The sequence below is a fragment of the Nestor notabilis genome, unplaced genomic scaffold, assembly GCF_000696875.1.
Source record: "Nestor notabilis isolate BGI_N333 unplaced genomic scaffold, ASM69687v1 scaffold3353, whole genome shotgun sequence".
In the NCBI taxonomy this organism is placed as follows: Eukaryota; Metazoa; Chordata; class Aves; order Psittaciformes; family Psittacidae; genus Nestor; species Nestor notabilis.
Window position 1 is genome coordinate 6,943 of NW_009920412.1, and position 72,089 is coordinate 79,031.

General features: G+C 40.7%; 2 protein-coding genes across 2 annotated transcripts in view; one reads left to right on the plus strand and one right to left on the minus strand.

Moving 5' to 3' along the window:
* The first annotated feature begins 1,832 nt into the window (after positions 1-1,832).
* Positions 1,833-50,966, plus strand: LOC104402706 (activating transcription factor 7-interacting protein 1-like). Its single transcript, XM_010010654.1, is given in 15 exon segments — positions 1,833-2,886; positions 10,038-10,124; positions 15,091-15,236; positions 16,297-16,434; positions 18,255-18,320; positions 18,984-19,057; positions 20,024-20,112; positions 21,376-21,983; positions 21,986-22,025; positions 23,631-23,698; positions 39,017-39,095; positions 44,188-44,355; positions 45,247-45,432; positions 48,245-48,354; positions 50,325-50,966. Coding segments are annotated over 15 exon segments (3,330 nt in total). The 3' UTR covers positions 50,742-50,966.
* Positions 50,967-60,502: 9,536 nt separating this feature from the next.
* The window catches only part of PLBD1 (phospholipase B domain containing 1), a gene marked incomplete at its 5' end in the record, with an annotated part of 31,104 nt that continues 19,517 nt past the window's right edge, over positions 60,503-72,089 (minus strand). The window contains 5 exons of the mRNA XM_010010656.1: positions 60,503-60,772; positions 62,428-62,534; positions 63,810-63,995; positions 67,472-67,612; positions 67,725-67,925. Coding sequence (XP_010008958.1) covers positions 60,605-60,772; positions 62,428-62,534; positions 63,810-63,995; positions 67,472-67,612; positions 67,725-67,925 — 803 coding nt within the window. The remainder of the gene's footprint in view (positions 60,773-62,427; positions 62,535-63,809; positions 63,996-67,471; positions 67,613-67,724; positions 67,926-72,089) is intronic.

Here is a 72,089-nt window from a genome sequence, read left to right on the forward strand (position 1 = left end):
CTTCTGGAAAAAATAAAATTCCTGATTTCTTTTCTTTTTTTTTTTTTCTACACTGTAATATCTTTTAACTACTGTTACCCAAGTGAACTTTCACATGTTTTCAGAAACTTAAGAAAAACCGTATCTTAGAGGGGAGTAACTTAGGATGGTGATGTAGCTTTAGCAGAGATAAGTTGGTTAGCATCAGCTGATTCAAGATCTTGGTTGGTGAGTTTCATTTAGGATATACCAAGCTCCTTAACTGCTCTCTGCTTTTTAACAGTATTATCATATCTAAAACAAGACCACATGGTGGGGGGTATAGTTTAAAAATCCCTATGGCTTTGTTTGGTTAATTCATTTAATAGAAACAGATGAGATTTTGTTGTATTTCCACAAAATTATTTAACTAAATTTACTGATTTGATGAAGTAAATGTTCAAACACTTTAAAAATTTTTTTAATGTATTAATGTCCTTATTTTTCTTAATATTTGCATGGGTGGATGGAATGAATAAAACTATACAGAGGGCAATACTCTCAGTTTTCCTTGAAAAAGGAAGTTTTTTGGAAAGGAGCTACAAAGACCTCATTTTCGTGAGCACAAATGGTCTTAGTAAAATATTACTACTGCAAATTGAATGAAAGTGCTATAAAATCCCAAGTTCAGTTAACCATTGTATAAATACGGAGGATGAAGGTCTATTTTATCTATAAAGAAGAAAAAAAGTAACACATTCAGAAATTCATTCAATATATTGAAGTTTTCTTAAAAGTTACGTGATAAAAAAATCTTCTCTTTTACCCAATTTATTACATTTATTTGAATCTCATGAAATTACTTAGTTTTAGAAAGGGAAAATAAATGTAAATTGATGGTCCAAGAATATTTCTTACTTTATTACAAGAAGAGGGGCTGCTGGCTCTTACATTAGCACAATCTGTTTCTAGCTGGAAAACCTCATCACATGGTTTTGCTGTAATACTACTGTACTAGACAACTGGTCTAAAATGTGTAGTCAGAATATTACTGTGTAATATTGTAGTGTGATCTGAGTAATGTTCACATACACATGTGTGTGCAGCATACTGTCCTGGTTTCATCTGGGATAGAGTTAATGTTTTCCTTAGTAGCTGGTGCAGGGCTGTGTTTTGGCTTTAGTCTGAGAATAATGTTGATAACGCACCACTGTTTTAGTTGTTGCTAAGTAATGCTTACTCTTTAGTCAAGGACTTTGCAGTTTCCCATGCTCTGCCAGTGAGGAGGGGCACAAGAAGCCGGGAGGGAACACAGCTGACCTGAACTAGCCAAAGGGGTATTCCATACCACAGGACATTAAACACAGTATATAAACTGGGGGGAGCTGCCTGAGAGGGAGCGATTGTGGTCGATTGCTGTTCTGGGACAGGCTAGGCATCTGTCAGCGAGTGGTGAGCAACTGTATTGCTTGTCTGTCTTGAGTTTTATTTCTCTCTCTCTTTTTCCTACTGTTATTGTTGTTGATACAATATTTTACTTTTTGTTTCAATTATTAAACTTTTAATCTCAACCCACAAGTTTTACCTTTCCCAGTTCTCTTCCCCATCCGGGGTGGTGGTGGTGGGGGGGGCAGCGGTGTAGAGGTGAGCGTGAGCAAGCAGCTGCATGGTTGTAGAAACTTGTGTTCACTTTTTCTGAGGACAAACAAACAAACTTTAACTGTGTTGGTAGGTGTTTCTTTGTTTTTGTAGATACAGTTTGCTGTAGATACTGGTTTTCTTTAAAACATGTGAAATGCTAGAGTCTTAGGAATGCTAATATGCTGATAATCTGTTACCTTCACAATTCTGTCTGAATTTTTTTAAGGGTCAAGATGGATAGCACAGATGAACGTCAGAAAAAAGTCTTTAAAGCACGAAAAACCATGAGAGTAAGTGATCGACAACAACTTGAAGCTGTCTATAAGGTTAAAGAGGAGCTGTTGAAGACAACTGAAGTTAAACTGTTAAATGGAAAGCATGAGAATGGAGATTCTGATTTGAATTCCCCTGTAAGCAATACAGACTCTATGGAGGACAAGAGGGAAGTTAATGGCCTGGTGGACTTATGTGTTAACTCTGAAGAAGGCAGAAGAGCTTCTGATGAAACTAGTGAAGCCAAAAGCCCTGAAAGTAGGGCAGGCAACATAGTCGGTGATATACAACCCAAACCTCTAACGCAGTCTCTGGAGAATGTTACTCCTGAACAAGGTAAAGATACTGATAATGCTTTAGCTTGTGAGGCTGAAAATGGAGTGCTTGGTAGCAATAAAGATGACTTCCACGAAAAAAGTAATACAAAAGATCATTTGGACCAAAGAGAGAGCAACATCCCATTGATAGGTGAAAGTAAATCGACCTGTGGTATTAGTGACTCTTTAGAAGAGAAGGTAGAAACTCATGACTTAAGCATTACTTCCAATTCATCTGCGGAGGAAAAGAGCACTGAAGAAGTAACTGTTGAAGATGCTGTTGGAGAAGAAGCCATCTCTAGCAGTATGGAAGCTGACCAGGAAGCAAAGGACATACAAGATGGCACTACAGGTCTTCCAGAAACGACTGTTCAGAAAACAACAGATGAGCCAAGTGAAAGTATCTTGGACAATACTGACTCTATGGAAACAGATGAAATTATTCCTATTTTGGAAAAACTAGCCCCTGCTGAAGATGAACTGGGCTGTTTTTCTAAAAGTCCTCTGCTTCCAGTGGATGACAGCATCCCAGATTTAGAAGAGAAAATAGACAGCTGTTTAGGTTCACCATCCAAGCAGGAAAGCAATGAAAGTCTGCCAAAAGAGGCTTTCTTAGTGTTGTCTGATGAAGAGGATCCCTGTGATGAGAAGGAGGAATGTCCTGAAGCGATACTACCAAACAAGTCAAGTCTTCCAGGTAAGAATTTTCTAAATGGGTAGTTTTGATTCAAGTCTGTGATTTTTGTTCATTTCTTAGAATGACACACTTCTGACACGTTTCTCGATCAAAAAGGCAGTCTTACCCACCAGTTCTGTGTGACACAGTCTCACAGGTTTCGAGGATGAAATTTGAGGACCAGGAAAAAAGTAAATGTAAAAAAAACCCAAAACACTGTCATCTTTGAGATCTGGTTTGTTTGTTTTGTTTGTTGGGTTTTTGGGTTTTTTCTCATATTCTGCAATCTGGGGTGAGGTGGTGGGTGGAACAAGAGGAAAGATGAGTAGTTGCCAGATACAGAACAGAAAGATTTGTGAGAAGAGAAACGTGTTCATTAACTGTTGTTGAGGGTAAGAAAAGATTTGAACTTTCTTTAATGTGCAAGGAAATAGTAACAGTGAAAACATTTTGGTAATCCAGGCACGCCACAAGTGCCACTTGTTTCAAATTTCTTTTTTTCCCCACCCAAAGACAGCGTTGGAAAGATTTCATTAATGGCACAGTCATGTATGAGTTTTGTGCCATATAGCGTTTATTCATTTAACTCACAATGAGTTTTATCTAGCTTTTATTTGATGACTATGCCAACTCATTAACATTTGAAATCATTAAGTTGTAGGAACATGGTACATCAGTTCTTTCATGTAGTTAGTAGAAGATTTTTATTCTTTTTTTAATGTTAGACTGAATCATGTCCTTTATAGTCTGTTGCCTCCTGTCCTATTGCTGTGTACCTTAAAAGAGTAGTGGCTCCATCTTCTCTTTGAATTCCCATTATGTGACGGAAGGCAGCAGTACAATCTCCAGTTAGTGTTCACTTGTTAAGGCTGAGCAAAGGCAGTTCTCTCATCTGCTCCTTATATAGCATGTACTTCACTCCCTTGACCTTTCTGGTGACCATTCACTGGATCTGCTGTGGGTTTGTCAGTGCCTTTCTAGTATTTGGGATCTAATAACTGGACATAGTGCTCTAGATGGAGGTTTCTCAAGTGCTGAACAACAGAATCACTTCTCTTGTCCTGCTGGACTCATTTCTTACACTCTGAAATGCTATTGAAGTTACTTCACATTGCTGAGTGATGTTCAGATTGTTTTCTACCAGGAATCAAGGCCTTTTCTCCAAAGTATTGTTCTAGCCAGTCAACCCACGGCCTGTGCTGTTGCACCGGATTATTCTATCTCAGATTAGGACTTGACATTTCTAATTGCTGCACTTTGTGTTAGCCCAATTTCCCAGTCTGCCACTGTGCCTCTGAACAGCAGCTATGCCCCACAAAGTATTTTCCACTCCCTCCAGTTTGTGTCTGCAAACTTGCCAAGTGTGACCTCCTGCCGACAGTTAATACAATAAATTGCATCAGTCCAGTATGGATCCCTGAGGACTGCCTCTAGTGCTAAACCACCAGTTGGTCTGTATACCACTGATGCCAATTCTTTCAGCCAGTCGTAAGAAGCTACTACGTCTGTCAGACATCATTTGTCCTTACTAAATCCACACTGGCACTCTTCTCAGTCACCTTCCTCTTCTTTGTGTGCCTGGCAATGGCTTCCTATAAGGAGTTTTTTCCAAACCTCCCCAAGATGTCAGTTGAGGCCAACAAGCCTGTAGTTTCCCTGAATGGGATGTCTTGAAAATGGCTGTGGTGTTTCCAGTCATTGGGAGCTTCCCTTGCTTGCTATGAAAGATGGAAGAGAGGGGCTTCACAATGCCAGCAGTGCCTACCTCCCTCAGCACTCTTGGGTACATCTAATTTGTGCCTGTGGACTTCTCTATATCCGCTCGGTTTAAGCATGCCCTGGCTCTATCTCCTTGATGGTGGATAGCACTTCACTTCTGCAAGCTCTGCCAGTCTTTCCCTGTGCTCTCAGGAACCGAGGGAAACTTGCCAGTGAAAAATGGAGTCAGAAAAGTTGAGTATCACAGCATTTTCCATGTCCTCACTTATAGGTTGCCTGTCCCAATGAGCAGTGCCCCACAATTTTCCTTACTTTTTTCTTTTGCTGCCATTGTAGTTACAGAAGCCCTACTTGCCCTTCACATTCCTCACTGGTTTCAATTCCAATTAAGCTTTGGCTTTTCTTATTCCATTACTGCACAACTGGACAGTGTCCCTGTAGTCCTCTTAGATCCTCCTCCTGTGTAATTCTTTCTTATATTGGAACTGTCGGGAGGTCCCTGCTCACCCATGCTGGCTTTCTTCCGTGCTGCCTCTACATTCTGCACAGTGAAATGATCAGTCTTCTTGCCTTGAGGAAGCTGTCCTTAAAGAACAACCAGCTCTTCTGGGTCCTTTTGCTTTCCAGGGCAGCTCCCTTTGAGATACTACCAGGTAGGTCCTGAATAAGGTGGAATCTGCTGCCGGGAGAGGGAGGACTGTTAAGATATTTGTCCTGCTGACTTCTTGCAGGACTTTTAATTCCACAGCCTCATGGTTGCTGCAGGTTAACCTTGGTGAACTCTTGACCTTCATGTCCCAGATGAATTCTTCCTTGTTTGTGAATAATAAATCCAGAACATCTTCCCTTAGTTGACACATCAATTGCCTGTGTCAAGAAATTAGCTTCAGTACACTCCAGAAACCACCTGGATTGTGCCAAATCACACAGCGCTTCCAGTTAAAGTACACCCATGAGTCAGTCCTGAGGCTTGCAGCACTGTGAGATGACTCTGTTGACTTCCTCTCCTTGATCAAGTTGAGCGACTTGCACGACATTGCCCGTGTTGCTTTGCCTCCTTCTCCTTGCCAGCACTCAGCTGCCTCATCACCTGTCCCCTGGCAAAGCTCTGGGCACTCCTCTGCATAGAGCACAAATGCTCCTCATCCTTTCCAGCCTGTCTCTTGTGAAGAGACTATGTTCATTGTCTGGAACACTGTAGTCATTTCAGTTATCCCACCATGTCTCTAATCCATATGAAATCCTAATTTTGCAGTTGGGGGGGGACTAGTAATTCCTCTTGTTTCATGTGCTGCATTCGTTTACCGGTACTTGAGATGATGAGCGCTGAGCCATGATGCTTTCACAAAGGACAAGCAAGCACCTTTCCTGTCATGCTGTTCTCCAGATGTTTCCTTGCTGCCTCCCATACCTCAGCTTCAGGTTATGACAACCATTCCCTACCATGCCTTGTTTCAGGTCTTCCTCATTAGGTTAGCATGCTTGCTTACAGAAGCCTTTTTCAACTTCGTCAGATGGATTCAGCCCTGCTCAGAGATTATGTTACCACACTGAAAGATATGAAAACCTTGCCTGCAACTTCTGTCATGCAGACACGTGTTCATCAGCTGGATGCCTGTACTCTTAATTAGAGTTTTTGGTTTGGGTTTTGTTTTTTTTTTTTCTTCTTGTCCCAGTCCAGTGGAAGGATTGGTGCTAAAGCCACCTCAGGCCCTTCACGCTCTTCTGCAGAGATCATTATCACTCCTGGTATGCTTGGAATTGTTTCTGGTACTATCATTGGTGCCCATGTGCGTATGCAGCAAGAGGTAAAGGGCTGAGGACCAGATGAGCCTTGGTAGCTTCTTCGCAACATTGGGGATCCAGGCTCTCAGCAAGCAGCTAAGGTCTTGAAGTATCAGTCTGAGTGGCTAGGTGGGTACCCCCTGGTGGCTGTTACCAGTCTCTCCTTTATGCAGGTGGTTGGTTCAGACTCAGCTGGCTCCGATGCCCCTGTTAATAGAGGATTTTCCTCTTGATGTGTTCTGTCAGTTCTGTACCTGTTCAGTAACTGCACATTTGTGGGTAGAGAGGGAGTCTTCCTGCTGTTGCTGGAAGTCACAGGCTTCTTAGGGCCTCCATTTTGAAAAAATTCCATTTGTTGCTATTTTGAACATAGCCTCTAGATAGCCCTATTTCCTTGCACTGTGGGGCTTGGGGTTTTGTCCAAGCAGGGTCGTAGTTTATCCCCTCTTCATCCATTCTACACAGTCAGCTCATCTCCTCCTACAGCTTCTTCACTTTCTGATTCATACCAGATCAAAGAGAGAACTCCTAGGCAAGGATGGGACATGATTTTAGAGTAGGGTCTTTCAGCCTGAAAGAAGAGATGGAGGAGAGATGTGGCAAAGATCTGCTGTCTTTTCCTCTACAAGAACCTCACATTCCAAATGGAGGAAAGGGGAAAAAGAGTCAGGATGAAAGCATGCAAGAGATGGTTCTCCATGTGGAGAACTATGGAGCTCCTTACTAGCAACAGTGACTGCTAGAAGTTCACCTACATTTGTGTTCTGTGGAAGAGGAATTTTTTGAGGGCTATCAAGCACAGAAACCCTATGGCGCTGGAGGTCTTCCACCAGCAATTTTTCAGGAAGTGGAAGAAGCTTTCTGGGACTGTGTAAATACATCCTTTCTCCTTGTATTCTTCCCTACTTGATCATCTGCAGTTGCCATGAAAGTGTTGGAGATAGAATCCTGAATTAATTGAGCAGTTGGTTTTACCTGGTGTAACTGTTGCTGTGTTCTGTCTCTTAGTCTGTATGCTCTCCAGTTTGACCGGGTGTGTCTGCCAAAGTAAATCTGAAGTATCTTTCTCAGAATTGCTAGCACTTTGAGTGCATTCTAGACACCTTGATGCTAGGCTTCTCCACACCAATGGCTTTTCATGCTCCCCAGGGATAGTTTGATAGAGAACTTACTTGTTACTAATCCTTATTAACAGAGTCTGAAGTCAAGCAACACACCCAACTACAGCCTTCTAAGAATAAAGAATGCTGTTAACATTAAAAAAACTACAGCTTGTCTTCTAGAAAGTAGTGTTTGAAGAGATCTGCAGAGCATGTGAATGGCAGATAAACAACTAAACATGAATGTTTGCTGCTGTGTTGGGACAGAATTAGCTGTCCAAGTTCTTGAATTCACAAACAGGAAAATGTTAGGCTTAAATGGCACCAATGAAACCATGTTTCTGCAGTAATATTTTTATTTCTGTTTTTTGCATCAAAAAGGGAAAACTCTGAAGGCTTCCAGAGAGTTTGCTGCAAAAAATATTTCAGCATTTGGGAAACAACCTTTATACTGGAAAGCCAAGAAGAATTTAAGTTTTGTTCATCCAATAGGAGATTAGAGCAGTCTCTAGTATCTGCAAACGGGAGCTGAATATATGGTGGAGAGATGTTTCTTTAAATAGCGAAGAGACAAGTGCTGCATTTTTGATCCACTGGATTTTGCAAACTAGAAATCAGGCACACATGTTCTAGTCAAGCTATAAGGAGAAGGTTGCAATTACAGGATTATGGAATAGTGAGAGCATGACTGTGCAGTTCAGAGTAACTTACAAATACTGTTCAGAAGCTCTTAGGCTTATTCATTATTTTTATTTCCATTTACGTGTATATTTTGGCAGAACTGACATCTGAATATGTATCCAGTCAGTCACTAAGCAGATATCAATGCTTGCAGCTATAGAAATCAGTAAAAGGTATTTTCAACTGTTCAGTGACAGGCAAACATCAAGTAAAAAACTCAGATCCACAGCAAATAGTGTGACTTAAGATAGCTGAATTATAAATACAGTGGTAACTTAATTATATAATCAAATTTTTCCTTTTTTTTTCTTTTTTTCTTTTTGTTTTAGGATTGCATTCACTGTGTCTTCCTGTCTAGCATCAGGATAATGACATCATAGAATCATAGAATGGTTTGGAAAGGACCTTAAGTTTCAACCCCAATGCCATGGCCAGGGACACCTCACACTAGATCATGTCACCCAAGGCTCTGTCCAGCCTGGCCTTGAGCACTGCCAGGGATGGAGCATTTACCACTTCTTTGGCAACCTGTTCCAGTGTCTCACCACCCTCACAGTAAAGAACTTCTTTATATCTAACCTAAACTTCCCCTGTTTCAGTTTGAACCCAATATCCCTTGTCCTATCGCTTACAGTCCTGATGAAGAGTCCCTCCCCAGCATCCTCGTAGGCCCCCTACAGATATTGGAAGGCTGCTATGAGGTCTCCACGCAGCCTTCTCTTCTCCAGGCTGAACAGCCCCAACTTTCTCAGCCTGTCTTCATACAGGAGGTGCTCCAACCCCCTTCTCGTCCTTGTGGCCTCCTCTGGACTTGTTCCAACAGCTCCATGTCCTTTTTATGTTGAGGACACCAGAACTGTACACACTAGTCCAAGTGGGGTTTCATGAGAGCAGAGGCCAGGTTGAAGAGAGCGTTGGGTGACACGGTCTAGTGTGAGGTATCCCTGCCCATGGCAGGGGGGTTGGAACTAGATGATCTTAAGGTCCTTTCTAACCCTAACTGTTGTATGATTATTACTTGCATAAATGAACAAAATGAAAAATCTCATCATTTCAGTTTAGGGTTTCTGACTCCTTCATTTTTCTGATTTCTTAGGTGACTTGTTGAAATATAAAAAAAAAAATAAAATGTTCTTGATCATAGAAATAGAATACAGTGTTAAGAGAGCATCAAGCATATCTTTGTGAATAACAAGATGAAAAGAGGAAATTGGAGAAGTGTACAAATCAAGATGTGCATAACAGTGCTGACTTGTCCTGTTAAATTCTGGATGGATTTTAATGTCATCTTAAGAGCGTTAGTTTTATTTGTATCTGCCAAGCACAGGAGGTAACAAATACCACATGTATGAAACACGTAATGGAAATTCATGGAACATACAGGGAAAGTTTTCATGAAGTGTTAGTGTTTTTCATTTTAACCTGTGCGGAGTTGGGGGTGTTAACTTCTGATATTTCTTTCTTTAAGAATTTCCTAAACTGTATGTTTTTAAATGACAAGTCTTAAATTGTGACACTTTGTATTAGGAAAGACACTTTAAATAAAAATTCAGATTTGTTAAGAAACTAAGAACCTCAGCTTGTTCTACCATAAGGTTAACTGGTGAAATGGCCAATTGTAAATAGAGCATGTTGGTGTGTTGTTACTGAATTTTTTTATACTTTTTTTCCTAGGTGAAAAATAAACTGAAATAGTTTGAGTACTTTATCTGCGTTAAAATTAATGGTATCATTGTTTGATAGTTCAGATTTTTCCTCTGAAGGTATTCCCTGGTTTTTTTCATCTCTGCGTTCTCTGTATGTCATACGTTCACTAGCCAAAATAGGACTCTGAGACTTTTGTAAGTCAGCGTAAGTAACACGTGGGTTTTTTTCTTGTGTTTGTAGAAGAGGTGGAAAAGGAGATAAGAAAGGAAAGTAAGGAGGATAAAGAAGAAGATGCCTACAAAGAAGAAGAGAAACAGACAGAGAGAAGTACGTAATGTTAAAAAGCTGTTATTCTTCGCTGGTGGCACATGTTAGAAGCACAGAATCATTGAGGTTGGAAGGGACCTTTGGAGATTACCTAGTCCAAACCCTTTGCTCAAAACCAGGTCAAATAGAGCAGTTTGCTCAGAACCATGTCCAGACAGGTTTTGAGTGTCTCCCCAAATGTTAACTCCACAACTTTCTAGCGTTCCACTTCCAGTGTTTGACCACTCTCACAGTAAAAATGTTTTCATATGTTTGAATGGGATTTCCTGTATTTCAGTTTGCATCCATTTCTCTCATCCTTTCACAGGTACTCACTAAAAGTCTTGCTTTGTCTTTTTTCACTCTCCACCCATTGGTAATGTACACACATTATAAAATCTCCCCTAACCGCCTTCTCCAGTTGAACAATGCTGGCTATCATTTCCTTATGTGCATGTCCATATGCCTTGGTGGCCCTACACAAAACTCCAGTATCCTCACATCTTTCTTGTATTTAGAAGCCCAGAACTGCACACAGGACTCAAGATTTAGTCTCACAGCACTGCTTAGAGGGGAATAATTACCTCCCTTCGCCTGGTGACGATGCTTTTCCTTACTCAGCCAAGGATCTTACTGGGTTTTTTTGCCAGCAGAGCACATTGCTGGCTCATGTTCAACTTGATATGCACAGAGACCACAAGGGCCTTTTCTGTAAAGCAGTTTTCTAGGTAGTCAGTTCCCAGACTGTACTAGTACATGAGTTATTCCTACCCAGCTGTAGGACTTTGCATTTCCTTTTGTTGAACTTAATGAGGTTCCTGTTTGCCTAGTCCTCCAGCTTGTCAAGGTGACGCTGAATGGCAGCATAACTATCTAGCATAGCAGCCACTCCTTCCAGTTTTGTATCGTCTGCAAATTGCTGAGGATGCCTTCTATCCCATTATCTAGGCTGTTTATGAAGATGTTGGTATTGGTACCAGTATATTGCTAGCAATGAGCTCCAACTGGACTTCGTGCCACTAATCACAGCTGCAGTTGAGCCAGTCCATTTATCTAGGCCATGCAGTGTGAGTTTGTCTCTGAGGATGTTTTGAGTGCCAGAAGCATTACTAAAGACAAGAGAAACAGCATCCACTGCTGTCCCCTTATCCACCAAGCCAGCTGTCTTATCATAAAAGGCTATCAGGCTGATGAAGCATGATTTCCCCTTGATAAATCTGTTCTGGCTATTCCCCATCACCATTACCTTAATGTGTTTAGAGATGGTTTCTAGAACTACTTGCTCCATCATGTTCCCAGGGATTGAGGTAAGGCTGACCATCTTGTAGTTCTTTGGGTCCTCCTTGCACTTATAGAATCATAGAATAGTTAGGGTTGGAAAGGACCTGAAGATCATCCAGTTCCAACCCCCCTGCCATGAGCCGGGACACCACACACTAAACCATGTCACCCAAGGCTCTGTCCAGCCTGGCCTTGAACACCACCAGGGTTGGAGCATTCACAACTTCCTTGGGCAGCCTATTCCAGTGCCTCACCACCGTCACTGTGAAGAACTTCTTCCTTATATCTAATCTAAACTTCCCCTGTTTAAGTTTGAACCCATTACACCTTGTCCTATTACTACAGTCCCTAACGAAGCATCCTTGTAGGCCCCTTTCAGATATTGGAAGAATAATACTGAGTAAGGACTCTGCCTCAGATTGGATGAGTATCATGCTTTTCCTCTTTTATAGGCATTTCCTTATCAAAGTTGTTTTCTTGGTGTTTTTTGTACTGTATAGGGACAACACACCCTCTCCCACCAAATATCTTTCTGTACTACATCAGAACTGGAGGTAAACCCCCACTTTCTGATGGACAGTATTAGGATATTCTCTATAAAATGCTAGTAATAGAGAGAAATAGATTCTGCTTAGCATGTTTTAGCAAAATCCTCACATGACAGTGACAGAAAACTGCTTTGTTTGCAGTTTTTCTCATTCAGACTTCAGTGAATTTTCTCACTTTCCATCACGGAGTAGCTGAAGACAGGGACAATTCTTTTTGTATCCTTTTTGCTGGGGCTGCATATTTTTTGCTTTACATCAAGATCCAAACTTAGTCCTTCCTAAGTAAATGTCACTTTTGTCCTCAGGAACCTTCTGCAATTGTCACAACCTTTCAGAGGTTGAGAATGGCTTTGCAGTCACCTCAGGCAGCTCTCTTGGGACTTGTGAGTTCATCCCTCTGGCTTGGGTGGACTTCTGTACATGCAGTTTGTTGTCTGCCTTTGCTCCAGCCAGTCCCACTGGTCTCAGAGAGCTGGCAATGCTAAAGGCAAACATTACTAAGTCTGAGGCAAAGAAGTCATTGAGCATCTGGGCTTTATCTGTGTCCTTTGTCACTTGCTCCCCTGCCTCATCCAGCAGGGGGGACATATTTTCCCTGGTTTTTCTTTTGCTGATGGTGTACTGGTAGAAACCCTCTTGTTGCCCTTCATGTCCCTTACCAGATTCAGTTTAAAGTGAGCTTTGGCTTTCCTAATGCCATTCCCACCCACACAGTGCCTTTGTTTCTCTAACAGGCTGCCTGGCCCTCACAGACGGGGGTCTCCAAGCCCTGCAGGCAGGGAGTCACGCGCTGCTAACATGCGGTCCCACTGCACGGCTCAGGCTTAGCCAGTTCAGTCATTTCACTGGGCACAGCTCTCAGTTCCGTATCTGCTACAAGGGCACTGAACCAAATCCATCGTTGTCCTTTGCATCCACAGGCTTTGTCATTATGGGAATCTCCATTTCCCATGTAGGTAAGCTCAGACTCTTGACTACTTTCTTTGGTACAACTAGGAGATGCAGTTCTTAAGGCTGCAAGATCTTGGAGTATATCCAGTCAATCTCATGATTTCTGGTGCTGTGCCATCCCCTGACTGCCTCCCATAGCTCCTTTAACTTGGCAATGCAGGTTTCTCATTACTTTGCAACTTCTGTGGCCAAGAAGCTCTTCTTCGTCTGCCATAACTTCAGCCAGACTGGGAGGCTCTAGGTAATCCTTGCAGCCCAAGACTTGCAAAACCTAATCTTCCCCCAAAACAGCTCAGTCTAGGTAGAGGCTCTGACATTACTGTGAGAGTTGTTCTGGTGGCTGCTGGAGACCACACTGTGTGGCACATGACCACCATTAGCGAATGCAGGGACCATCCTCCTTCTCTACACCCTGCTGTACAAAGTCTTACGTTAGCTGCTCACTGGGAGCTGCACTTGAGGCTCAGCAATAATATAGGTGTGTGTCTCAAACCTGCTGAAAGGGTGTTTGAGTCTCCGTAAGGAATCATGTGGGACACAAGAACAAAGCACACTTTGACCTAGAAAAGCTGATGCAGCACATTAGAATTTGTTGGGATTTCCTGGAAGTCACAGCCTCCTTTAGATATCCTTTCGTCTAGTAGCAAACACCCTGAAGCTCTCCAAAGAGAATCTTAACTGCAGTAAGATCAGATAGAGCATCTGCTTCAGAACAAGTTACCTGAATATTAAACATGTTCTCTTAAGTATTTAAGTAGCTCTTGCATGTTACAAATTACTTGTACCATTCAGAGTTTAGACTTTTTCTGGAGAGACTGACTGGGAGTAGGAAAGAGGGGTATGGAAAAGCCTAATAAACTTGTCTTCAGTAGTCTTAAGAATAGTGTTCTAACTATTCAGTTTTTCTTTTTAATTCTATTTCTACTAGTTTTTCTGATGGATGGAAGAAAGATGTAGATGTAGCTTTTTTTTTTTTCCCAGAATGACATGAAACAGTGGAAAATGAAGGGAGAAAATAATAATAAAAAAAAATTAAAACCTCATGCCTTAGACATTTATAGTGCTTGCAAACACTCAGCATTCTGCAAATGTTTATGAAGAGCCCTGTGGCACTACAAAATGTACCTAAACTTTGAGGACCTATGCTTTCACAAACTTTTTAAAATAACATAGGTTGACATGCAGATTTTTTAATCATTTTCAGTGCATTAATGGATTTATAGTGCAACTAAAAAAAATACCAAAAAATCAGATCAGACTGAAACAAACAAAATTTAACCATCAAAAAATCTAGACTAAAAAAATTCATAAAGTTAGAAATATGACTCTTAGAGTATATGTAATACAAGTGAAGAAAAAAAAATGGTAGTGGAAAGTAACTGTTTCTTATGCTCTTTCAGTTTCCAGTGAATCTTCATTGAGGGACTATTAATTCTGTCTTTATCATCCTCAGGTTTGGGGTGGTGGGGTTGCAGGCTATGGTCTTTAGGTACCTTTGGTAAGCTCTATAACTTCATTTCCTGATAATTTCCATAGGCTTAATACAGTGTCAGGAGGTGGAGGAGTGAATGAGATCTCTTGTGTTTCATTGCTGTTATGAAAATTACTTTTATAATATACCTCTGATTTGAGCCTGTTCTTTTTCTTTTAAAAGTTAGAGTTTTACTTTCCTTCTTACCCAAGAAGTAAGAAAAAGGGTTGAATGTTATTTTCAGTCAGGGATTGGAGATACAGGTTAAACCTTTATGGCAGGTGGGGAAAAAAGTTTATTGCTGACGCAGGCAGGATGAAATGTAGTTTTATTTGGCTGGAATCCTGAGGAAAGTATTCCTTTTGCAGAAGAGGGTTTTGTTCTGCTTCTCGGAAGCCATGATTCATTATAGAATGGTCCTGACAGGAGCAGGAAGAACTTGGAGGCAAGTTCTGAAGAAAGGAATGGTGGTATTAGAGCTATTTTGCATTCGGGGCAGTAGTTTGGTGGTGACAAAGTGGAACGCACTAACAGGGAGGCACCGTACAAAGACCAAAGGGACAGCTGTAATGCTTTGATGCCGTCAAACATCTTGGTTTTCTAAAAGTGTTCTTACAGGTTTTGGATGAAAAATCTTGAACTGGGGACAAATAAGCTTCTTAATAATCACAGCATTCTGCAGATACCTGTTTTTTTTTAGAGGTTCCTCGTAAGTAGTTGTATCTAATTGTTCCAGGTGAAGTGTCAAGGAGAAAGCGTTCCAAATCTGAGGACATGGATAGCATTCACTCTAAACGTCGTCGATATATGAAAGAAGATTATGAAGCAGAACTCGAAGTAAAAATTACAGCCAGACAGGATGTCGACCAAAAATTACAAAAGGTAGAATGAAGGTGCAGAGATGGCAAACGTATCTGCTCCCTCCCGGCCCCCAACACTTTCTTGTGGTTGAAAATTTGACATAATTCAAGTAACAAAGATGTTTTAATACATACGAAGTTCTACATAGCCTTACTTTAGGAGACTAAATATGATTTGAAAGCTATACTGCAAGAATTACATTTGAAATGTGTGAAATATTTAAACTCTTAAACCTCATCTTAGAAAAAGAGAGATTTCAGTGTGCTGCACTTTATTGTGTGCCTGGCTTTAAAAATAGTCTGTTTCCAAACAAGAGTGCAGTCAACATTGTGTCTTGCAGATTTTTATAGAGCTGTTAATTGCCTGTTTGCACCATTAGCACGTAAGGAAACCTATGGTCTTGAAGGAAAAACTTTGTGTCTTCCATTAGTTAGCTAATGCATGTTGTAACTTCATCAACCTAAGATGCAGAAAACTGAACCATGTTTGTTTTGTTTCTGAAGGAATTTTTTTGCACTGCAGTAGGTATGGGAGGGAGAAAAACAAGAAGTGTATCAAGTAAACTTTATGGAAATCAGTCTCTCTTTCAGTTCTTAGCTTTTCATAGAAAACCAACACTGCGTTTCTTCTAGGGAAAATGCATCACAGAAATGAGGTTTTGTTGAATGGCTTTAGTTTCTGTTCTTTTTAGTGCCAGCATCCCTCTCAAGAACAGAAGAGTAATAGGAAAAATTAAGTTGTATAAACACAGCAGTTGATGAAAGTATCTTTTGTTGATAAGGTTATTTTTGTATGTATAAGGTTTTATACACATCATACTGCAATTAAATTAATTTCTTGAATTGGTGGCAAAGAAGGACCAGTTGTATTTGCCAAAATGTATGTAGAAATGTTTCTTAGCTGTAGAAGCATATGCTTATGAGTGACTACTGACTTCTTTGATTTGCAGGGCACAACTGTTGTCATTGTTCTGTTTGTAGCAGGGTACTTGTTAAGAATTCAAAATATTTTTATAGATGGTCTCCCAAATTCTGGGATTGCATTGTTACTTTTCTTTTTTCTTCATGTAATAATTTTGCAGGTTATCCAGAGACTGTTAGATGAAAAATTTACTGCTTTACAGTGTGCTGTGTTTGACAAGGCTCTGGCAGACTTGAAAACCCGAATAGAGAAAGTGGAATGTAACAAGAGGCATAAAACCGTGCTTACTGAACTGCAGGTAAGTGTGTGTGTCTTCAACTGTATACTGTAGACAAATTTAAAACTAAGTTCCTCAGCATTTTGTAGTAAGTCTCCTGTAGCTGTCAATAGGGAAGTCATTTTGACTTCTCAGAGAGAAAGGTGGGGGGGGGAAGCAGCAAATACTAATGTTGCTTTTGAGTTGTAAAATTCTATTTCCCTTCTCAGAAAGAAGAAAACAAACAAAAAAAAAAAAAATCCAAAGGAAATATTCTTTCTGGCAAACTGATTCATTATCTGTTATTAAACTGCTTTTCCACTCTTCTATTCCATTTAGACATTCTTCAAATAAGTGTTAAGTATGAAAATACCTTATCTATAAAACCAGAAATTTGCTTAAAAATGGAAAAGTTGCAGAAAGGAGAGAACAGTAGCATTGGATTTTGTACAGTGTTCAGAGAAACATCGCATGCTACATGTCCATGTTATTTCCCCAGAAACTAAATAATTACATTCTAGCAAGGAGACAAATATCTAGTGTTGAATGCAGCGTACTTTCTAAAATTCTTCATAGAAATTATGTAGATAGTGGTGATGTGAGGAACATCACAAAAATAAAAGAATTTTGAAGTGACAAGACAATTAAAAGCTTATATCATAACAAATTAAAACAATAAGGCCATTTTACGTTGAAAATAAACAAAGTACGGAGTTTGCCAGACCGGTTCATCCTACGTAACTCTTCCCACTTGCCAACCCCAGACATTTTTTAGGTGATACTTAAGATGCTTTCAGTATAGTTGTGTATCAGTGTCTTTAGCCATTAACTGCAGTACCAAATTAATAACATTGCATAAGGCTGTGGATGTGTTGATGTTACTGTACTCGCAGTCTAAGCTTACATGGTTTTATTATGCAAGGTGTTCCAAAACACCTCTATGTTGTAGAAGAACAGAAATTGAAATACAATGTAACTGAAGACAGACTATAATTGTAGCCTATGGTGTTCCTTTGTGAAAATGTGGAAAAGGTGAGGTTTGTGAATGGATCAGCTCCTTTTAGGTAGGAAGTTCTGAAATCATAGTATGTTAAAGTCGCTATTTTTAAAGAAAGACTAATTTCCATTCTTCTAGTGCTAACATAGTGTTTTCAGGAGTTTGTAAAAAGAATTTAACTCTTCTTTCCATGCAAAACAAAAACAAAACATAAGCAAGTACCTGCTCAGAACAAGTGGCACAGCTACTGCCTCTGGACTAAGTCAGCCATCAAAACTACAGTGTAGATAGGGTAGATTATAGAAAGCATGGTCACAAAATGGTATATTCAGGGAAGCACAAGAAGTAAATGCAAGATGTAAGAATGGTGCATATGAAGATAATGAACCTGAGACCTGAACATCAAATAGAGTAGAACAAAGCTGAGAGTAGGGTGTGTGATACACCGTATATCAGTGAGAAGGGAATAGGGTAAGTGGGGGAAGAATAGATAATAAGAAAGATGAAATAGGGTACATTTTCAAATGTGGTTGGAACCTAAGATATTAAAACAGTCAAATGCTTTCAGTTGCTTTCATTCATGCAGAATATCATGTGAACCTTTGCAGGATGGGTTCTGTTTGTGCAGTTGTGAATAGCAAGGACAATAAGTTGTCTTTATATTGACTGTGATACACGTGTGTCTTTTTTGCTGCTTAAGTAATATAGTTGTACCATGTTTCAAGGGGGAATAATTTCTTCTGGTATCAATATAGCCTTTGACTTCATGTTTTAATGATATATTTTATAGTTTATATAACTTTTTTGATGGTTTTTGGGGAGGTTACTTATGGTTTTGTTGATTTGGTTTTGTCTTCCCATTTAGGCTAAAATTGCTAGATTGACAAAGCGGTTTGGAGCAGCCAGGGAGGACTTGAAGAAAAGACAAGAAGTAAGAACTAGATTTGTTTGTTTCTGACTTAGCTTTAACCTTGTGTTAAGAAATAAAGAAACTTTATATGCAGATAGCTGTGACCTCACAAAATAGGTTTGTCTTGTTTGATTAAAAGCAGTGATATGAAAGAATAACCTTTTAGCAGCTATTATGTGATTCTGATTTATACAGAAGCTTCTTTAGGCATTAACAGTGTGAAAGCACCTTAAGATGTATGTAATTAATTTACTTCAGTACCTTGATTTTGGGGGTAGAAGAGGTACGGTTTGTCCCACCATACAACCAATAGCATTTATCTATGTCTGGAATAAATATTTTAGGTTAATTACTGTGAAGTGGAAGCTTAGAAGTCCATTAATTTTCTGGCAGAAGTTTTTATTCTTATCCTAAAAATACCTGAAGGAAGAGACTTACAAAACAGGAGGATGTAGGAGAGGACCAAAGGGGTTTAGGGGGATTTAAAACAAGTCAAGTTCTCCTGTGGTGTTGGTTCCAGAAAATTTTTCTCTCTGGAATGGAAATGTAATGAAAATGTAAGTTTGCAGGCTGACTTACGGTTGTTTTGTTATGGCTTTCTTTCCCCTTCCTCACCTCCTTTCTCTCCCTTCCCCCTTCCTCCCCTCCTCCTCTCCACTCTTTTTTTTTGTTTCTTTTTTGTAGGCTTCACCAAATACACCTCTATCTTCAGCAAAATCAGCAAGTGATGCTGCAAACACAAGCAACATGACATATCGGTAAGCAAACCACATCACTGTGCCCATGTGAAAATTGCAGTAGGACACTTGAAATACCTAATGTAGTGGATAATCCTTGTATTTTCAGTTTGGTTTTTTGCTGGCTTTTTCTTTTTTGTCTTTTTTTAATTAGTGTTCCTTTTCCTTCATTGCTTCTCAGTTGTAAGTTTTCTTTCTCAGAAGGCATAAATGGACAATTTTGAATCCATTCTTACGTAAACAGAGATGAGGGTTGTTTTCAGCAGCTAAAATATAATGGGTAAAATGGAAGTTTAATTTCAAGGAAGGATCATAAGAATGATAAGGGGGCTAGAGCACCTACTGTATGAGGGCAGGCTGAGAAAGTTGGGGCTGTTCAGCCTGGAGAAGAGAAGCTGTGTGGAGGCCTCATAGCAGCCTTCCAGTATCTGAGGGGGGCCTACAGGGATGCTAGAGGGGGACTTCATCAGGGACAAGACAAGGGTGATGGGTTTACACTGGAACGGGGGAAGTTCAGGTTAGATATAAGGAAGAAGTTCTTTACTGTGGGGGTACTGAGACATAGGAACAGGTTGCCCAAAGAAGTGGTAAATGCTCTGTTCCTGGCAGTGTTCAAGGCCAGATTGGACAGAGCCTTGGGCAGCATGGTCTAGGGTGAGGCGTCCCTGCCCATGGCATTGTGGTCGGAACTAGATGATCTTAAGGTCCTTTCCAACGCTAACCATTCTATGATTCTATGAAGGGAAAATTCTCATGGTGAAAGGCAAACCTAGTGCAAGCACTTGAAAATTTACAAATAATTCTGCTTTTTTTTTTTTTCCCAGTAGTGGGATATTCAAAGTTAATTTGCATGGAAGCATAAAATAAATGGATTTAGAAAATCTTAATGGAAAGAATAGCAGTAAAAGAAGGGGTTTACACTGTACTGTTCATAATTATACCCAGTGTGGCTTGTCGAGAAATGCTAATTGAAACTTTGTTCCATAGAAATGCCAACACAGTGAGGCAGATGCTGGAGTCAAAGAGGAATACTGGAGAGAGCATACCAGCAACTTTTCAAGCCCCTGTGAATGCAGGTAAGAAACTGTCTATGGGCTACAAACACACTTCTCAAAAGTTTTGTTGCTTTCCACTAAGTAACTAACTGAACACAGCAAAACTGGGGTTTATGACTTCTTAGTTTCCAATATCAAAAATCATTATTTTAAGCTCCCTATGCCATTCCCAGTTCACATTCATGTAGTCTGCTTATGAAGTAAAGGATAAAATGTGTTGATTTGGCCAACCCGAACATGTGGGTAAATTACATGCTTCAGCAAACAGCAGTCTGGGTATGGCAGCAAAACTTGCAGTCTCTCAAGCGTTGAGAAGTGAAATGTGTGCTTCACGGGCCAGTATTTCGTACTTGATCATAGGATGCTGATCTTGCCCTCTGCCTAATGGCTACAGAAGTTGAATGGGGAACTAAAGGAAGTCATAAGCCCCATTTCTTGAGGTAATCAAGTTAAATTTAGTTTCTAATTAAAATTTTATAGGGAATGTAGAATCAAATCCACCATTAATTACATTCATTGTAATCCTTGGTTTGAAAAATAGTTTACCTAATATTGAATACTGAATCTTTTCCACAGAATCATCTCATAGTAGGCATATACTGACTTTCTGTATTGTATTGTGCTCCTGATCTTTAGATTTAATCCTGAAATTCTGTTGCACAAAAGTGAGTATCTTCTTTGATACGTTCTTGGTTTCAGGAGAACTTTCTGGATACAAGGTCCTTCCTATACAAAGTTAGTTACTCATAACTAACACGAGTGTTTAAAATGCTGTATTTCATGTGTTTTCAACAGTTCATTTTTTGAGCTTTCTTTGAGCCTGTTTGTGTCATAATTCTTTGTAGATCCTATTTTTTTGCCATTGTATGTAGTACTTTCAAACAGAAGCACAGCGTTGATTGTGCCTTTAACTAGACCATTGAGTATCAGAATGTGCAACAGAAAAAGAGTATCTATAGCATTTTTTGACAAAAAAGAAGTTAATAATATACCACATTTTTTATAGAATGGTTTGGGTTGGAAGTCACCTTTAAAGATCATCTAGTCCAACCCTTCTGCCATGGCCCAGGACATCTTTTTTTAGACTGGGCTGCTCAAAGCCCTGCCCAGCTTGACTTTAATGTTTACAATGATAGGGCATTCACAGCTTCTCCAGACAGCCTGTTCCAGTGACTCACCACACTAATCATAAGTCATTTCCATTTGCTGTGTTGGAGCGAAGTTTCCCACTTGGTTCAGATACTTAAATTTTGTTGTTTTTTGGTTTTCCTCTTCTTTGTGTAGTGCCAGCTTCCAGTCTTGCTGCTCCTCCAACACTTGTCAGTGGACATCCTAAGCCTCAGGCTCCAGTGACCTCCACCAGCAATTTGACGACAACAGTTCTTCCCACAGCCAACACAGCTACCGTTGTAGGCACTAACCAAGTGCCCAGTGGCAGCACTCAGTCAGTGTCTGTCTCGTTGCAGTCTTTGCCTGTAATCTTGCATGTACCTGTGGCAGTGTCATCCCAGCCTCAGCTCCTGCAAGGCCACACAGGAACTTTGGTCACTAACCAGCAGTCAGGCAATGTTGAGTTTATATCCGTACAAAGTTCTTCTACAGTTGGTGGCCTTACCAAAACTACAGTGTCTTTGGCATCAACTAACCCAACTAAACCAAATAACAGCCCGTCTGTGCCTAGTCCTAGTATTCAGAGGAACTCTGCAGCCAGTGCTGCGTCAATAGGCACAACGTTGGCAGTACAGGCTGTTTCTACTGCACATACTGTTGCCCAGGCCCCAAGGACTTTGCCCACAGTGGGTACTTCAGGACTTAATAATGCTACCAGCAGTCGAGCTCCCCTACAGATGAAGATTCCTCTCTCTGCATTTAGTAGTACAGCTCCTGCTGACACACCTTCCCTCCCCCCCCTGCCGTTACAGCACCCAGAGTTGGTAAGTCGTGTTTGAGTGTTGACACTAGGAAGAAAAAAAGGGAAACGCCAAACTGCACCCTGATGGAAATTTGTTTATTAGTGCATTTTACTGAGATACTGCTTCTGGGTTGCCTTTCTGTTGAAATTGTCAAGATCAAAATCATCATTATCTGTCATAAACGTGTTTCCAGCCATTTTTTAAATCAGTCTCTCCTTAGGAGGAGTCAGCAGTGTGGCTCTGTAAGCTTTGCTTTATTTAGAACTTTGTTTATATAATTTCTAGCATGCAGTCAGAAGCTCCTACCATTAACAACTTGATACTTGTTTTTAGTAGTCTCTCAAAATAATCTAAGCAAAGACGTACTGAAAGGAAAGTATAGTTTTCACAACACTTAAAAGCGAACAAAAACTGGGGGGGGGGGGGGGGGGGAGAAGAACACAACTGAATACTAACCTAGTCCCAAAGTATTACGTTTATTGGATTTAAGGTAAAGTCTCTGAACACAGTGTTCAAATTGTGTTCATATATACTGTTCAAATAACAGTATATAGATTAACTGTTTTAAAATACTTTGTCTCCATCTTCGGCCATGCACTGGTGATTCTCTGCTCTTCTGATTTTACATGCTGTGATTATTTTTTTTCTAAGAGGTCCTCAAGATTTGTGAGTTGGAATTATAGCAAGTTTCTCATTTGCACAATAGAACGTTAAAATTAACTCAAGTACAGCTTGACATCAGAACTAGTTTTATTTAATTTTCCCATCTCTAAATTACCTGTGTTAAAACATGTCTTCCACAGAGCTGGACAGTTATAGGCCTTATATTGATTTTTAGCTCTAAAGCTAATACAGTGATTTAACAGAGCGTAAAAAGGATTGTGACAGATGAGGCACAGTGACAAAAGGGCCTATGTGTCAAAAAACCATGTCTCATTTTATGCAGTTCAAATAGCCTTAATGTATACCCTAGTCGTTTTCTCACCAGAATTGAAACACTGGTTTGGGCTAGCACTATTGCTGATAAGCTCTGGTTAAAATGAAAAGGAATGAGAACAGAGAATTTGGATTTAAATGTTTATATAAAATATACAAGCAACTTCTGTTTAAATTGTTAGTTTAGATGTACGTTTGACTGAGCTAATGAAGGTGCTCAGTCTCCCTGCACAAATTGTCTCAGTTACATATTTTGCTGTCTGTTTAACCATCCGCTGTTCAGTCAGATTTTTTTGTACAAAAAATGTTGAATAATTGTAGTATTTTTCAGTTTAGTACCTTGTCAGTTTGCGTACAGAGGGAGGAGAGCTTGCAGTTATGCTTTGTCCTCAATAGGCAAGGGAATTGTTCACAAAATATTTTGGATACATTGTCAGACTTTCGAGAAAGGGAACAGACACTGCTTTTAGGCTGGAAAGTGCCATTTTGCTTTTCTATATCTTCTGTTCCATCTGAAAAATGGCAGTAATCAAGCTTGAATACTTACAATTGAAAATTGGAGCTGTAAAATGAGCCATATACTGGGTTTAGTATCAAATGATTTTGAATATTGCCTCCAAATTTGTCTAGTGGATAGCAGTATTTAGTACTGATTAGATACTGCAAATGAACAATTTCTTGACCCCTCAGAAAACCAGACAAGCAGGCCACCAACAGATACTTCGGCAAACAAGCGAACTGCTGAGGGAACACCACAGGTAGGTTGTTGATTGTTTCTATATAAAATTCTAAAGTTACAATCCACAGGAGAAAAGTTCTTTATCTTTATTGTTCCTAAGGAGACAATTTTAGTTTCTTTTTTTGTGCCATCCTTTCTAGTTTCTGTCCATTTGTATTCTTCTTCTGACCCAGAGTATTACTTGGAGCGTGTGCTTCTGATAATCTTCTCAGAAGTTTTTTGATGGGGTTTGTGTAAATAGGTGAGTTAGTAATTCAGGAGCACAATAAAAATTGTCTGATAAAACAAAGCAACCATACAAAAGAAAACCCTGCCCAGTTTTTGTCTGAATAGGTTGAACTTAAAGCTACAAATATTTTCTAAATTGCTTTAGCGGTCTCATTTCTATCCTAATCCAGAAGTTAATAAGAATTGGAGTTCTAGTATTTCATTGCCATATATAAAAAAAAATCCAGGGAAACTTTCTTCAGGAGTAACTATTTCATGACAAAGGATAACTTGCAGTACGTCTGGATTCCTCATCTAAAATTTGTTGAGCTTGCTTTAAAATTTGAAGGTTGAAGTTAAGCTATTTAAAATTATTCATAATTAATTTTTTTCCCGTGTACAGATACTTTGCAAAGTACCTCATACTTACATTGTTGGTAACTGGAAGTCATTTTGTCTAGCGAAAATTTCCACATTTAATAGTGTTTCAAGGTAGAGGTAAATCTGAATTGTATTTCAAAGCAAGAAGAAAATATACTGGACAAGACTGTTCTTCTCCTCTTGCAGAAATAGTCTGGCAAAGACAAACAGTATTACAGAGTATAAACTGTGCCTCGCTCTATGTTTTTATTAAGGCATTTCATAATGAATGGTTGTTTGGAACTTCATTTTTTCAAAGATACCTGTGGATTATAGCTATTAAAACATTTGTCGGTACTTGAGATGTAGGAAATTCAATACCAGAATGGACGACAGATGTATGGTTTTAAGACTTAATTTTCAGTATAACCTACATATTTTGGAAATCTTCTTCGTTGGTAGAGTCTGAAACCCGGAAAAGATTTTGGAAAAACAGATTGTGTGTGATAGTGGTATTTAGCAATGGAAAGTGAGCAAGGAGGAGAGAAATAAGACACATGATGCTTTCCGGCTTTCAGTCTTCTGTTATAGCATATGTTTCTAGGCTTCCTTTCAGTCAAATCAGATAAAGCATATGTAATGCCATGGTTAATAAAGAAGGGCCTGATGCATTTTAATTGGCTAGTGAGGTATGGAATTGATATGCCATATCGTTTGAAAAATCCAGTTAGTGCCACCTGCTTTTTGTTATGTAAAATGCAAAATATTATGTATTACTCCGCACTTCACGGCTCTCAGATCAAAAAGTAGTTCGCTGTGTGCCGTATACCTGTGGCATATTTGATGGTACAACTTTGATCAATTGTTTCAAAAAGCAGTTGAAACAGGAGGAGACTTCATCAGAAAATAAAGAAGGAGTAGAAGCAGCACAGACGAATTTTAACTTCCCCGAGGATGTCCTCTTTGGCTTGGAGGAAGAGGAAGAGGATGCTAAGAGCATCAAAAACACCCACAAGCAGACTGGCTGGGCAGCTAACCTATTAAAACAATGGCTGGCCAAAAAAGGCAAGGATCCTAGCTTTGAATTGGTCCCAGTGAGTGAACTCAATGATATCTTAAGAGAGTTTTATTACACAATAAGGAATCATGATGGAAATATCTACAGTGTGGCAAGCTACAAGTCAATGCGTGCTGGTTTAAACCGGCATCTCAAAATGTCACCTTATAATCGTCAGATTTGCTTAATGAAGGACAAAGAGTTTGCTAGTGCAAACATGGTATTTCTGAGTGTGCTGAAGATGCTGCGCATGCAGGGAAAGGATGAGACTCACCACCATCCTCCTATAGCTGCTGAGGACTTGCGTAAGATTAAGCAATCTGGTGTGCTGGGATTGCACAGTCCACTGGCACTCGTCAACAAGGTGTGGTTTGATTTGCAGTTGCATTTTGCCAAACGAGGGAGGGAAATTTTAAGAGATCTGGTTCCAGATGCTTTTGTTATTGAGAAGGACAAGAACGGGCGTCGATATGCTATGCTTAGGTATCCTGGCAAAGGAAAAAATGGAGATGATCCTCATAAAATGGGTAAAATGTATGATGTGCCAGGGGACCCAAACTGTCCTGTTTTTTCATTGGAGCTTTATTTGTCTAAGTTGCCTCCAGAGCCCCCTGCCTTTTACCTGCATCCTTTAAAGTTAACATCAGAGCAAATGCAAGAACAGCCTGTCTGGTACAAAAGAGAACCAATGGGTGTGAACTACTTAGGTACCATGATGCCCAGGATAAGTGTGGCAGCCAGGCTTTCTCAACGATACACCAACCATTCTCTCCGAACTACCACCATCCAGCTACTGCGTGAAGCAGGACTGGGGCCTAGAGAAATAATGGCAGTGACAGGCCATCGCTCTGAGTCTGCTATTAGACACTACTGGGGAGCTGCAGAAGTTCGCAACAGGGCTTGGTCAGATGTAATGGAGAATAATGGTCCCAATTACCTGTGTAGCAAGATCCCAAATGAAGTGATAAAAGAATCACTGTCTGGTGCCTCCACCTCTTCTATAAACCATGTTGTTCTAGAACAGAGCAAAATTCTATTCCCTAAGAAATCTGTGCTGCGATCTGGCACCACCTCTGTGACTTTAGTCCCTGAGGTCCACCCAGCTCTGAATTCAAAAAGCCCCATCCTGTTGAACCACAGTTCTTCCAAAGTGTTTCTCTCCAAGAACACAGCCAGTGTGAACCTAACTGCCAGTCCCCTTCAAGGCTGTTGTAACAAACCTGCCTTTAAAAAGCGTGTGATAAAACAAAAACCAATGACTTGATGCTTTTGTAATGGAACTGATTTCAAGTGAATAGCTAAAATGGAAAAATTACTGGATATGTTTTTTCACTTGATCTACTAAGGAAATTTCTTACAGTCTAGTTTAGCAAGAAGTATCCTGTTCGCACTCCTGAAGTGAGCTATGGAACGGAAACTTAAACAGAGCAGGGCTTGGAGTTTGTATGACTTTGTGGCAGCTGGGACTCTTTAAGTGGCTAGGCAGAGCTATTTAAAAAGAAAAAGAAAATGAAAGGGAGATACTGATTTCCACTTAGCTGAAGAGCTATGCTTTCTTCACTGAGTGCATGGTTTTTATATTTTGCGAAGAGTGTATTTATTATACCATTTGGTGCCTGCTGGCACCGACGTAGCATCTTACAAATCAAATACTTGATTACTGAAGAGCATGGAGAAAGTAGAAGCTGAATGAAATAGACAGAGATACACTACAAATGTATACATATGCATGAAACCACCTGGAATTGCTTGACCACTGTCACCCTCTCTGTTCGAGTTGTTATTGGACCTACCAGAGGATTGTGCTGGGTTTGGTTTTTTTTTTCTTTTGGTGGTGGTGGGTTTTTTGGGTTTTTTTTAAGTTCTTCTGAATTGATTTTCTCTGTGAGCTACCGATTTGTATTGCAGGTCTTTCCTTCTCCTGTTTACTATTTCTGGCTAAGATTGCAGTCATTCTGTCCTCCAAAGGCAGTACTTGATACAAATTGTATTAAAATTGGGATCACTTGAGTTGTGCATGAACTGGCGAAAATGTTCTCAAAAGAGCTGAGAACAGGCTTGTTGCTTAAATGGCAAGTAATTAGAGTTGGAGTGTTGTCTCTGTATATGCTTATCTTGTGAGAGTTTTTTTGCATTTCCTCTCCCCCCTTCCATTACATTTCACTTTGTCTTTGCAGTATGGTCTTTGTCAATATAGTACATAATTAACAAAAGGACATCCTATTCTTCCCCACTGAACCCTACCCAAATATTGTTACTTTGTTTTAACTTCTTTAGATTAGTTCCCTATAATAAGCTGATGCTATCAGTACATTTTCCATAGGTGAATTTTACAGGTTAGAAATTCTCTAGTATAGTGGATATGAATTCTGTCAGAGAAATGAAATTGTAGTTCAAAGGCTTTTTAATGAAAAACAGAAATTAAAAACTAGGCTAGTCATAATTCACTCTTAATGAGAGAATCTAATTCATGGTTTGTCTCTACTATTCTGTGTGTCCATATCATTGCAGAGGGATTGGACTAGATGACCTTTGAAGGTCCCTTCCAACCTGAACTACTCTGTGATTCTATGCCATTATTTTTGTCAAAGATACTGACAAATCAAGAGATCTTTGAAATGGAAAACTGGTCATCAAATCACAAATTACAGTAGGTCCACTTTGGAATAAGAAACAGTATAATATTTAAAATGGTTTTCCATTATGTTAACTAAAAGAAATAAGAATGGCTTCATCCTTTTGAAATTCTATATATGTGTGTGTACACATACGCACCCACACACGTGCTGTGTAACACTGAGGACTTCACTGGAAGTGTCTATGTTACTCAGCTGTGGACAAAGCAGAGAAAAATCCCAACTGAAATAACAAATTGATCGTGATGAACTCTTAATTCTGTGGAGAACTTCCTTGCTGGGAAAGGCTTTCAAATATTGAATGAGATTTATCACTTTGTTATAGCCTGAACAGAGGACTTGATGCTTGACCTTTGGAGTTTTTGTCTTGGCTGATGATGTTTACCTTTGTGGCCTTGGGTAGGTTATTCGTACTTAATGCATCAGTTTTCCAAAGTGTAAGACCAGTTCTGAGTGTTCCATTTTCTGATGGATCACGTTAAAGATTAAAAGGTTTTGAAAGTGCCATCTATTCATCTTACGTATTGTGTTCACAGTCACATTTGGTGGTGTTATAATGATTGAGCTAGTTGATTAGATATAATTGTTAATATAAAAATTAACTCTACAGAATCCTACACTTCTTTAGTTGCAGCATAAACTTACAACATCAATGAGTAGAGGAAGGAAATCATGGATCCAGGATTATAATTTTGTCAAGTCTGGAGTAAATCAAATTGAAATAATAAAGTTATCATTTCTAATGGCTAGAAAGAAGAAAAAGAGCAAACCATTCTCAAACTATAGGAGAACTGTGCAGCAACTTATTCTATTCTTATTCTTACTAGAGCAACACAGATTTTCAAATCTTAGGGATTCATAGAATTTGTAATTCAGCCAGATTGGCAAATCTAGTTTATTGTTTGAAGAGCTCTGCTCTAAACTTTCACCATGATAGGTATGTATTATTTAAATAAAGAAAAAAAATCCTGTCTTTGACTTAGGTAGTTGCCTGTTCCAACCTACTGTGGTGAACATTTATCCACAAAAACAAGAAAAGTGTGTTGTAAGGAGATGATTGGTTTTTGTTCCCTCTTGCTGCGTACTGTGGTCATACTGACCACATGCCCTGCTCTGGTCCTAACTGCATGTAGGTATCTTACTGTAACAGCATGTTGTTTCGTATCTTCACACAAATCTAGTTGGTAGTATAAACTGAAAAAGGGACTCTTGTGGCCAGCCAGGTCTCTGATTCTTTTCAGTTATCATTTGGCTTCTAATGTTACTTCACTCTGTTAGCTCATAATTGGCTATTTCTGGCTTCTTACTTTTAAATTGTAATTCTCTTGGCACCAACTATGCAATGTCCTCTCAGTACCTTCAGTTTGAACCTGATACTTCAAAGCTACTGGCTGCAGTATTACTAGCTTTTTATTTTTGTATGGGAGAGCATTCATGGTTTGGGCTGAAAGTATTACTGCTTCACAAGAGCTGGGGTCAGTATTCACTGAACTTTCTGTTAATATTTGAATTAATTCTAATAGAACATAGTTCTAACCTTCCAGAACTGAAAATTCTTTCTCCTGTTCCCCTTCTTACCCAAAATGCTAAATTAATATTTCCTACGTGGTTTTGCTTTCTAGAAAAGCTGAAGTAGGCAAATAGGATGGTGTTTTCCTCCTTTTGCAACTTAGGCTGTGTGTACAGTAATACGGGTGTCTTCTCCTTTTTTTTTTTTAAAAACTGTGAGATAACATTTCAAGTCCTCAGTGCAGTATCAGCAGTGAACCTCAAACAGCAGGATAACTGAGTTTCCTGGGTTTTAAAAACCAGGTTAAGAACAGTTTGTTTGTCAAAACTTAAATTTAGACTTTGGCTGTAAACTTAATAAATTTATCATCTGTCACTCTTGAATTTTATAATTAGATCTTTTCCTAAAATAAGAGCATTTCATTTCAGTTGGGGAGGGGGGAGGGGGGGAAGCACTTAGCCTTAACTAAATCAACTAAACTAAGTTTTTAAATAATGGCTGCCATGTCATTGATGAAATTCCATTGATGGAGATGACTGTGAAAACAGTAGGGAATGACTGAAAGCTTATAGAATACATCCATATGTTTGGGTTTGCATCTCATTTTCATAGCAAAGCTTTGGTCCAGGTGCTGTGAATCTAGAACTTGTATTTTCTGTGCTTTTTCCTGATAAGTTTGAAATCTCTGCTGTTACTTCACGGAGTACCCTAATTACTTTTTATTTTTATGAAGTTGGCACAGTATCTTTCATTACATCTTACAGTATGTTAAATTTTTATTGTTTTATTGCTACTTAAATAATTTCATCCCCACTGTAAGATACTGTGATTGCTATATGCACCTTCTCTGTGCCCCCTGAAGAGCTCTATTGTGCACAGTGTCAAGCACCTGAAGGTATTGGAAGGATGCTTTGAAATTGAACACGTTCTTGGTTTTGTTGTGGTTTTAGTCTGGTACATCTCTTGGGTTATCCTGAACTATACAGCTTCTCAATAGCTGCATACTGTTAGGTCAGTATAGTCAAAGCTTTCAGTAAGCAGCTTGGATGTATGATTTTGCTGTATGACTGCTGCTCATTTTTCAGCCTTCCTCTCTTTCTTGCTTCAAAAGGAATGGCCACAGGGATGAGGGAGGGGGCATCTTACTATGTTTGTGTTAGTCTCTCAACTGAAATTTTTTCTTGCGTACACAGAAATTTAAGGGTCATTACTCAGTCCTAGTCATTTTACCAATGGCCATTCCACTGCCTTGGATCCTAGAATTACATTTCTGAAGACATGACAAGCATTTTTAATGTATTGGGGTAAATATTATTGTTACAGAGGCAAAGGCATTTTTAATTCTATAACAAATCTCTAGAATGGTTTCAAAGTATTTTATTATGAATCCCAGTTATAGATACAGGATTTATATATATTATATATAATATATAAATATAGCTATGGTATACTGAGAGAATCTATGAAAGCAGCTTTTAGTATGTTGTGACATAAAATAACTGAACAAATTTGAATGTGGTTGGATGTGTTCAAAATGACTGGCATAAAGTCAGTCTATTCAAGAATGAGTACATTATATTTATTAAAATAACAGGTCAGGTGAACAGTCATTTCTTCCCTCTTCCCTACTCCAGGTGCACCTTATCCTCTTACAGAGCAAATCTTTTTTCAGCCTAAATACCATCTGTGCATTTCACCTTTTCAGCTTACATTAGTATAAAAAAAAACCAAAACCACCAAAAACAGAAAATCAGTGTCCTGTCCATTTCCCATTGTTTCTGAGATACTTTGATTTGTTTGGTTGAACTACAGTTGAATTTAAGCTTTTCTACTGACTACTGGAAATTCATCTGGTAAAAGTTAATAAAGTACATTTATAACTCCAATCCCTTTACTTTGCAATGTGTAACAAACTTTGTGAATGTCAGTTGGGAAAAAATGTGAACCAAGTGGGTATGTCAGCTTACAATTTATAAGCAGCTATTAATTCTATATTGTTGAAGCATTACTGATTAATATGTTTCCTTGCATTTCATGGTTTTGTCACTGAAAATAAACATGCATAATTATATATGTAAAATGGGCTACTTGATTTTTGTCTCTGGGGTTATGTTTATGCTGTTTAAAATGCAACTAGCTTTCATCTGTGAGGTGGAACCTTTACCCGAGACTAATCAGAGACCTAAATTATAAAGATATTAGTAGGAGGACAGTTTAAAAAATGGCTTTAAAGAATCGTCTGAAAAATTCCCAACAGGTCTTGACATAGCTGAATTGGTTGGCTGTTGTAAGGAGCAAAATTCAAGTGAACCCATTCTTGTCTGACTTTTGAAGTGATTAGTCTTTCCCTGAGACTGTATCTGTGCTACCTAGACCACCTGCAGTTACTGAGAGCAGCTTTCAGTAAGGAAATATACTTGTGTTTTGTAGGCTCCAGTTTGTCATTTGGGGCCAAAAAATGGAGACAATCTAGCTGATTATGACATTAAAGCAGAAATGGATTATAGCTTTTAACAGCTGCATTAAACTAATCTGAAGAGTACTATAAATATATTTGCTGATCATCCAAGATGACCATCCTACATAGTACTGTTGGGAAACTATCAGTGAGGCTTTGGAAAAACAAGGTAGATGTTTCACCTTTAAAAGCATAAGAACCAGTAAAGAGATGTGTGTGTGCGCATGCATGCATGCATGTATGTATGTATGTGTTTGCTATATACCCTTTTAACTGTTTGATTAAAGAAAAACAAAATCACAGAAGTAGTGAAATATTTTAACCATTGTGTTAAGTGTTCCTTTATAGCTTTTAGTTGGAATTATGATTGCTGGTGCCTGAAAACAGCATTTCTGGCAGCCAGTCTCTCAGCCTTCTTGGTTTATGATTCTAACTAACATCACAGAATCATAGAATGGTTTGAGTTGGAAGGGGCCTTAGAGATTGTCTAGTTCTACCACCCTGCCATGGGCATGGACACCTTCCACTAGACCAGGTTGCTCCAAGCCCCTGTGTCCAACCTGGCCTTGGAACACTCCCAGGGATGGGGCAGTAACAGCTTCTCTGGGTAACCTGTTCCAGTGCCTGACCACACTAATAGTGAAGAATAGGGGTATCAGAGCCAATGTCTACTCTTAGCACCGAAGAAATGAGAGGGTATCTAATACTTAGGGGTTATATTAAGACTGATTATTCATTTTTTCCATGCTTGCATTGTGCTTGTTCTGTAGAAGGTGTTGCACAGTATCAGTTAAGGGTAAGGGCAACACAGCAGTCTCATAAGTGCAATATGTAAAATGTTAGTGAATAGTATTTGAGTATTGTATAAGTATGCAGCCATACACTATGAAAACATGTATTGCAGCCCTGTGAAATTTTGTTTGTGCAAAGTGTTATCTTGGTAAGCTGATAACTTTACAGCATTATCATTTCCATTTTTATCTTGGTAAGGGATGACAAATACATTTGGTACATGGTCAAATAAAATTTCGTAACAGCTTTGCAAGGCTGGAATAATTACTCCAGTTTTGCGGGAGCTACTGCATTGGGGAAAAATAGGTGTTTAAGGAGTGATGAGTCAGATACTGAAGCAGTTAGTGACTGAAATATGCTTAAAAATGTATTAAATAATTTCCACAGCTGTTTACACTATGCTTGGAATCTGTAGTTTGCATACAGATGTCTAAAAACACAATATAGGCCTTATAATTATGCATACAAACACTGCATCACCACCCTCCTCACTGTTCCCCGAAAATATTTTTAACATCACTCCCCGTAATTGAAGATGGATTTTGCTATTATATAACGCCTTGGTGTGTCACGTATGATTGTGGTGAGGTGGTGCTCATGGATTGTCTTGTTTTACAGTCCCCCAGAGTTTTTTCTGTTTTGTTACTGTAGAAACTGTGAATAATAAAGTTGTCTGCACTGTGTCAGTGTGCCACATGTGATCTTTGGAGTTTAGATCTTTACTACCCAGGACTTTATTTTGTACTGTATTTTGTTGTTGTTGCTTTTTTTCCTTAATTTTCCACTTTCACATACTGAATTGTTCCTTTATGAAAAGCAGGTGGCATTACAATGAATAGCATTGTTATGTCTGTGTGATGAACTGTACTGTGGCGTTATATAATACCAAACCTTTCTTTTTCTCCCTCTTGTCACATATATGTGAATCACAACTTCCTTCAGAATAGCAACATCCACCTTTTATTTTTTCATGTGGTACAATACTTATGGCATGCTGGCATTTGTACGCATGCTGTTATACAAAATGGTGTGATGGGTAACACTGGTTGCTCACTTTTGAGTTCTAGAAATTGCTTTCCAGTCTTCTTCACTAGTTTGCCATTGGCGTATGTATACTGTGAGGTTGTAACTACTACTTTGTGTTAAATTTCACAATTACAGTTACACTGGGAGATACTGCCTTTTCTCAACTTCATGTCTGCCATATGTGCTTTGGACTATAAATTCAGTCTCCTTCATTGTCTTTGTTGTCCTCGTGGAATTGGAATAGCTTTTCTCCCTCCACTCCCACCCCTTTTTTCTTATGCGCTCTCTCTTCAAAATTACAAATGATGAATCAACCTAACTTGCATCAGTGCTGGTCTGAAAAAGTTGCTGGATAGCAAAGTTAAGGTGATGTTCTTCCACTGCAGTGCATTTCACAACTCTCTGAAATGGTCTCAGCTTGTGGAAGAACATAGAAAGATAATAGCCTGTCTCAATGCCCCTGCTTCTCCAGAGGCAGATGAGGAAACTGCTTCTGAATTATTTCAACACCAGAGCTCTTCAATCCTTCATTTTACTGCGAGGCTGATTCCTTTCTGATTTCTCCCAATTAAGTTACTATTGACTATTGCAAAGATTAATTACTAGATACTGCAGTCAGTGACATCTGGGGTGTAATGAGAGTCTTCCAAAAGAAAGTAAGTTCTTAATTACAAAGCATTTAGATTGGTTTTATAGCATATCTTAAATGTGAGTCCAAATTTGGGTTACCCTGTTCACTGTATTTGTGCATTTTTAACAAGTTCCAGGATTTTTATTACTTTTAAGAACATTATTTTGTTTGTTTTTAAAATTTCTATAATATCCATATGGCATTGGTTCTAGAAAGTCACTGTATAATTCTTTTTCCTCCTCAAGGAAAAGTGTACTCTTGCTGCCTTTTCCTAGCACTTCTTCCCTTGAGTGTATCTTATTTGTCAGTGCATCTATTTGTCAGTACTTTATTTGTTAAGAAGACTTTAGTGGATGGGATTGGAAGAAAGCAGATGTTATATTGTTATAGTATATACAGTGGAAAATGCATGAAATTCTGAGTATAGGTCATTTTTACCAACCTTTAGTTGCAAATCTTGAAGTGTAATCACTGTCATATGAATACGTAAGAAGTGAAAGCAAAGTCTGTTTCTAGTAGTTTTCATGATAAAAAAGAAAAAAAAGATTTTAAACTGTTAGAAGAATCAGTACTATAGATCTCTTTTCAGCAAACGTTCTGTAGCTAGTAGAAGACTTAGAAATACCAATTTCCAATATGAATTTGAGAGAAATGCAAAAAATTGAATAATTACGTTCATTTTATACATACTTTTGAGTATTTTATCTTCCATATGCACTATAAAGCAGTTTACGTTTAACTGATTACGTGGTGCGTAGAAGAGGTTGTGACTTAGGCTCTGTTTCAGGACTTAGCAGGTTTCATTCAGATATTTGAAGGGGATGAGGATTTACTGTTTTGGTTTTGCCCCTCTTCTAGGGTCTGTCAGTTGCCGCATTCACAAGTTATGCGCTTGGCATTAAAATTCTTTTCCTTCACGCTTGCCTGGGGCATTTGGCATGCAAACACAGCCCATAGTGTTAGCTATTGGTAAATGCAGACATGACTTTGCAGACTGAAGAAGCTGGAGCAGAGGGCCTGCTATTTGACAAGATTTTCTTTAAAGAACACACTTCTCAAAACAGATCAAGAGTGTAAGTGTGAAGTGCCTTCTCCTTGGCTGACTGTTTTGGGAAAAACACACAACACTGAGAACAGCAGAGCAGAATTATAGTACACTTGCACTGCACTGTACATCCATGTTTGTGGTGGTGCATGCTGAGCTGGTGCTTGGCTTGTAATTCTCTTTTCCACTGCTGCCTTTTTTCACCTTTGTTTCTGCTCTTAATCATACCTTAGAGTCCTCTTCCCCCCCATCGCCTAATGTTTTACCTTTCAACTCCCAATCACATGCATCTTCTTTGGCTGGATCTACATTATAATTCAGTATTAAATACTCAGTTATGGGACATTGTTTTTATGTAAAATACCTTAATTGCAAATGGAAGTTCACCGACCAGATGAAGGATAAAGATCTGTCTATATTAAAACTGTCAGAAAAAGATGAAGTTGTGTTTTTTCTTGCTTTCTTCCTAAGTTTTTTTCATGTTTATCTTTAAAACTGTGACATTTCAGAGTAGGATTTGTTAGGTTTAATTTTTATTTTAATTCTTTTGTTGTGTTGTTTTGTGCCAAGATTGTTACGCTCCTGGCTGATGTGTGACAGCAAAGAAATATTTAAAATAAGGCAACTTAGATATAGTTGTGGTTACCAGAATAGTTCAGTTCATGATGTTGCTCCTTCCAGGTTGTAGAAAGTTAGCTCATCAGCTATGGATGAAACAGGTCCAAAATGGCAGCATGAATGATAGTCTTTTGGAGGATTTCTACTTACTTGGAGTTTAAAGGCATATACATTGATATGTGAGCTGTTAAGAAGGATGGAAAAGAGTTTGGCAGTTTACATTTCTTTTAAATCTCTAGGTAAACTTTTTTCTGTTTGATTATTAGAAACTGCCTAAATGCTGTTGTAAACAATCAGATTTAAGTGCCACTTCTGGTCTGTTTGCAGACTGGTGCTCTAGTTCTGCCAAATGAAACAGTGTTGGGGGAGTGAGTAGGAATTGTGGTTTTGTTTGGTTTGAGGCTTTTTGTAACTACAGTCTTTAAATAGATAGAGATCACTCTGTATTACCGTGTATATTTTGTTTCTGTTCCAGCTTATTTGATATTCTAAGGTGACTGAATCTTACATTGTTCAGACATGCTGGGCAATTTGTGAACTGAAGCACCTGGCATATGTTTTGCATTCTCATTAAATGGTTTTAATTATTTCACTAGTGTGACTGTGCTGATGAAAAGGTGTTATGATTGCATCATCTTGCTCTTTTGTAGAGGTCAGCTGAAACAGATTCAGGTTCTTGACCTCCTGTGTTTTGAGAAAGCAGAATGCCTTGACTTTGCTTTTCTGTGTTACCAGTTTCTGCCTAATGCTTGCTGAAATCTAATACTAAGAGCTAAAAGAGTTGCTCTCTTATTTCAGTTTTTGTCATAAATATGAATATTGTTCATACATGACTGAAAGTCCAATGTCAGGCTTCCTTTTGCCTTCATCAATGCCGCAAGCTTTCTTTTAAGGTGGTTTCTAATTTTGCTCAGAGCAGCACATCTGAATCTGCTCTTCTGGTGTGTGACATGGCTGTCTCCTCCTCAGAATCCCATTCCCTTCTTTTTGCAAAAGTAGTAGCAGTTGTTTCTAGCCTTTCCTCAAACATACCTCTGTTGTAAACTGGAGTTTTCACAAGTCCTTGTAGCAACAGAAATTTCTCTGAGAGAATTCCTGAGTAAAATAGTCATGATACGAAAAAGGGGTGGTTTTATTTTCTTGATGGGTTGAGCACAGGATTTTCTAAGAACCATTTATTACTTGTTCTTGGCAGGAATGATTCCAAATGGTTCCATTTGTAGGTCCTTATAAACCTCCCCCTCCGTTTTTCAATCTGCATTCTCCTGGCAGAGAGCCACAGTTCAAAATACACATCACTGACTGGGAAGATGATCAAATTGGAATGAAATTCCTCTTGACTTTATACTAATCAGGCAATCAATGATTATTTGACTGTGCCTTTTGTCTTAAGCTTCAAGTGGGTAAATCAGCTCATCATACTAAGAAAACTGAAGCTCTATTCTTTTAAATAGAAACTACTTAACAGAAGAGTTTCATGGTTAATAAATCTGAAAGATGTTTCACTATGTATAGCAAAGATAGAGTCCGTATAGAGGCATTATTGCCTGTGAACATGAGAAGTTAAGATATTTCTTACTCAAATTGTGTATCCTGTAGGTTGTTAACAGAATTTCATCAGTGGCAGTGTCAGAACTTAAGGCAAAAAGAAATGGGGTTTTAATAATGCATAATGAAGAGAACAGTCATGTCAGGCACTCCAAATTCAGTGACCAATAATTTGGACACAGCTTTCGTTTGCATTTAGTAATCAGACAGTACCTCTTTCCCCTTTCCTCAAAGCCTTGCCTGTGTGAGAATTGTCTTTAGGACCTCCTTACAGGCTTAGTTTTACCCAAATGAAAGGTCATAGAGCAAATAATCTCAGTGCTTAGGGGTTTTACATCTGTCCCCATCTGACTGCACAGAAAAATCTCTATAATCTTCCTGGTATTTATCATGCTGGGATTTGTACAGGCTGTGTGGGGCTGGTAACGCTGATGCTTTTTTCTGTGTTAATTGTTCAGAGATTTTGATAATTATGTTGCTTTCCAAAACCTTTGTCTGTCCTAAGGAATCTGATTTACTCTAATCCATAAATTGGGAGCAGTTCAGTCCAACAATAAATGGTCATCTCTTCTACAAAATAAACAAACAAAAAAATCCCTAATATTTGCAGCAAGTTTAGGGAACTAGAAATACATAATACTCCCCCCCCCCCCCCGGAAGCATATTTAAAAACCTGGGCTCCAGTCTGAACAGCCAAGGGACAACAGTTATCCAGAATATAAACCTTGTTTGATGGTCCTCTGGAGAGTGTTTTTTTTTATAACACTTAGCCTTCCCAATAGCTTTAAAGGTCCCTTTATTCTCTCTAAAGAGATGGTTATAAATGGCTTCATACATAGATTAATAGAATGTTAAAATTTTTGTCAATGGATGAAAATACAGTAACGAAATTAATTTAAAAAGCTGAATACAATCAGTTTTCTGATGTCATTTGATGACATGTTTTGTAAGCATACTGGTTCCAATGAGGCTTTCTCTTAGTGTGAAGTCAGTTTCTTTGTAGGCACATTGGCTGAGCTGTCTCAAAATAAATAATATATTGTTCTGGTGACTGTTCTGTCAAAAGGTTATACTGCTATAGAGGAAAGCACAGATAACAACCAGATTAAAATGTTAAGAGTCATAATTGAAAGATACTCTGTAACACCAGATTGTTATTTATTTACCTGTAAAATAACAACATGCTACTGGTCATCAGGGTTTTTATACTCCTTACGAACCTAAGAATACTTCAATATTTGGTATCACAGTACAGTCATTTGGTTATTGCCTGTTTTTCAAGTTGTGGGAAATTTGTCTGAAATTACTTCCTCCTGCTCATTTCATCAGTTCCTTTGTAATTGATTGTAAAATTCTGAGACCTCTCCTTCCAAATGTTCAATTCATATTCCTTTTCCACCTGCATTCCCTGGGTTTGCTTTTGCAAAATGAAGGAGTTTTGTCTTTCAGAACGGGAAGGTCACAGGAAGTGATTCAGGAGCTGTCATTGATCTTACACTGGATGAAGAGGATGATGGCTCTTCTCAAGGTAGGGTGAAAAATATTTTGCTAGATGCAGAGGTAGTTGAGCTACAAGTATTATTTCCTCCTATGAATGACAGCAAGGAATAGACTTTTGTTTCTGCTTTGTGTATTGTATTCATCAGTTTTTCAGTTAAACAGGACTGTTGTTAAAGAATTCTGATAGGCATTTACTTACTGTAAAACAGTCTAAGATTTTTACCTTTACCTTAATTTAAGCATCGTTGCTATCTGTGCTTAAATCTGTTAGCCTTGGGGAGTAATTTGAGACATTTGAATTCTTTATTATATTTTGGTAAGTTTTTATAGATGTATTTAATTTTTCTGCTTATTGATTTATTAAAGACCTCTTAATTCTACAGGTGGTATTTAGGCATTAGATTATTACAGTTTCTAATCTTTTGTTTAACTAAAAAGCTTTATGTTCAGGAGTTCAAATACCAAACACAGATCTGTTCTCTGCTTTGGGACTGTGTGTCAAAATTAGAGTAAATATAGTTGTGCTTTTACAACCTTTGGCAATCTGGATGCACTCTTCATCTTTGAAAAGAAGACCTTTTTTTTTTTTTTTTTTTCTTTTTTTAAAGTAGTATTTTCTCAGAGTGTTTTTAACTCTGATTGCAAGAAGTATGTCTTCACCTCACGGTCACCCGAAAAGATCAATACCATGGTTGCATGTGCAAATACAAGAATGCTTCTCCTAAGCAGAAATGCTACCGCCATGGTAGAGTCAGTACAGTAACTTAATTCTTTCTCAGTTTCTTTCTGGGGGCTTGAGCCGGTATCTTACAATTTTCTTTTGTGGAGTATTATGAGATTCTTTCCCCTTCATTGTCAGGTTTTAGAAAATTGTCCTTTCATTAGGAAGAAAGGTTAGTGGGGTACTTTCAGGCTGGTTTATCTACTGAGTCTCTTCGCTGCAGAGCAGAAGCCTGTCTCTCACTATAGTCTGCAGCCTTGTAGATTAGTTTATGTTTAGACTTGGTGAGGAGTCAGTAGAAATATGTGGACTGAAACCCCAGTAAAAGCTTGAGTATCACTATGCAGTGAAAACACATCTCTAGGGTTTTGAGCAGCTTTTTCAGGAAATAATTCACCTGTTTTGATAACAGCATTCAGGTTGAAAAGAGGAAGAGTACACTTCTGACAGCTTTTGCATAATCACATGCATGTATATACCTTTGGCTAAATATTTTTTCCACTGCACTTTGTTTACAGCAAATGGGGAGCAAGTTTTACTTTGTTCCAGGTTCACTGGGACAAAACCTCAGGATAGGAAGTACCACCAGCATTATGATGTTTGCTACAGTATGCTGGGATATCAGTTCAGTAATAATTCAAGTAGAAGAGCAAGGGAACACTCAGATCCTGATTATTTTGTTTAAAGCACTGTCACCCACATACTAAGTAAACCTAGTTCTGTTACTTATAAAAAGTATTTAAATAGATGTTAATACCTGGGGAGGTATCTGTTGCGTGCATCCCGTTAAATCTCTCTAGGCACAACTAGGAAACAAAGTTACACTATTTTGGTAGTATACAACTATGATGTATGTCCTTGTTGGCTGAAATGGCTGGAGATTTTGGTTGAGAGGAAATTTTAACATTGTGGTAGATTTTTAAACTTGTTCACGTAATCTACTTTCCATCCTTTCATTTTTCCACTGAAATTTCCAATAGGATCAACAATTAATATCTTAACACTGTATATCAAAATGTGCATATGGAGTAAATTAGACTTAAACTTTAGGTTAATAACTATGGCATTTTTAGGTGTTTTGTGACGTTATTAAACTGAAATCAGAGTTTCTGTATTGGGACATGGAAGACTGGACCTGTTTAGACTGTCATCAGGCCCAGTCTTCAGTCATGGTAGATAGCCAAAACCCTGTGTGTTATTTTTAAGGGCTAACTGTGTTTTCAGGGTGGGGGATTTTTTGGTTGGTTGATTTTTGGGGTGGGTTGGTTAGTTTTGGTTTGGTTTTTAGTGTCATAGTGACTAGGATCTTTAACTGTGTGCTTGAGCCACCAGGTTTGGACTCTTAGAAAACACAGTAACTCTCAACAGCTATTAGTTTGGCATTTTGGATCCCCACTCTATTAACACAGATACCCATGTCCAAATTCCAACCCCTTTTAAACATACATCAGTCTGCATTCAAATAGTGGTTTGCGCAGGGGGGAAGAACAGTGTTGCCATTGCACTGATACAGGCAATACAGCATTTCCTCTCTATATTTGCATTTCCTCTCTCTTCAGCTTTATCAGACAAGCAACAGACAGACATTCTGTAATTAACACATGCAGGTTTTCCTGATCATCGTCACTGCCCCACATGTGGTTTCTCACATGAGTAGTAAAAGCTCTTATCAATTCTTAAATGGCTAATATTGTGCTGTCTATTATCCTTTATTTCCTAGTTGTCAAGTCTTAGCTTTGTTGCTGACTAATGTTTTGGTCTGCTTCCATAATGGTGGCATCTTCCAGTTCAATACACTGCAACTAAATTTAGTGCACACCTTCTGATGGTGCAAAAGCTATTAATGAAAGTTTAACATTTGAGAAACCACGTTAATTTCTGTTCAGAACAATTGTTGACATCTAGAGCAATCTAGATATTTTTTTGTCTGTGAGTATCTTGCAATACTTCTACAGTCCTCTTGCTTTGATTAAATACTTGTGTAGTGTGTTACATAGAATTATTTCATACAAATACTAAAACAGGAAATAGATTTAGCTCATCTAATGTGGACCTGTAATATAACACAGTTGTCTCAAAACCAGCCATGTTCCACTTTATCTTTTTGTAGGAAAAAATGTTAAATACATATGGTATCATTATATTATTAGTTGGTTTATCTAATTAAAGAATCTGTAGTTCTCTGGATCACTTTTTGATTCTTGAACATGCATATGGTATGTTTGCTGTTCTGTAACTACACCAGTTCTGAATTAGTAGGCTGACTAAAACTCTTTCCTTGCTGTAACTGCAGTGTGTAGATCCATTTTCTGGTGTGGAAATTAGCCCCTCTTTTCCAACTTGTGTATTAGATGTAGAGTTTTGCTTACACCTCCGATAGTGATAACTTCCATTTTATGCTCGTTTTAATAAATCACATTGCCCTGTCTCCTCCACGTCCACATTTTTAGTGAATATAGCGCTGTGTTCGTTTAGGATTGGAACTGTTCCTGTATTACTTTTAACCTTAGTCCTGTGTGTAATATGCACCCAGACTTCCTGTTTTCCTTGGTGATTTTTTTCTTCTCACAGCTGAATCAGCCTTCCTTAAGTGTTTCCATTTATTTAGCGAAGTCTGGTTGGTGATCCTTTATCACTTCCCATGACTGGTGCAATTCTGACCTAGTTTCCAGCAAGTGGAATCTCAGCAGGGTTCTGGATTTGTCAGGGACAAATGAACTTGCTTCTGTGTGAGATTAAAAACAAAAGCAAAACCAAAAAGCCCTCACATTTGTCCTGTCATTTTTACTCGAACTACATTTTCACAGCAGTAGTGTGTTAAGAGTTTTTACTAGTTGAGTCATGAGCACATCTTCCCTAGGTTATGACTAAGAATGCACTCGTAACACTTAAATTATCCAATGGCAGTTGAAATGTGCATGAGTTTGACAGTATTCAAAGTAAACAGCATCTCAGTAGGAGTCTCTTTAGAGTCAAGTAATTTGCTGAACACTGGGATATCTCATTCTCATGGAAAATAAAAGAACACAACAGCTGTTAGTCGATGAAAGAGCAGAAAACACCTCACCTTCTGTTTTCAAAATAAGCATCCCTTTACTGCTCCTTTTATAGACTTTGAAAAAAGAAAGAAAATAAGATTATATTCTCATCAGATGGCTTTAATGAAGTAGCTCAGCTATTCAGTCTACAGAAAGAAAGTATGGTTTGCAATTTATATTACTTTTTTTTTAGGCATTCAATTGTCTTTTATTTATCATATAGCGGTTTCTGAAGGGTACTCCTACTTGAAGCTGTTAGTAGCTGGTGTTAAAGACAGTTCCATGAGACCATAAATATAATCTCCAACTGCTATAAAAAAACCCGACATTTTGAGCTACGCTGCCATTAATCCTGTTCCGAGTGCTTTGAAATCAAATACTTAATTGATAGTTTCTAAATGTGTTCTTCAATATATTGTTGATACGTTTTCTCAAGTGTAAAATACATATTAATGAATTTTTTATTTTTAAATTGTGCAGATTTTTACTAAATTAGTGGCTGCTGCATGTACAATATTATTAGGGCAAATCTAGTTTTGAATGATGCCCTTAAAACCTACTCTCTTATCTTGTAATTTTAGTTTTTGGTGGTGCTTTCACTTCCCTCTACTATAATCTAGCTGAAATATCCAGGCAGAAGCTTGTCAATTCTTCTTTATTCAACTTGTGCGCAGGCTTGATTACATACTGACTTGCACTTGAAAATTTTTATGTTGCCACAAATAAACCAGAGCAGGAAAAAACATTGCTGTAGTAAACTACAGATATAGATGCTGTTTGTCCCTTCTCACAAGGCAGCGTCATGTAGAGGAGGTTGTCAGTGTGAGAAAACAAGTTAAATTCTCTTTTAAAAGTTTCCTGTAAATAATAAAGTGATTCTCCTTTATTAAGAAAATAGCATGAAAATTCAAAACAGCAACAGAAAGGGCTTGAACAAAGGAAAAAGTCGGCAAATACAAAAGGTAGACAAGTCTTATTTTAGGGAGCTCTATCACTTTTTTTGAAACAAGCTGAGTACAGCAGTTTAGGCCTTCTTAAGGTTTTAGGCTATTCTCTCTTTTTAATAGAAACTTCTAAAGACTGCTACTGAATTCAGTTTCCATTATACTGAAATACACAAGCTTCATGAAGATAGAATGAAACATTATGGGGTGTGGAGGGAGAGGAGATTGAGATGATGGAAATGAGAGGAATTGAATGAATTTTGTAGTTTGCATAATAAAAAGATCAAAGCAATGTCATTCTAGGAAATAATCCTTGCTAATCTGTGAATGGGGGGGAAGAGAGATTTTAAATCTCTGTGATGTTCTAACTTCTCTTTGCTATCATCTGTAATTTCTTTTTTTTTTTTTTTTTCAAAGCAAATGGCAAGAAGCAGAAGCAGACACCTGTTACAGGATTGAGCATATCCACCCAGCCTTTGGCTCGACCCTTGCAGCCTTTACAGCCTTCACAGCCAAACCCTGTACAGCAGACAGGAGTACCAACAAGTGGACCTTCCCAGACCACCATACATGTGTTACCTACAGGTAACTTAATTTTACACCATTATGTGAATGCAGTGACTCTTCTTTTCTTAAACTAGACTCTTGTGTGTTCTACATTATGCGCATGTTTTCAGGTGAATATTCAGAATGTTTGAATCGTGGTTTAGTCTTCCATTCTAGTCAGTTTACAATAACTTGGTTTTTTAAACTGATGAAGTAAAAGGGAAAGATAGTTCTGTTGGTTTGGAAAGCATTCGGGATCAAATTAATTCCATGGAGAGAAAGAAATCCTGCTAAGGATCGTTATGGAAATTATTAAATGTACTGTTGTTTGTAAAAGTGAAGAGAAGAAACCTGTAGCAGTTACATTATTGAAGTAATGGGGAGGTGGGGAAATGCCCACCAGCAGCATCCCTCCTAGATCTGTCCACCTGCACTTGGCAGTTAATCCTTTTGGCAGAGTGAATGGCAAGGCTGACATCGAAGTTCCATCTGTAGTTAAATGTAATTTTGTCTGCCATGTAATTCTGCCTCCCCCCCCCCCCCTTTTCTAACATAAACATAGATCCTCTTTTTTCTTTTTTTCCCCCTTTACTTTCTTCTTATGTAGATGGTTGTTGAAGATGAGTTGGCATTGGAATTGTCTTACATTCAGAACCCTTAGGGGTTTTTTTTGGGGGGGGGGGGTATTATTTTTCTGTTTGGAATTTGTGTATGTATTGGCATTATTATTTCACATGAAAATTCCTGTTTGTTTAGGCTGTTTTCTCTTCTTGCATTGTCAAAAGCAGATAGAATTCCACAGAGAGAGTTTTTATTTTGCGTAGCTCAAATGAGTCAGTTTTCCAAATGAGGTGTGTGCTCTGGAATAGGTGTATCATCTCAATGTCGTGGAATTCCATTCTACGTTGTAGTCTTTCTGTCTTTTTCCAGCTCCGACAACAGTGAATGTAACTCATCGGCCACTGACTCAAACTGCTGCAAAGCTTCCTATACCAAGAACCCCTGCAAACCATCAGGTGGTTTATACCACTCTTTCTGCACCACCAGCTCAGAATCCTGTAAGAGGAGCTATCATGTCAAGCCCAAGTTTAAGGCCAGTCAACCCACAGACTGGAGGTAGGGGATGCCTTTTTCCATGTACATTTTTGTATGTCACACCTTGATATGTTCTACCTGATGGACGTGGGATTTGGTTTTTCGTTTTGGTTTTTGTTGTTTGGTTTGTTTATTTGGTTTGGGTTTTGGGTTTGGGTTTGGGTTTGTTTTTTTTATAATCCTTGTCCAAATTATAGAGGTTAGGGTTTTTTCCCAGCTTACAGACTTGAGAAAATCTTGGGCTATGAAGAAATCATTCCCCCTGCAGCTATATGAAGGAGGAAAAACTGGATTTAAGTAATCTTGGGCACTAGCTCTGCCAATCAAGCATCTCTGAATGACATGCCTAATGCTTTACAAGGTAGCGGAAAGTAATGTGATGAGCACCACTGTAAGATCAAAACATATTAAGTATGTAGTAACTTATGTCTGTTTTCCTGTCTAAAAGTTACATTTGTATCAGGCATTCTGATGTAGTTCTTTAACAATCTGTGTCCTGTGCCCAGCAAATTTCCTTATTTTCTTTAGGCCTGGACAGATGAAATTTCTCAACAAATGTATCAGAAATTGATGCATGCTGGAATTTCCCCAACTAGAGATGTCAGCAAGTTTATCTTGACTTTGCAAACCTGTAACTGGTGTCTTCCCATAGCAGGAAACTGATTTTCTGAACTGAGTTGTAGGTGTCAGAAATAAGGACTTTAAAGTTAAACGATAGTCTCTATTATGTTACAAAGTGATAGATCTTAACTGCCTTTTTTTCAGCTTCCCACAGCTTCTAGCCTATGGTTATTTTAACACCTTTATGTTAAACATAAATTTCCGTGTGTTCTAGCACACTGAGTATGAGCCTACTTTTGTGACATCCAGGTAGTGATTTTTCAGACATCATCTGTATAAGCCAGAATCAGAACACTGCTTGAGCAATGTAAGACTGTACCTATGTAGGCTTGTGCAGAAATAATGAATTCATTGTTCTGAAACTATAGTTTCTGGAAAGGATAATATCCATGTATGTTTGTAGCAATTTATTTCTGTGTCTTTTATGATGGGGCTCAGCTGCATTGCCATAGACTGTGAAAAATTAGCTGTGCTCAACAGAAGTTGAGCCAACAGTTCTTGAGCTGTGAAATGTCAGGGAGTAAGGAAACTGCTGTTCTTTTCAGAGTACTTGTTGATATTTTTTAAACAACTTGTGCTCTTATGCCATGTACATTTGAGTTCAGATTTTTCTGACCAGCCTTGTCTTCCGAGGGGCATGTCTGCATCTTCTGTTAAAAGGCATTAAAAGGCAAGGTAGCCCCAGCCCACACTTAGTTTTCTTCATCGTTACTCTTAGTTGCAAGTTAGATGGATGTGATCTATTTGTTGTTTGGAAGGAGTTTTGAGTACCTACCTGTGCGTTTGCTTACATTAATTATCTTTAATAGTATTTTCTTCTGTGCCAAAATACATGGTGGTGTCAGAATCTACTACTAATTTTAGAGCAGCTATTCTGACTACATAAACATCACTAGTATTAATATTTCTAGAATACCTTTAGTGTTACACATGCAAAATAATGTGTAGTTGAAGAACTAGAAAATAGGCAATATGCTATTTTAAGGCCTTTTCTAGAACTCGGTGAGGTAGGAATTCATGTTTTTCAGGCAGGGTCATCCAACAAGAGATCTTGTGTGAAGTGCTTCTGACCTGGTGGTCCAGTGATAGAAGGAATGCTTATCCTGCAGTTGTCTGCTTAGAAATCTCAGAAATCAAGGCAGGTTTGCACAAAGTAATTAAGATTCACCTTGGCCAGACCCTGAATTACCTAACGTAAAATGATTCTTTCCACAGAAAGTTGGGCAAGGTCATCTCCAGAGGTTTCTTCAAACCTGGATTTTTCTTTGATTTGGTTAGAGGCAGTTCTGTTACTCTGGATTGAAAAGTATGTCTGTGTCTTACACAGTACTATTGTTTGACAAGCCACAGAAGACACAAGAAAATGACTATTCCTGCATAGCACTGTGTATTCCCTGAACCTCAGGACAAGGAAGCCAGGTGGCTAACCACAATAGGTGAAATACTAGTTTGATTAGAATACAGATTATTGCAAGGCTTTATATTTACATACCACTTAGCGAGGTTTCACATATTGGTAACAAAAAAAGCAATGATGTTTCTTGAACCCTTTTAGCTGTCATGAGTTCTCATCTTTTAGTCCATTCTGCATTTTTCACTATCTTTGTTATACAGCTCTCAGAAATGCTGCTACTGGGGTGTATTGGTTTATATTATAATTAAAACGGTCTTTAGTATCAGTAGCAGATGTTTCAGGAGTTAAGAGCTCTTCACTTTGACAGATTAGCTGTAAGAATTCATGCAAAGTGTTTGGCAAATTATAGTTCTGTATTTCTACCTCAACTAAGTAGTATGCTTAGCTAGAAATCATGCGAAATTTGCACGTTATATCTTAAGACATTTCTGGCCATCTTTCTTCAGATAATTGTCATTTCCTGAGATAGAGTAAGTGTCATGCTAAAACAGTGTATCTGATTAAATTCTTACAGATGAGAAATAGGCAGTTCAGGTGGCTGTTTATAGTACTGTTTGCACAGTTAAGTTCTGTCCCTTCTGCAGACGTAGCACTTACTCTCTTTCTTTTACAGCTTCAGGGGATGGAAGGTGATTTTGTTGTTGTGCAGTACTTCATCAGTCTGCTGGCAGTTTGAGGAGAGTGTGTCAGTTCAAAATTTGGTGTCATCCAACTAAACCAAGGAATTGGTCTCCCAGTGTTCTGTTTAGCTGATTTTTAAGTATTGAATACTCAAAGTATTCACTGTGCTTCTTATAGGTATGACAGTACGAATGCCTCAAACAACTGCATATGTTGTGAACAATGGACTAGCTCTTGGATCTGGAACGCCTCAGCTTACAGTGCATCATCGACCACAAGTGCATGCTGTGAGTAGTACTTTTGAAATTACTTAATGCAATTTATAGGCTTGTTTCTGCGTTAACGTCTTCCGGATTGCTGCTTAGCGTGAACTGCAGGATAGTGAAATGCCTTGTAGACACATTGCAGTCAGTTCACATGCTTACCACCACCCTGTCACATATGGCAACTTGAGACTGGTAAAAGCTGTGCAGTCTGTTAGCTTACCCCAGTGTTCTCCAGATCACCAGTAGCATGAATGGTTTGCTGTGGAGTTAAGGTACAGAACTGCTACTAAAAGGTTTTGTCATGGTTTGGCTACAAATTGGATGACCAGTTTCTCAGTACAGCTGTTTGCAAAACTGGGGTCGGAGAACAAGGTACAGACAAGATCCTCAAAGCTGCCAACTCCCAAATTTCGGAGTTTTATCACTGTTGGGGGTGATTACTTCTGCATCACCTCAAACCGTTTTTCATAAGTATTTGAGAATTTACTCTGATTCATTTCATGTTTTGTTGTTGAGACAAGGAAGTACAAAATGAAATAAGATCCTTTGTAAATAAGAAAATTCAGTTTTAAGTAACTTTAAGCTTGGTGGCTTTGTACATAACAACAAAACTTTCCAAACCTAAAAAGCCTAACCAAAAGAACATAATAAGGATCCTTGTAGAAGATAAATTGTTGTAGCTGACATAGTTTTAGAACCTTATGACCTTCATATAAAATGTATTGTAAGCAAAATAAGGACCATAGATAAAGAGTGTCTGAAACTAGCAGATGTTCAGGAGGTGCTGTAGCTAGGTTAACTGATAAGTAGAAGGATGGGGAGAAATCACTTACTTATGTCAGCAGTGTTACCGAACTAATTAAACTGGTGTAAGCACTTATCTACTGCACAGACCTCAAAGACTACCAGAACAAGAGTTCAAGGAAAGGATAAGGTGATGAAGAGGAAGATGATGAAGACATGACCACCAAAGGTCCCAAAGACCACTACCATAATAAAGTGCGCATGCAGGAAGAATGTTCTAGGAATGTGATGTCATGTATAAACAACTTCATGAATATGTATACAATATAATGAATATGTATGACTACAATATAATCACCGTTCGGTTGGTGCTCGGACAGAACACGCTAGGAGGAGCTATTCCTCTGGCACTGCAATAAAGAATACCTGCTTGTCAACTTAAAACTTTGTTGATGAGTTCCTAATGAGTTCTACGGATCATTGTTGAGACTAAAATAAATACATTGCCTGCATACTTACTGTTGGGCAGTCACATCAATTGTGATGGCATGAAATTTTAAATATATTGCTAGCAAGACAGTTCACCATTCTTTCAATATAAATATAATTCAACCTAATGTATTCTCCAGGTATAAATAATGAGAAAATCAAGCCAATATTACACAGAACACTTAAGATGACAAAAACTACCCCAACCTGAAAAAAAACAAGAGCAAAACACAACCAAAACAGAAGGGAAAGCGGCTTTTATGATCAATTTAAAGTGATAAAATCCACGTGGCACCGTTACCCATTCTGCCTTTTGTGACTGAAAGCTTGCCTGGTTGCCTGATGAGTTGTCAACCTCATTTACTGCCTGAGGAGTTTTGGATGATGTAGGAACAGCAGCTCAAATGTACATTAGCTTAAAGTTGTGAATTTGCCTGCTCAGCTCTTAATAAAAGAGCACAGCGTTCAGACCATCACCTCTTGGGTGAGATGCAGAGGATATTGGGCAATAACTGTGGCAGTGATCATCTGTACAGCTAGGGTTTTATATGCAGATACTAAGAAATTACGGCATCCTTGGTCCCATCCCTTCTCAACATTTGCTGCTGCTTTCTTGCCTCTGCACACAGGACTAAGAGTTGTGCTGGTTGGGTGATTGCAGGCTCATTTGCTTCTAGTTGCCTGGGGAATGATGAATCAAAGTCTTCTTCCACTACTGTAGACTTTGACCTTTTCCTTATTGCTCTTACGTCTCTTAGGAGCCACCACGCCCTGTACATCCTGCCCCACTCCCAGAGGCACCACAGCCACCACGTCTGCCCCCAGAAGCTGCCAACACTTCTCCACCTCAAAAACCACAGCTGAAGCTGGCACGGGTACAGAGCCAAAATGGTATTGTGCTATCATGGAGTGTCATGGAGGTGGACAGGAGCTGTGCCACTGTGGACAGTTACCATCTCTATGCCTACCACGAGGACCCAAGCGCCACTATGCCTTCCCAGTGGAAGAAGATTGGGGAAGTGAAGGCCCTCCCGCTACCTATGGCATGCACTCTTACACAGTTTGTGTCTGGCAGTAAATACTACTTTGCGGTGCGGGCTAAGGACATCTATGGACGTTTTGGACCCTTCTGTGACCCCCAGTCCACAGATGTGATCTCTTCCCAGAGCAGTTAAACTAGAGATCTTTGGAGCCTTTAAACCTGTCCTACTACCAAGAATTACCCCAGTTTTGGGGGTTGATTCCCTGCATGAAATTCACTTTTAAATCCTCTCTCTGCAGGATTATTTTAGACAGTTGTGTGGTACACTACATGCATTCAGAACCAAAAGAAAAATAAAAGTATCACCTGCAGCAAGAGAGCCTGTGTTTTTCTGGATAGCTCAAGTCATGGGCTGTTTGAAAATTTAATTTTCCCTTCCATGACAGCTGTTCCACCTAGATACCTACCTACCTTTTATCCAAGGATGCCCTGCATGCCTGGGATTCTGCTTCAGAATGGGAACAAAATAATGAATTACAGTTTGACTGAAGCAAAACACACACATCTGTAATATCTACCAAGGCACTAACGTGAGGGCAGGAAGAGATTTGCCTCTTGTCCCCCACCCACCACTCTGAGCAGGCTGTAATGCAAAGGGTGGTTCAGTGTGTCACTTTTTTTACTGGAAGATTGAGTGGTCTCATCTTATTTAATAAACTGTAAAGATCTCTCTTGAGGGGAAGGAAGGGAATTTGAGTCTGGCCAGGGAACCAGTATGTGTGTAAATGTAGAGGTGGTGGAAAAAGAAACAATCAGCCCACTGTCTCCTACCTCCTGAATAAGAATGTTCCTCTGCTTTCACAATCTTCCCCACTCACACTGGGAGCATTCCCAGGTCAGATCTGAAACTGGATTTGTAGAGACTGCATTTACACCACTCTAGCTCAGATAATTTCTCTACTCCTCCCCTCATTCATCCAGCCCTATTTTTTAGATTTATTTTGTGCCTTAAAGAATAATTTCAGAAATAAAATGTAGCCAGATACCTTGTCGTGTTCTTTTTTTTCCTTTTGCTTGGAGTTCTTTTCTCCATTAGACTTCTAGCCTTTCATTACTGCTTCTCAGTTTCCTGGCTTGCAGTAATTATTATTTCTGTGAAGACCAGAAAGTGTAACATCTGCTGATGCCAGATCTGTTTTTATCTGCAGTATCATTCAACCCTTTCCTCACTGTAATTCTTAAGTAGTTATTTTTGTCCTGTCAAGAACATTAGAGTATACAGATGGGATTTTCCACCAGAGCCTTTCCCTGTTCTTTTGGGAAAGCTGTATGCTGCAGTTCAGCCAAAGAAGAAACCTCTGTGGTGCGGCACCATGAAAGTTTTTATCAGCTTGCACTCAGTTTGGAAAAAGTTCAAGAAGATAAGAAGTTGGCTTCCCAGTTGTTTTCTCTGTCCCATCACCTGCCTGCCTCTGCAGAAAGCTAAGACACCAAAAGCAGTTCAGGAATTATTTTAGACACTGACCTAAAGCTAGTGAGCAATTGCAAATGTTAATAGGTGCTTTCATGATGCTTCCGAGCTGAGAAAAGAAATTGATGTGTCTGTCCCCCTGTCGCTGACATGTGAAACTTGCTTTTCAGAGAACCAAATTGTAACGCACCTGGACAAGAGAGTATATGTAAGAGTTCTATTTTGGCACTTTTCTGTCTCAGTCCTGCCCAGCAGAACCAAACAGTGGATTTAGAAGGGAACGAGTCTGGTTTTTTGATACAGCAAAGCTGTAGAAGGTGACGTTTTCTAGTTACAGTGCTGTCTGTCTTAAAACCAACATTTTTACTTGTAAAGCAAGGTTGAAGAAAGGGCAGGAAAAATTAAATCTCAGAACATGGCTGGTGGAATATCCTGTGAGATTATAGGTTCTGTAGTTCTGTTCCCTTCAAGAACTTCTACAGTGAAAGAAACAGCACTGTAGATTTTTGTTTGTGCTATTTTACTGCACTCCTTCATGTAGCTGGGATTGTCACTTCTGTCAGGTGAGTAACGAATATTCTCTGTATGGAAAGTTGCATTTAAAGTATCACAGTTTTACTGATTTGGGCAAGCAAAAATCTTGTCTAAATCCAAGTATCATGGGAGAAGGTTCACACTGAATCTCATATATGAACAATGTGTAACCTTTCCTTTGATTAACAGTTGTCCCTGTAATACTGGTGCCAATAATCAGCAATGCCTTGAATTTTTCTATGTTTAATTAAATGTTTTGTCTGCCTATTTCAAGGATGAGTTACTTAATAATGCGTTTAGTCTGCTTATGAAGAGTTGGGTCTTTATAAAGCCAGTTCTGTAGTAGAGGTTAGAGCAGTTCATTCCAGTTGATGGCTGTCAAGTCCTCCTTGGACAATTTTTTTAACATGTTTTTGAGGTGGTACCAAAGGGCCATTGGCCATATCAATACAATGAGGTTTTATAGTTTGAAAATCAAAATAAACATTAGAATACAACCTAGAATTTACACTGTTTATTTATTTGTGATTCCAGCCCAAACTGTTCTTGGCTTTGTCTTGCTTGGGATGGGGGGGTGAGTCCTGTGTTAGAATTTTTCTCTTTCCTCTGATGGAGGTGGTCTGGAATTGTGTTTGAAGGGTTTGAGAGCTGTATCTATCTATCTTTAGAGAAAAAAGACTCATCTTTCTTTATTAAAGATGTAGTTTGCAACTGAACTGATGGTAAAAAGTGGATTCTGGCTTAATAGATCTGTTTCTGGTATATATGGCAGAGTGCAGTTGATTTTTTTGTTGAGAGATTAAATAAGCAACGTACCGTTGACGACTTCTTTGTTTCATCCCAGCAGTGGCCAATTGTATGAGGTTCAACAAAGCAAAGTTTTGGGCCCTACATTTGGGTCACAGCAACCCCTTGCAACGCTCCAGGCTTGGGGAAGAGTGGCTGGAAAGCTGCTCATGGAAAAGGACCTGGGGGTGCTGATTGGTGGAGCTGAACATGAGCAGCTTGTGCCCAGACAGCCAAGAAGTCAAGAGCATCCTGGTCTGTATCAGAAATAGCATAGCCAGGAGGGCCAGGGCAGTGATCGTCCCCCTGTACTCAGCACTGATGAGGCCACACTTCAAATACTGTGTTTGGTTCTGGTCCCCTCATTTGTAGTGAAATAGTGAGTTACTGGAGCAGGTCCAAAGAATGTTCAGTGAAGCTGTTGGGGGATCTAGAGCACAAGTCTCATGAGGATCAGCTGGAGAAGAAAAGGCTCAGGGGGACCTTGTTCACTCTCTACAATTACCTAAAAGGAGGATGGAGCCAGGAAGTGGCTGGTCTCTTCTCCCAAGTAACAAGCGGTAGGACAAGAGGAAATTGCCTCAAGCTGCACCAGGGGAGGTTTAGACTGGATATTAGGAAAAAGTTCTTCCCCAAAACAGTAGTCAAGCATTGGAACAGGGCTGCCCAGGGCAGTGGTACAATCACTGTCCCTGGAAGTGTTGAAAAACTTCATAGCTGAGGCCCTTGTGACATGGTTTTGTGGTGGACTTAGCAGTCCTGGGTTAATGAACTTGATGATCTTAAAGGTCATTTCCAACCTAGTTGATTCTGTGATTGTATGAACTGAGCCACTTCTGCAAACTTTGTCATGGTGGAGCACATTGCTGCAGTGAGTATTCACCCCTTAAGCTGACAAACAGGAGTACTGCCCGATTCCTTAACTCATGCCACTTTTCCATGTGTTGTGGGTTGACTGGTTATTTTATCATTCTTTCTTCACCTCCCAGAAACGAAACTATTGAGAAAATAAATTTCTGCTAACAACAAACATCCAGAAATTATTTCAGTTAATAGACTTTATTTGAAAGTATTACCAAAGTATCCAGGAACTTTCCATACAGGTCTGTTAACATGGTGCTTGTGGACTGGGCCCTTCATAAAATGTTCATTGCTGGAGGTTTCCAATAATCCACTTTTAAATGTGCCTAAAAATCCCTCTGTGGCTTTTAAGTGGAAGGGTTGGGTTTAGTTACTTCACACTTCATCCAAGTTTTTCCGTCTTATTTTCAGTAGCCTGGTATAAAGTTGCTCCTGACCTTGGGTTTTGTTGCTGCCACTGGGCAGGTGACATTGCAGCAGTACCACCTTGGATGTAGCTCCCTATGTTTTCACAAATGCAGCACTGATTCTACAACTGTGTTTTCCATCCTCAGTTCCTGTTTTGTTTTAGGTTTGCATGGCTTTTTCTGTGTGATACAAGAGCATCTGGATGTCCAGGTTGAAAAATTTGAGTGAGTTAGTTCAGTTTTTGGTTGGAGAGGAACCCTTCTGTGGAGTGCTGATGACAAAATGCCATTCCTTTCCACTGCATTCTTCCTAGTTAGAGCTTCATTGGCCTTCTTTACTCCAGTGTGTGTCGAAAAAAAAGCTTTCTTGGATTCAAATAACTGCATCTTAGGAAGGGGGCAGGCTGTAGAGACAGCATCTGTACTGCACCTGCAGTGGCAGCTTCGGAAAACGGGTGCAGAAGCAGGTTCCCTTCAGCCTACATTTAGTTCTATGCTCTAACCGGCTTCCGTCGGAACAGCAGCTGGTCTGAAACTTTGCTCCTTTGAATTATTTGTGCCACCCTTGGCTCTGTTGGATCACTTGAGCGCTAGGACCAGACACTCACCCATTCCCAGGATTTTAGCACAAGGCTGGAAATGCCCATGGTGTCTTCCCTGTAAAAATAAGGGGTCTTACCCTGCTTCCTTGGAAAATGACAGCAAAACCCCTTGTGCCTTCAGTGGGAGCAAAACTGGGCCAAGTAGCAGGATCAGAGCATCATTTCGTAGTGTAACAAAGGGCTGAAGTGACTTTTTATGCTGTTTGTCTTTAAATGTCCAATCAATTAGAATCTGTATTGTATGTAGGGATGGGTCAGATCTGTTCCTGCTCCCCAAGCAGCCATTCCCCAGTTTGAGTATTGCTACACCACTGTACAAAATCAAGCTGTGATTCTGCCTTCTTATAAACACTGGAGTATTTTCATTTAGTCAAAAATATCCAGATTTTTTTTAACTAGAGCCTTGGTATTATAAATACATATATTGGGGTTATTTTCTAATTTGTTGGTTTGGGCAGGGGTGGGCATTGTGTGAAAAAACACTAGAGGGAGAGGACTTTGAATGACACTGAGCCAGCCCTGCTACCAAAATCTGCATTTCCTTCCAAGCACCTTCTGAGGGGAGAAAGGAAAAAATGATAGCTGAAAGAAAGCAAATGAATGAATGTTCTTTTCCAGCCTAAGTACTTGTTAAAATGCATCTTCGTTTTTCATTGTCATTATGCAGGCTGAGCATTCTTTTTCTCTTTTTTATATATAGATATACATACACACATTTTTATATATATTTGAAGAGTTGTCTTAATTTAATGGGTTATAGCTGTAAATAAGATAACTGGGTAATAGCTGTTTGGGGAGTCCTGTTCAGCTTTAGTAATTTATTGGCTATTGGGAGTCAAACATGCAAAATCTTTTATTAGGAAACTCAGAATCTGATTTCTTTTGTTTTGCAGCTGGACTTGCAAATACAAAAGAAATTAGGACTGATTTAATGTCCAAATTCAACAGGGCACTTGTAAGCTCTCCCCTTTTTTGTACGTACTGTAGATTAGTGTGTGTGTCTGTGTTAACTGGAGTGGGGTTTTGTCTGACAAGCCTGAAATTTATACTTTGAAATAAACTACTGGGTTTTTAACCTTTTGAGTCATCTCTGCTTAGTTCCAGAACCTCAGGAGAGAGCTTTTTCAAAGAGAGCCCAATGTGTGCTCCTTGTCATCAGACACACTGCCACCTTGCGCAAGTAATGTTAGGCAGCAGTGGTTTGGCTCTGGGTCGTTCCCAGAAAGGCAACTGCATGATGCTGCCCTTTTCTGCCTTCTCACAGAAGCAACAAATTAAAGCAATGCTATAATGTCTGGAAAGTCACATTCCAGGCCATTCTGCAAAGGAAACAGGGGCTACGGAAGTGCTCAAGGCCAGGCTGGACAGGGCTTTGAGCAACGTGGTCTAGTGGAAGGTGTCCCTGCCCATGGCAGTGGGTTGGAACTGGATGAGCTTTAAGCTCCCTTCCAACCCAAACCAGTCTGGGATTCTATGTGCCATGGACAGACAGAATCAAGGAACTTGCATGCTGAAGTTGCTCTCGGGGGAGAGGAATGGAAGCCAAATTGCTGGTGCTACTCTTGTTTTCCTCCCCTCAAAGGGCTGCGCTTACCCTCTATAAAAATGATCATTCTTTTAGCAAGAGGCTGTCAACGAAGTAGAGACCAATGGCTTTGTTTTTTCACTGCATTAGAGCCATGAGCCTGCATCAGTGGCCTCAGCACACCCAACTGGCCCATGCTTCTCAAGCCAGGGCCTGGCTGTTGTGCACAGAACTAATTGCATCAGTCAAGGGTAATGAAATTGGGGGTTATAAAAAGGGTAGTTTAGTGCCAGGGATCAAGAAAGCCTCTGCCCTCCACCCTGCTGCTTTTCAAGGGTAGAAACCAGGTACAGCACCATGAAATAAGTGGTGGAACTTAGTTGAGCCCCTGTAAACAATTTTACCAGAGGCAGTACGGGAAAAGCTGCCCCTTGGCCCCAGCTCTGCTGCTAAATTCTAGAGGTCTCAAAGTACTTGAAGCTTAGAGTTTTGTCGTGCCATCCCTGAGTTAGTGCTGAGCCCGTACTTCAAGGACATATAATAAATATATGCTGGTAATAATTAGTTTCTTGCACTTATTGAAATGTGCTTCAAGCCACTGACTTAAAGACAATAGACTCCTGTGAAAGTGATGCCTGCACACACTCCCACTTGGGAGGCCCAGGTTTCCCAAACTGCCTATTTAAAATAAGAGTACACACACTGCCCAGAGCTTAGACCATCAGTTTCATCATAAAATTTCTGCTGTAGGCAAGTTCTAGTGACTGAACAGCAGGTCTCTATTAGTGCAAGACAGGTTCATCACAACCACCTCCCAAGCCCATGCTCCCACTTGGCCCACTTCAGCCAACCTGAAAGCCTGAAGTTTAAATACAGAAGACACAGGCTTCTAGACAAGGGCAATAAAATGCTGAAAGAGACATTTTAACTTTATACAGCTGCCTGAAAATTAAGTTGTCAATTCTCTGGCCCTGCCTTCTCCTCTGGTCCCTGATGTTGCTGTGCTGGGAAGAGGAGCTAGAACCAGCTGCTGTGGTTGTGGTTGGCAGATCAGCCCAGGCTGGCCTGCTGGCAAAGGACACACACAGGACAGCACAGTAAGAAGAATGCAGTGACCTGTAACAGCACATTTAAACACAAGAGAAAAAAAATAGCCACAGTCACATGGACGGGAGTCCTAAGGCTCAGAAGGTCCCATTGATATAAACATTTACTCACAGAAAAGGGCTCTTAAAAGTAGAGGTCTGTTTTCCCACAGCTCCAGGTTTGAGCACAAAACAGCTCCTGCCTCAGGGTAGGGGAAGCTCAAGGTGGGAGAAAGGCAGAGCTCCCATTTCAATGTCCCATGACAAATGGGCATGGCACATCTGCTGCATGCCTCTACTCCCTGCAGGGGGGAGCATCCAGGTGTGCCCAGGATCATTGTCCAGCACCATGATCAATCAGCAATTTCCTGGTCCCTGGGAACCAACTTTTAAACACCACTTTTCCTTTAGTGTTTTTCTGTAAGACTGGGTGAAGAGGCCCGCACTGGTCCTAGGGCTGACACTCAAGTAGCAAACAGCCATCTTCCAGCCACTCTGCACTTCAGTCTCAAGCAAGCAGCTGATTCCTGGTTCTCTGCTTGCTGTCAGCTCAAAGCCATGTTCTGCCTTTCCTGACCCAGCTCCAGTCCTCCTTTTAAGCGTGCTCCTTCATGCCTGGTACGACCCGTTCCATTCAATATGTGGCATTGGCTCTGTGGCTGCCAGTCCTCAGTAGAGGGGTTTAAAACATCTCAAGGCAATGATCAGCTGCAAACTCCTGAGGGCTCCACACAGAGTCCTTAGTTCGTATTTGGTGCTTAGCCAAAAAGCATCAAGGCTACTGCCCTCTGAGGCTGGGGCTACAAACAGAGTCCCAGTGAGAGCTCATAAAACTAAAAGCCAGGCAGAAAGTGAGCCCCCCTTGACCACAGACCAGCAGGAAAACAACCTGCCCTCTGCAGGCTCCAAGCAAACAAGACAAGTAAGTGACAACAGGTAGAGCTTCCCTGTACCTAGAGCTCAACACAAAGGCAGGGGCTGCTTGGTTGAGTGCTGCTGGTCATGCTCGGGGAGACACCACCTATCCCAGTGCCCCACTGGCCTTCATTCCTCACAGCTGGAACAGGGCAGGGAGGGGTTGCAAAATACACGGAGGCGCTCTGTGCACAGAGCTTGTGGCAAGGACAAGGGCTCACGGAGGAATCACGGTCCCTGTGGTCCCAGCTGTGGCTGAGCAAGACACCTTCACTGATCGAGAACTTCAGGGTAGCAGTAACTTGTGCGCGCAGAGTCCTGTGCCGGGCTGCCTCCTCCCCATCACTTCGGCAGGAAGCACTGGTGCAGCACCGCCACCTCTTGTGGCTCACACCGAGCGAACACCAGCCTCATCCATCCCCCTCTGGCACAGGCACAGCTGCAACTGGCTCACGCACCCGTGCACACACTTACAGTGGATCTGGGTACCACAAACGAGTAGCTTTGTCCAGCAAATTTTACACAACGAAGAGCTGTCCTGCAGACCAAAAAGCAGCTCTATGGTGAGTACTGCAGCAGTTGGTCATTTCCCACAGTGCTCTCCTGCCCCTGTATCTCACCCCATTCCTCCTCCCCTGCACGACACACGTGTTCCCTCCGGCCTCTTGCACTTACCTCCTTCTGCTCCAGCAAGAAAATCACTTCAGTCCCTGCATGGATTTTTCATCTTTTTGGCAAAAGCTTTGCGGTAACTTCTGGTCTCCCTCTTCCCTTGGCAGAACTCAGCTCTGCTGTGACAGCCAAATAGTCGGGCTAGAACCTCACCTGTACTGCAGTAACTAACTCACTCCCCCATCACACAAGCTAAACTCCCGGGGTTTGATCGAAACCTCACACTGCTCATTCTTTGCCTTCCTAACACAGGACAGTGCTGTGCACGGTTTAGCTTGGACCATCTAGGCCAGGAGGAAAGAGCTGTTTATTTTGTTTTGCTTAATTACACGTTTGACACCTAGCACCAAACAGCCCAGTGACTTGACTCCTCAGTGTAAACACAGGTAGTTAAGGGTCACACACACAGCCCTGGCCACCTGTGAGAGCCAGACTGTCACATTCCACTTCCACAGCTGATGGAGAGGACAGAGAGGCCACTGAGCAGTGAGAAATCCATCCCACCACCACACACACGAGTTCTTTCCCTGCTGCTACGCTGCAGCCTGGGGGGGGGTGGGGAGGGGATGGGGGTGTCAAAAAGATTTGGCTGCTTTCAGAAATCTCCAGGCACATCCTTTCACTGCCTTTTGCAGCCTGACCCCTGCACCCTGCTTTGGCAAGACAAAGGAAATCTTGCAAATGCCACTGATCACCATGCCCTGTAGGCAGCAGGCGCTCTGACCTGCCCTGGAGAACCTTTGACTTGCTCTGCTACCGACATTCCTAGACGAGAAGCATCTCACAGGCACTGCTCAGACAAAAGGCAGACACCAACCCATCACTGAGGTAAGCCCACCACCAGTCACCTGGCTTGGCCCAGCCCTGGAGACAGGTCCCATGTTGCTACTAAAGATGGATCACTTTCGGTGATCAAACTGCAGTTCACTGCTGCTCTGAGAAGAGCTGTGATGGTGGCTCAGGTCACCACAAGTCTCCATCAGTCCTAGTCAAAGGAGAGGCCACCCAAACAGCTCGGAAGAGGAGAACACCAAAGCAGCCAATGTCAATATGAAGTGTCTAGCAGGCAGGGCAGGGGAAAGCAGCTGAGGCACACGGATGTGGCCATCAAGTCGATTTATTACACACAGGAATGAAAATTTCTGTTAAAAAAAAAACAAAACCAACCCAAAACTATTTGGGAATATTGCTGCTGGTTCTACAGGATGGGCCTCATGGTGACGAAATGGAAGTTGTAAGATTCTGGCAGGCCCTGGTGCCGTGTGTGGTTAAACCGTTTCCAGGTGAAGACAGGGAGACCGCCCTGCACCGGGGGGCCGTTGATGGCGGTGGCTGTGAACGCTGAAGCCAGGCGGAAGTCCGACACCTATAATAAAGGACAGGAGTTTGGGCAAAGGGGTGGTGTGGTGGTGGAGGTGCAGCCACCGCAGAAAGCAGAGACAGCTCAGGAGATTTGAGAACAACAAGATAAGTGAGCAAGGGGAAACACACGTTGAGCAGGCAGCATTCTTCACCTGCACAGAGGCATCTTCAGGCACAGAGCATCCAGCTGAAGGCAGCAGCAAAGCATAAGCCCACCTGCTTTTTAGCCCTTGTGCTACCCAGGGTGCGAGAGGCAGCAACCTGCCTTTGGGACCATCCTCCTTGGGTTTGTGTCTCGGAAACAGCCGGATCTGCAGTGGGATGCCTAGGGGGTCTGATGTAAGCTCTGCTGCATGTTAAGCACTTGGGCTGTCCCCCGGGCCAAGTCAGGGTAATTCAGGAAAGGACAAAAGCAGCACAGAGTTAATGTGGCTGCCCAGGCTCCCCCCTATTCCTCCATTCCCACCCAAGAGGTCCCCAGCCTGCTCCATCTTCCCAAACTCAGAGACACTAAAATTGCACTGTAGTGCTTGAAACTGCCAGGTTTTGCCTCTGCTCCGAGCTACTTATCTCAGTGCCCCTCTTAGGTCCCCTGTCCTCCCCCAGCCCATTCCCCTTGCCAAACAGTGCTGGCAAAGGCACTACCACCAGCATGCACTGACCTCCTCCCTCACCAGCCACCTCCACACAGCCATTTTCTGCATTCACCCCATAATAACCAGCTCTGAATGCTCCTACTGGCTACCACAGCAGGCAGCTGGCCTGGGCTTGTATGAACTGACTGGACATAAAGCTATGCCAGAACACAGCACTGGTGATGCCAAAACAGCTTCCACAGGGCCCATCCTAGCAACCAACTCGTAATCCCAAAATGCAGCAGGCTGGACCCCACAGGACAAAACACTGTACAACTTCCCAGCACACCGGGGCTGGCCTGGATAGCTGCTTACTCAGGTGTTGCCCCTCACAGTGAAAATACCACACAGGCTGCCTAGAAAAACTGCTGCTTTCCCCGGGACAATGGGTCTGAGGGTTTTCCTGCATCCCCCAGGAAGCAAAGTGATCTTCACCAAACCTTGCTCAAAGCAGTTTCACAGAGAGGAGGAGCCCTGGAGCAGGGTGACTCAGTAGAGAGCCAGGCTTTTGTAAAGGTAAAGCTAAGTGAGACTGAAAATACATTCCTGTGGGCTCTGAGGAGGCACCCACACAGTCCCCATTAACAGGAGTCCAAGGGTGTAAAACAGTCACCTTCCTGGAATGATGTGATGACTGGAATGATGTGATGACTGGAATGATGTGATGACTGGAATGATGTGATGACTGGAATGATGTGATGATTCCTTCCAGCTTTCTCTTAGGCTCCTCCTGCTGCAAGGCTTTGGGGTTTAACCCCTAAACACCACAAGTTCCCATCATTCTTTTCCCACACTTCCCCCTGTATCCTCTGACCTCTGCCACTGTGCCAGGACTGGTGTCAGGGAGAGGAAACAGGACTCTGCACAGACCTCAGGATCTGCCCTACCACCTGGACAGCATGAAAAGAGGGAACCAGCGGGCCTGGCCATACATACCCTGGTGCAGGGAAATATCCTACGGGTCTGGTAGGAGCACAGAGGCTGCAGCAAACATTGAGCAGATATTGCAATGGAGGTAATTTACCTTGGAGTCGTAGCAGCCTGCAGGCACTGGAAAAGAAGGATTCAGGTCTTCCCGACAGCAAATGGTGTTACAAGGATTGTGTTCGGCATAAGGATCATGCTGGTAGTCTGGGGAGAAATGTGGTGGGAAGGGAAGGAAGAAAAGAAGTTAATCCCCTCACAAAAAGCTGATGCAAAGGGCCCAAGCTGCTAAAATCTGGGTAAGGGAGATGGCAGAAACGCAGCTCTATCACATTGCTCTCATACTGCTCCCCAGGTACCAGCTAGAAGTCAATGCTGGAGACAAGACATTAAGTAGCCAAGCTCCTAATCCAACTCCATACAGCTGTTTCTGCATCCCAGGGGCACCAGTGCCAACCTCGAACCACAAAAATCAGCAACTCCACATGAGGAAACCTTCCACAACATTGGCAGAAGAGAAAAGCAGAAGAGAAGGGAAGTGGGGAGCAGACATGAAGGGGGGAAAGCGCGGTAGTGAGAGCCTCTGTTTTCCTGTTCTGGACTGAAATAAGTGGCATGGAGCAAAGCCTTCAAACACCCACTGTAGCAGCTGCAAACTAAGAGGGGAAGGTGGCAAGGCTCAGCATCTAAGAGCATGCTGCTACTTGCAGCCCTAACAGTGGCAATACCTCACCCTGGGAGAGGCCTCCCAAACCCCAAGCCCAGTAATCATCAAGTTCCCTATAATTGGGAATAAAAATATAGCATCTAAAGGTATCTGTACTTAGGGATGGGCTTAGCCAGATGTTAACTAAGCTGGCTGCAATGCAGTTAAGAACCCCCTTGTCAGGAAAAAGCAGAGCGGAGCAACTATCAAAGATTATTTGCATGAACAGGAAAAACAAAACCAAAACAAACAAACAAACAAAAACAAAACCCACAAAAAAAAAAACCACCCCCAAAACCAAAACAAAAACCAACCCCCCCCCCAAAAAAAAAAAAGAAAAAAAACCCCATCACAAAACACACAACCACACACAAAACCAAAACCAAAGACCTGAAGTTTTATCCTAAATTCTCATCTGATTTGACCTAAATGTTGCTTAGGATTTAAGGCTTTCAAGATTGACAAGCTGTAGATGTATTAGGGGACAGCAGTCCACAGGGTCTCTTGGAGAGTCAGAAGCTCTCTGGAAAGCTCAGACAGCAAGCCTGAGGGCCCTGGTTCTAGAAGGAACCCAGTCTTGTTTCTGTTAGAGTAGTTTTAGCCTGGTTTCCTACCTCAACGATGAGCTTATGCTACTCTTTTTGCTTTGTGTGTACTCTGCACCTAAGGCAATAGACCTCTGCTCTGTACACGAGGCTGCAGCTTCCCAGTATGATCTAAGAAAGTAACACTGTTTTATTACAATCAGCTCCACAGTACATAAACATGTGTCTTACTGTTGTATCTCATGATGTACTTCATGCTTTCCAAGCTGGTCACCTTGCTGTGGTCTCGACGGAAGATTTTTGCTCTTGGAGCAAGCTCGTAAGAGAAATCCATGCCATACTTCTCAACGTATGCCGCATACCCACTGAGATTGTAAATCTTTTCATGGAAAGGAATATTGTAAGAAGGCCAGTAACCTGCCCGAGACAAAATCCAACCCAGGAATCACTTAGAAAAGCTGAATGCTCTTGCTTATATCAAAAAAAATAAACCATTTTCCATGCTGCGTTGCCTGAACAGCATGTCAAGGAATAACACGTCAAACTGGTTTGAACACAAGAAAATAAGGCAATGGTCACTGGCATGATGAGGGTTGACTCCCAGTGTAACACCACTGGAGACTGTACCCAGGCAACCTGCCCCCAGACTTCCACCCTGCAGGCTCATTCTGCCAAACAGCTGAGAAACTTGCAGGAGTCTGAAATGAACACAGAGAAACCTCCTGAAGCGGTTTCTCTACTCAATCTCAGAAGAGCAAAAGATCACTCACCCTCACCAAACGTCCCAGCTTTTTTCCAGGCCTCCCATCTCCCCACGGCAGAGTAACATACCATGCTGACATGCCAGGGACAGACAGATATCCACAAACACACACACAGACCACACACAAACATGTTTGAAGGGCTGTGGTTGCACACTGCAGTAAGGAAAGATGGGGGATAGCTGCATATTTGCCAGTATCTGCCTTTGAGTGTTAAGAAGTGGTTGATAGGCAGAGCAGAGCCCTGCCCTAACCTTTCCAAAAGCAAGTATGAATCCTGCAGTTTTGCTAACTCTAAAGGGCAGGTTTAACAACCAGAACTCCAGAGAGAGTTTTAGATAGCTGACATACAACTGCCTGAAACAAGACTAGTGTGGAAAGCAGAAGAGCTTGTAAAGAGCCAGCAGACCATCCAGGTCAGAACCTGGGTACAAGTAGTCCTGGAAGAGATAAAAGTAGATGCCTGCATCTTAACACTTAATTTGTTGGTGTTTCTTTTGCAAGGCAGACAGCAAGGAGTGTTCAGGGAGAGAGTACATAACATGAGCTAATCCCAAGAGCAGCGCACTTTCAGATTCTTTCCAAACTACCAGCACTCCTGGTGTCACTGAGGAATGTTGCTTCTCAAATGACACACACTAGGATTTGGCTTAGAGTTTTACTGCTTTATTTATCTAGGTACTGGTGAATGCAGCACTCTGTATTAATGTCAGCCCCACATGTGAGGAGTCTGGCTTTGAGATGCTCAAGAAAAACCAAGCGGGACTCGCTATAAGTGAGACACAGATTGAAACCAAACCCCCTGAAGGACAGATACACAGACAGCATAAGCACTGGAACACCACCTGAGCTGAGACCTTACCAGCTTGGGTCCTGCCTAGCGTGTAGCCGCCAGGAATACCCTGTCTGCTGTCATTCACTTACATGACCTAGAACCTACCTGAAGGAAAAGGGTTGTGTATGCACTGTGTTGTAACAGAGGCATCCTCCAGAAATGAGCACACTGGCCAGCCTCTGATGATGCAGGCCAGAGGATACAGCTACATTCAGCTCCCATACCAGTAGGGTTTAGTTGTAATTCAGAAAGTTGCTATTGTCTCTCACATGAATGCAGCACATACAGATGACTCCCTTCTCCCACCTGGAAAAACTCCCTGTTTAAATTGCTAAAACAAAAGCAGTTATTCAAGTTCTCCTTCAACAAGAGCTCTTCTGCATCTCAGGCTTTGCAAGACTGCAAATCCCATGCAGACAGTGCTGCCCTCAGTCCGAGGCAGGCTTTAACCCAAGGGCTGCTATAAGTCAGTGAAACCCACCCATTAGGCTTGGCAGGGTGAACAGTGACAAAAACAAGTCAGAGATGGTGTAAGGCTGAAGGGGGGGTGAGGGGGATTACATGAAGGCAACAAAAATTGTCTGAAACAAAATGGCTTCCTCCTCTGCCCACCAGAGCAAGAGATCTCGGCAATATCAAGAGCAATGGGAATATTTACACATCTGGTGGAAGAGACTCAGATCCCAGGTTCTAATCTGATGCATTGCTTTTGAGCAGCCCTGCAGAGAAGGACTTGGGGGTGGTGATTGATGAGAAACTCGACATGAGCAGGCTTCAGTGTGCGCTTGCAGCCCAGAAACCAACCGTACCCTGGGCTGTATCAAAAGAAGCGTGACCAGCAGGTCAAAGGAGGTGATCCTGCCCCTCTACTCTGCTCTTGTGAGCCCTCACTTGGAGTATTGTGTCCAGTTCTGGTGTCCTCAACATAAAAAGGACATGGACCTGCTGGAGCAAGTCCAGAGGAGGCCACGAGGATGCCAAGAGGGCTGGAGCACCTCCCGTATGAAGACAGGCTGAGAAAGCTGGGGCTGTTCAGCCTGGAGAAGAGAAGCTGCGTGGAGACCTCATAGCAGCCTTCCAGTATCTGAAGGGGGCCTACAAGGATGCTGGGGAGGGACTCTTCATTAGGGACTGTAGTGGTAGGACAAGGGGTAATGGCTTTAAACTTAAACAGGGGAAGTTTAGATTAGATATAAGGAAGAAGTTCTTCACAGTGAGGGTGGTGAGGCACTGGAATAGGTTGCCCAAGGAAGTTGTGAATGCTCCAACCCTGGAGGTGTTCAAGGCCAGGCTGGACAGAGCCTTGGGCAACATGGTTTAGTGTGTGGTGTCCCTGCTCATGGCAGGGGAGTTGGAACTAGATGATCTTGAGGGCCTATCCAACCCAAACCATTCTATGATTCTATGCTGAAATCAATGTACTACTCACGCATAAAGAAACATGAACTGCAGTGCACTCCTGTGCCCTTAAGCATTGTGGCAATGCCTAAAAAAGAGCCAGAACTTTCCAAGGAGACAGACTTGGAAAATTCCAGGGTGAAACAACCACAGCTGCTAACCCAAATGTATTTCCAGTCATTTTGATGATGAAGAGCAATTCATCAATTCACCTCCTCAGCACGTGATTAGAGGAGCAAGCACAAAGCACCAGACACACACTTAAATTTGTGGAATGAGCTCAGGCTTTTGGATGTTGCCATAGACTGTGTATAAAACATCTGTGAAGGAAACTTGACAGTTGGTGTTTTGCTTCACCTGGATTTTCGTTTGATTTTCATCAGGTTGTTGCTAGGCTTGCTAGTCTTGATACTAAGGAATCTTTTAAACAGCAAGTATTTATCAGATAACAGAGCTCCAGAACAGTTCAGGATCTGAATCTAACATAGAAATTCTATTTTAAAGCTCATCTCCTTGTAAGGTGACACACTCACCAAACATTTCAAGTAGCCCACAGCATCATAGTTATTCAGTACTTTCCAAAGAGACCTCACCTTTTTCCTCATGGGTCTCTAAGACAGGGCAAAATAATACCAGGAAAAAAGGCAAGAAAAAGAAAGAAAGAAGGTAAAGTCTATATTTCACTCCCCTGCTTCTAAAAAACACAGATACTCACCACATTTCTGCCATAGCATCAAGAAAAAATAAATACAACATAATAGACCTGGCAACAGAGCTTTCTAGCTTGCAACTCAGCACTAGTGCTCAATAAGCCCTTCCCAGTTACGAAGCATGACTGTCCACCAGCTGACACAAAGAGATGGCTTTCCTAAGCCAGTAAGTGCTAGAGAAGCTATTACCTTTCCGGAGAATATTTGTTTGATCAGAATACTCCACAAGGGTTGGGATCTGCTCAACAATGTACAACGCACCGTCATCAAGGCTCTTCTGCAGCTTGACCTTCTTCAGGTCCAGCACCATGTACTGATTGTTGTAGGTCCCTAGATATGAAAGCAAAGAGATAATTACTTGTCCTGCCTGTAGAAGGAAGAAAGTACAAGGGGAAGAGGGAACCAGTCCTGTTTTCTAAGATTCTTATGAAAGTGCACTTACCTGAGTTGCATTTCGAGAAGGTTTCTGCCCAAGTTTTGCCACCATCTGCCATCATGTTAGCAATGCGGACCCTCTGCCAAGCTAATAGGGATTCAGGCACCACTTGCTTAATGAGGCTTTGATTGAACACACTGTTGGTAGTCTGCAACATTACCAAGCCGCTGCCTAGTATGTAAAAGTCATCCAGGGACACCAAAAAGCCTTAAACAGCAATAATACAGATTTGTTATTTTTGTGAACCTTTGATATACTCATAGAACAAAACAGAGTGACAAGCTAAGAGGGTATGAATGAGTCAGCATGTGTGTGTGTTCGAAACCAAGCTGTACAAATATTAAAGATGAGGTGGCAACTTCTGCAAGTGCTTTAAGCCCACCTGTCAGCAGTCTCTCATTTGTCATGCTTTCAACACAGCCTAATTGTTTGTCTAGAGCATGTGCTTCATGTTTTTATCCCAAGCTTGGAAGTTTCTCCTTCATATGTCAAGCTATGTCTTATGCTGAGGATTACAAACTGTAAATGCCTAATTAATGTTTGTTTCTAACAAAGAAATTCCTTTTAAAAATACAACAAAGAAAACCAAAGTACAACTCCACAAAGAGATTTTCAACAAACAGTTTCAGTTTTAGATGTTTATTCTACAAGGACAACAGATACACCTTCAAATTTAAACCCTTTTGGATTAAACCAAGACAAGCAGAAAAATCTTCCTTCTAGTTTAATCCTTTCCAGTCTAACCTTAAAAGCATCTCCCAGAAATGGGCACCTCTTAAATCACAAACCACGTCCTGTATTTTAAAGTTCCACCTACTCCTCTTTCTGACATGTTGTCATTAGGATTTTTTTATGCTTATCAGCCCTGCAAACTCAACACAGTGATGTATCTCTGGGCAATATTCTCTTCCACACTACATGCCAACAGAAGTCCTAGGTCCAATTGCAGATCTGGCTACAGATATTCAGCCAGAGGTGGTATACAGAGCTGCAAAGGTCAGCTGTGATGCCATGGATAGCATGGTGACTACTTACAAGCAGAAATAACTTGACTTTGAGATTCCCCAGAAGATACAGGGTTGACAGGCTGGGGAAAAAAGGTTGTTAACTGAGCTCCTGATGGGGAAATCATCCAGAACTAGTCTCTTGCTAATGCATTTTTAATGGTATCGCTCTTCAAAGAGTACAAAATGCTAAAATGCTGCACATCAGGGTAGTAGTCAAGTGCCACTACATGTTCCACAGCAAGCTTTATTAATGCACTCTGCAAACAAACCAAGGTCAGCAACCTATGACAGACAGAAACATGCCTCAGCTCTGCCTCCAGTTCGTGGGCTTTCATCAAAAGAGAGACTTCCTTCAAGCAGAAGTACTGTTTAAGGGCTCCATTTCAGCAAGATTTCTTTAAAGTCTCAGGTTCTCAAATCAGAACAGATCCAGGAAAATATGCTCTGTGGTCATCTGTTCTCTAAAAATAGGTCAGTATAGAACAGGCAGAGTACCCTGGCAGCTTGTGGTTCCTAGTATTTTATTCTTGGAGACAGAAAAAGAGCATCAATAAATTCCGTACATTAACAGCAGAGTTCTCTCAAGTAGTAAGGACAAGAAGAGAAATACTTTAAGCCTGGCTCTGCCAGTCTATTTTATAGAAGGACATGGCATACTGCAGCAATAAACTGTTGTGTAACAAGTCAAGTGCTTACCCAGAGGCAAGAAATTAAATTGTTAAACAATTGTGATCCGAATTGAATGCCAGTTCCCACATGGGTGCCAATGCCAAGTGCCCTACTTCAAAATAAACCAAATAATTTTTTCTTCCTTTTCAATCATCAGCTGAGATAAAAGAGAAAAACTCCATTCCAAACAAGTGTCAACACAAGGAATGATGCTGAATTAACTGAAGTTTGAACTCTGTAATTCAAATAAATTGCAAAACTCAGTAAAGCGGAAAACAAGAGGGTTTCCTTCTGGGCCTTAGTATTTACCAAGCTTTATCCTGCAGTGGTTTATAATACAGTGTGCCCTTCATGGTACACTATTAGCAGCCTAATTATTCCAAGACAACATATACCATTTTGACTTAAGGCATACGCACTCCTTAAACAAAGGGAAATTAAAACACCTACAACAGGTTTACCCAGGACAAAGACGTCCACAAAAAGAAAACCTGGGTGAAGCCTAGAGATATCAGCACATATTTAGTGTCCTCTTGTGTCATTCTTGTCATTTTAAGTATGCATGAGAATCTGTTGTAATTGAAAATGCCTTTATGCCAACTGCTGTCTCAGTGTACAGTTCACCTATTTTCTTCTGTAAACCCACCTCCCATTTTTGTCAGCAACTCAGGTTTTTTTCCCCTCTTCCCCTCCACCTCCCAGCAACCTTCCCCCAGTGAACCTGACTCTTCCGGCATAGAGAGAAGCAAAAGCACTTCTGAAAGCACTTCAGAATGAGCCTGAGCCATTTAGATTCAGTTTCCAATCACCACTGGAATAATGAGGTTTCCAGAGTCTGCAGTTTCATTCATCGTGACAATATTAATCAGCCAAGCAAAGCAAAACAGTTTTTGAAGTCTGAGTCAGTCTTGTCCAGAGAGTCAGCACATATAAAGTGTATTTGGGGGGTAACATACTCCTGGCAGCTACTGTTCCTGAAGAGGTACGCTGCTGCTTTCCAAACCAGATGGCATCAGCTTTTCAGATGTTTTAAGAGGTCCTCGTGCTCATTCAAGTATGGAAAGGGTCAGTACAACAAGGCTGGAAGTCAGAGCCATGAGGTTTTGCTAATCACCTCATACAGATGCGAGTAGCTCCGGCTGAGATGCTCAATGCTCTGTGCTACAAACACATTTGAGAATGGGAAAGGCGACTTCTTCTCTGGATTAGTTTTCTTAGACTCATCAGCAGCTGCTTCTCTTGCCGATACTATGCGTTCCTGCCAGCTGCCTTAATTCCACTTACAGACCTCTTCTAGGCACTAAGAAATAGCACATCCCACACTATAGCTCTGCCGTCTCATCTCCAAAGCGCATCAGACTTTCCTCTGCTTCCCTCCAGGTTTTAGACATATGTTGGATGGAGCAGAAAAGCAAGAAATGCTTTAGCAATACCTCATGAGCAAGCTGGTCCCAGGAATGAAAGAGCTGCCACCCTTCCCATGTTTTGCCCCTCCCAGCTCTTACTCAGGCCATGGGGAAGGATCACACTGCACTTCCTGATTCTGTACTAACACCAGATGACTTCAGCTCAAGAGACACATGTTACTTCTCCCTCCTGTCTTAGCAGGACATGTGTAGCCAATTCACCAAGACAATTTGTGCCATCTTGTTCCCATGTCATAGCCTGTCTCAACCAAGCAACAGACCAGAGGAACAAAAGTGGCCATTAAGTTCTTCTCAACTGTTCCTTTAACAGCTAAAATCAGAGTAACAAGACTGCGATTCAGCCCAGAGGGAGTATGTCGCTACCCAAACCAGAGAGTGCTTGGGTCCAAATGGTAGATTCCCTTTCTTAAGTGGAGTTCAAAACTACTTGTTCAAGAAGATGTCCAGCCAAATGGACATAAGTCTTAGGAGCTGCAACCTCCCTGTCCAAGGAAAACTGCAAATTTAATCAGTTAATTGGGCTCATTTCTTTGAATACCTCAACGGGGAGGTGTAGAGCAGTGACCCAGGGAGGTGGGGAGAAGGTTCTGTCTGATCTTTTACTAGGTACCTCCTCCAAAACCCAGCACCTAAAGTCTCTGTCATCACAGTTCTTACACTCCGCAAATGACACTCGACATTTGTGAGCAACTGTAACACATCTGTACAATATAAGTTCTTTCTGCTGTGCACAGATTCACCAGCCACATTAAGTACTTATGTCCAAACAAGTCACTGAAGAAGTCAGGGATGCCCGAGAATTCAGCTCAGACACTTCCTTTCCAGTGGTTCACAGAGCTGTTCTGCATGCAGCTCTGCACAGACGCCTTCAACAGAAGAGGAAACTAAGAATATGAGCAGAGTTCAAGTGAGGATTAGGATTAGTGTGGAAAAGAAAAGCAACTAGCTAAATCATTCTGCAACAGCAGAGATTATTACTCCTGTTCATTTCCACTTAACTGTATCTCTGCAGCACTACTGTTACTCTGAAAGGGAGAAAGCATCAGAGAAGACATGCTGTAACAGTGGACATTTCAGCATGCTGTCAGGAATGTGGGGAACTGCTGGAGAAGCCTGGATGGGCTCTGCAATTCCTGCCTGTCCTGCTACCTGCTCTGTCACAGCAGAAGCAAGGAAGCACAAGGCCCTGTTGCTGTATCATAATGCTTTAGCTGACATGCATCATGGTTAGTGAATAGCCTTAGATCCTCTGAGTCACAACAAATATT